This window comes from Anopheles cruzii, chromosome 2 (assembly GCF_943734635.1).
Source record: "Anopheles cruzii chromosome 2, idAnoCruzAS_RS32_06, whole genome shotgun sequence".
NCBI lineage: Eukaryota > Metazoa > Arthropoda > Insecta > Diptera > Culicidae > Anopheles > Anopheles cruzii.
The window spans coordinates 8,700,865-8,767,777 of record NC_069144.1 but is presented as its reverse complement, the minus strand read 5'-3'; the positions used below and the strand labels follow the sequence as shown (position 1 = coordinate 8,767,777).

The 66,913-nt window shown below is 49.9% G+C and overlaps 9 protein-coding genes across 13 annotated transcripts in view; 3 read left to right on the top strand and 6 right to left on the bottom strand.

The window, feature by feature from the left end:
* The window catches only part of LOC128277408 (uncharacterized), a 1,029-nt gene extending 115 nt beyond the window's left edge, over nucleotides 1–914 (bottom strand). The window contains exon 1 of the mRNA XM_053015862.1: nucleotides 1–914. This exon is cut by the window's left edge and continues 115 nt beyond it. Within this exon, the coding sequence (XP_052871822.1) occupies nucleotides 1–914 (914 nt within the window).
* Nucleotides 915–1,156: 242 nt separating this feature from the next.
* LOC128268706 (dynein regulatory complex subunit 2) lies at nucleotides 1,157–4,243 on the top strand. Its single transcript, XM_053005899.1, has 4 exons — nucleotides 1,157–1,297; nucleotides 1,368–1,620; nucleotides 1,675–1,898; nucleotides 3,245–4,243. Exons 1-4 carry the CDS (start codon nucleotides 1,157–1,159, stop codon nucleotides 4,241–4,243), a joined length of 1,617 nt encoding a protein of 538 aa, XP_052861859.1.
* A 101-nt stretch (nucleotides 4,244–4,344) lies between these two features.
* On the bottom strand, nucleotides 4,345–15,411 carry LOC128278378 (switch-associated protein 70-like). Its single transcript, XM_053017103.1, has 5 exons — nucleotides 15,278–15,411; nucleotides 6,807–7,225; nucleotides 5,883–6,074; nucleotides 4,552–5,811; nucleotides 4,345–4,482 (listed from the first exon to the last, which is right to left on the bottom strand). The coding sequence occupies exons 2-5, from the start codon at nucleotides 6,903–6,905 to the stop codon at nucleotides 4,357–4,359; spliced, it is 1,677 nt and encodes a 558-aa protein (XP_052873063.1). The 5' UTR covers nucleotides 6,906–7,225; nucleotides 15,278–15,411; the 3' UTR covers nucleotides 4,345–4,356.
* A 758-nt stretch (nucleotides 15,412–16,169) lies between these two features.
* Nucleotides 16,170–19,786, bottom strand: LOC128277889 (E3 ubiquitin-protein ligase RNF25). Its single transcript, XM_053016492.1, has 4 exons — nucleotides 19,779–19,786; nucleotides 19,534–19,602; nucleotides 18,699–19,398; nucleotides 16,170–18,617 (listed from the first exon to the last, which is right to left on the bottom strand). The coding sequence occupies exons 1-4, from the start codon at nucleotides 19,784–19,786 to the stop codon at nucleotides 18,108–18,110; spliced, it is 1,287 nt and encodes a 428-aa protein (XP_052872452.1). The 3' UTR covers nucleotides 16,170–18,107.
* Nucleotides 19,787–21,528: 1,742 nt separating this feature from the next.
* On the bottom strand, nucleotides 21,529–30,028 carry LOC128268677 (mobility group protein 1A-like). Of its 5 annotated transcripts, none has more exons than XM_053005853.1 (4): nucleotides 29,917–30,028; nucleotides 25,153–25,356; nucleotides 24,881–24,986; nucleotides 21,529–22,833 (listed from the first exon to the last, which is right to left on the bottom strand). In XM_053005853.1, exons 2-4 carry the CDS (start codon nucleotides 25,312–25,314, stop codon nucleotides 22,823–22,825), a joined length of 279 nt encoding a protein of 92 aa, XP_052861813.1. In that variant the 5' UTR covers nucleotides 25,315–25,356; nucleotides 29,917–30,028; the 3' UTR covers nucleotides 21,529–22,822. The 5 variants fall into 5 exon arrangements, with proteins under 5 accessions (XP_052861813.1, XP_052861812.1, XP_052861809.1 ...); XM_053005852.1 differs by having other exon boundaries at nucleotides 21,529–22,829; XM_053005849.1 differs by lacking the exon at nucleotides 21,529–22,833 and having other exon boundaries at nucleotides 22,854–24,986.
* A 1,935-nt stretch (nucleotides 30,029–31,963) lies between these two features.
* On the bottom strand, nucleotides 31,964–34,513 carry LOC128268665 (FACT complex subunit Ssrp1). Its single transcript, XM_053005832.1, has 3 exons — nucleotides 34,372–34,513; nucleotides 32,252–34,288; nucleotides 31,964–32,127 (listed from the first exon to the last, which is right to left on the bottom strand). Exons 1-3 carry the CDS (start codon nucleotides 34,423–34,425, stop codon nucleotides 32,056–32,058), a joined length of 2,163 nt encoding a protein of 720 aa, XP_052861792.1. The 5' UTR covers nucleotides 34,426–34,513; the 3' UTR covers nucleotides 31,964–32,055.
* Nucleotides 34,514–37,474: 2,961 nt separating this feature from the next.
* On the bottom strand, nucleotides 37,475–41,170 carry LOC128268666 (facilitated trehalose transporter Tret1-2 homolog). The gene is made up of 5 exons (XM_053005833.1): nucleotides 40,873–41,170; nucleotides 40,094–40,346; nucleotides 39,223–39,358; nucleotides 38,938–39,146; nucleotides 37,475–38,881 (listed from the first exon to the last, which is right to left on the bottom strand). The coding sequence occupies exons 1-5, from the start codon at nucleotides 40,887–40,889 to the stop codon at nucleotides 37,796–37,798; spliced, it is 1,701 nt and encodes a 566-aa protein (XP_052861793.1). The 5' UTR covers nucleotides 40,890–41,170; the 3' UTR covers nucleotides 37,475–37,795.
* Nucleotides 41,171–42,331: 1,161 nt separating this feature from the next.
* LOC128277877 (sterol O-acyltransferase 1) lies at nucleotides 42,332–44,772 on the top strand. The gene is made up of 5 exons (XM_053016473.1): nucleotides 42,332–42,514; nucleotides 42,807–42,874; nucleotides 42,936–43,273; nucleotides 43,344–43,489; nucleotides 43,565–44,772. The coding sequence occupies exons 1-5, from the start codon at nucleotides 42,418–42,420 to the stop codon at nucleotides 44,650–44,652; spliced, it is 1,737 nt and encodes a 578-aa protein (XP_052872433.1). The 5' UTR covers nucleotides 42,332–42,417; the 3' UTR covers nucleotides 44,653–44,772.
* A 2,458-nt stretch (nucleotides 44,773–47,230) lies between these two features.
* LOC128277405 (mucin-5AC-like) lies at nucleotides 47,231–51,959 on the top strand. The gene is made up of 4 exons (XM_053015859.1): nucleotides 47,231–47,253; nucleotides 47,333–47,529; nucleotides 47,594–48,043; nucleotides 48,106–51,959. The coding sequence occupies exons 1-4, from the start codon at nucleotides 47,231–47,233 to the stop codon at nucleotides 51,957–51,959; spliced, it is 4,524 nt and encodes a 1,507-aa protein (XP_052871819.1).
* Nucleotides 51,960–66,913: the final 14,954 nt, after the last annotated feature.

Here is a 66,913-nt window from a genome sequence, read left to right as displayed (position 1 = left end):
ATCTGCTCAATCTTCTCCTCCAAAGCGATCGCTTCAAGGTTCTCGATTTGATGCTGCAATTCCCGCAACTGGTCCGTCCGGGGCTCTAGGACCGTCGCTTTCCAGCCCTCCAGACCAGCCACGCGATCTTCCAACTCTTCCAACGACTTCATCGGTTCGCCGATGAACTTGTCGTACTTTTTGATCCACAGCTGCAGCTGCACCATGAGCTTCGCGATCCGTTTCCGCTTCTGGTCCGCCTGCTCCAAGCTGGCCAGATATTCGGGCATGGTGCTGTAGTCCGGTTCAGCGCCCAGTTGCCGCTCCAACGCTTGTATCTGGCCATCACCGGCCACACGTAACTCCACCAGGTCCGCTTGTGAGGCGTTCAACTGATCGTCCATCTCACGATCGCTTCGCACCCTAAGCTCACGCCGTTGCTGGCGCCGTTCGGCAAACTTTTGCTCGCCTTCGGCAATCTTTCGCACCAGTGAATCTATTTCCGCTTCCTGGCGCGCTATTAGCCGCACCCAGTGCAGGGATTCTTGCTCGGAGCGGTGCTTTATCCGTACCGGTGGGCTCTCGGGGCGTAGCAGTGACTTCTCGCCGATGGCCCGTACCTTGCCAATAATACAGTGCAGCAAGCTCGACGGCCCTACCGGAAGCTGCTGGGAAACCGATTTGGCCAGCTTCCACAAGGTCTGCTGAAAACTCTCATAATTTTGACGACTTGTTATGGGTTCGAGTAACAGATTCCACAGTTCTGGCTGCTTCTGTTCCTGTAGGTGCGCCTCAAGTCTTTCGAATGTTTCCAAATCGCCCAAAAGTTCTTCGAACGCCTCGTCAACACGACGTTTCTGAAGAACGAAGTCTACTTCACCGATTTCGCCATCTTTCGACTCCAGCAACGCATCGAGGGTCGATTTCGAGCACATTCTGTGAACAATTTCGGCTTGAAGCAGCAAGTGAAGCCTATGACTGCGCTGCGTGAATGGTTACCAGGCAACAACCGGACCGGCGACGACTTTGTTTATCGCAGTAAAACACCACGCCCGCTTTGCGTTAGTCCAACAGGAACACCTCGTGCTGAAGGATCCAGAATCGAAACGCTATCGTTTAAGTCGGATTGTTAATATTGATCAGTGGCAAGAGTGGCTAGTGGCCAACCGAATTCAAGATGGGCAAGAAAAAAGGAGGAAACAAGAACAAGTTGGCGAAAATGTCTGAGGAGGAGCGGGCACGCTACTTACAGCATCGGGCAGACATGGAGGAAGAGGCACGCCGCCGCAAGCAGCAGCTCATTGCCACCTTTATGAAGGTAGTTCGGATTTGGGCCACGTTACTGCTACTTTATTACTTACCGCTGATTGCTTCACACTTCCGGAAAGAACAAACTGAAAAAGGAGGATGCCTTCGCGCGGCTCAATCTGGCGAAAATCAACCAAGAGTGGCGCACGATACTGCGCAACATCAAGTGCAAGGAGCTGAAGGATGAGGTGGAGGCGGTCGAGAAGATGTGTACCGAGTGCATCGAGAACAAGAACGCGGTCATCAAGCGGTTACTGTGCGATCTGGACGAATCGGAGGACCTCTACTCGACGATGCTGCACGCGCACATGGAGCGCGTAGAGAAAATCATAAGTAAGCGCGACCGGCTCGGTTCTCAAGGCCCTACTAATGATCCTCCGGATTTAGGGATCCACAACGATCGGGTCAACTTTCTGGCGCAGCTGTACGAGCTCGACAAGCGAGAGATTATCGAAAACTATGAGCGTGAGATGGATTTGTACAAGGGCAAGAAATTTGGCCTCCAGAAGGACCTGGAGTGTGTTTTCTACGGACTGGCCGAGAAGGCGCGCACCGATCGGCTGCGCAACGACGAGGAGCATATGCTGAAGAAGGACGAGTTGAAGAACTCGGTGAGTATCGGCGCATTTGACATTTGGCCGCATTGAGGCGGAATGCATTTTATTAGATTGCCGTTCGGGTCCCCTTGAGATGGATAGCAGCGCCCAAACCGTGCTGAAGTCTATACGCTAACCCTGACCAAAAAAAACGCACATACCTAAAATATGGCCGACGCTTCCATGTCCCAGTCGCTACAGTTCGACTGGAACCGATCGGTCAAGCACGTCACGAGGCGCATCGAGTAGTCGCACTTATCCCGCAGCTGGCTATCCAGACCGAGCATGTGGAAGCACTCCTGTATCGAGTCGACGTAGAACTCACGCAACTCCCGCTCACGGATGTCCTTCGTGATGACGTGCAGCACCTTGTGCTTCTCGGGCAGCCCGTTGGCGCCCGTAGCCCGCAGCTGCTCGAAGAAACACTGCATCAAACAGGCGCGGTCCCGCTCGAGAGACCCCGACCCGTTACGTGACCCATTCCCTCCACCGTCGGCCCTCGGCATCGGCCCCGTGACCCTTTCACGGTACGGCCACTCGCTGCCACCCATCGCTGGGTACTGACGCCTTCTTCGGCTGTGCGTTCGTCCTGCGTAGTCGCGCCACATCTGTTGCTCTTCCTGCCCATACCGATCACGTCCATTGCGACGATCCTGCCTCATCCGATCGCCATCACCGCGGCCACGGTTATCCCGGCTGTCCGCCGATTGTTGCCGGTTGTACTGGTCCGGCGATCCCCCGGTCCGTCTTCCATTACTTCCGCCACGATCGCTCTCGTAGTGCCTTCTCCCATCATGTTTGGAGTAAGACATCTCTTCCTGTCGGTCGCGCCGTTCCTCGCTCGAGTCCGCGTACGAGGAGTCATAGTCCGGGTACTCGTCGCTACTACGGTTGGTCTCCGACTGTGGATTCGTTATCTTGTTCAGACACATCCGGATGATCTTTTTCACCTCTTCACTACTGGGGCCGTCATTCGTACGGCACCGTAGCGCCTCTGCGCCATTCTGGATGATCACCAGGAGCAGCGCCAGTAGCAGTACTCCCCGACACCGCTTCATCGCTCTCGACTCGACTAGAATGACGCCGTGTACATTGTTGGAACTTGGAATCGAACTCACTGCCCCACTCGCTGGTTCGGTTGGTCTTTTTATACCGTTCAAATGCTGGTGCTGTGGCCACAGGTGGTACAGTCGCCCCGCACAGCTGTCAAAACGGTTGACAACAATGGAGCGCCCACTGGGGGACATGATGGGGACAAGTAAATTGGACCCACCGGTTAACGGGCCTGACTTGTCCCTCAAACACCGCTTGCCCTCGACTCACGTTGACCTTCATTCTTTCTCTCTGGTCGCGGCCGGCAGATGATACTGAAGCTGGAAATGATCACCAAAGAGCGCGAGCGCGAAATGGAGCGCCTGTGGAAGGAGTTTCAGCGCGTGCTGAACCTGTACCTCCGGAACACGGAGGAGTACCGGAACGAGTACAACACGCTGCGCGATCAGGACTCGACCGATACGAAAAACATTCAGGACCACTACGCCGAGGTGGCCCGGCTAAGCGATCAGATCGCCGACCTGCGCGTCAAGCTGGCCACCCTCAAGGAGGAGCACGAGTTCAACATGAAGCAGATGGCGCGCAGCAAGGCCGAGCTTCAGCTGCGGGTGCAGAACCTCAAGCAGGAGATGGAACTGGGCTGCCGGCTCGATCAGGAGCAGCTAAAGACGCTGGCCGTGGCGAGCAATGCGGCCATCAAACACCTACAGGCGATGCTGAAGAAGGTAAAGTCCATCCTGCAGATCGCGACGTTCTGCAAGAAGTACGAAACCGAATCGGAAGACCTACTACCGTTTGTCGGTGACTCGTCGCACCGGTCAGCAATAGAGCCTGTAGACCCGGGGGACGGAGCGCTCGGTACGATGGAAGTGTTCAAGCAGGAAGTGTTCGGTACGGCCGAACTGTTCGAAAACTTCTGGATGCGCTTCAACAAGGCCCGCATCGATGTGGCGTGTCTGCGGGAGGAGAAGCAGCAGCTGGCCGAGCGCAACGAGCAGCTAAAGGCGCACCTCAAGGACTACCTGATCGCGGTGAACGTGAACAGCGGTGGGCCGGTCGAGTCGTACGAGGGTGATCTGCTAACGCGCCGTCCGGCTTCGATGACGATCGAGAAGATGATGCAGGGCGACACCGAGGCCGGTGGCCACCAGAAAGCCGTGCGCTTCCGGCCGAACGGCCAACGCCGGCGGCCGGTTACCTGCGTCGAGGCCAACCTGAGCAATGCGATCCGCAACGATCGTCTGCTCAGGGTGCGGGCCAAGTCTTCCGACATCTACTCATTGGCGGTCCAGAACCCGATGGCCTAACGCACATTTTAGTTGGTACGGAGTTTAATTTATTCATCTCATCGTGTTACTCTAGTCGGAATGGTTAGTCCTTAGGCGTAATGTACAAAAAACACGGCGACACGGCCCGGGGGCTAGCTGAACCTGCTGGATGCCCTGGTGCCCGCCACGAGCACTGGCCGATCGGCTGCCACGAAGGATTGCGTCCGGCGGATGATGAACTCGCCCGCGCTGCCACCGCGATAGCTTGGGGACATGGCCTGAAACGAGGCCAAGGAGAGGTTTAGTGGCGGATCTCCCGGACTCGGTGACGACGCCTGCGGACGGACCTGCAGTTTCGCCTCCACGATGCCCTTGTTGTCCTCGGACAGCTGAATCTTCTGACGCGCCAGCTTCAGCTCCCGATCGAGCCGCTTCCGTTCCTCCTCGAGCTGGCGCAGCATCGCCTGCGCCTCGTGCAGCTTCGCCTCGTTCTGCTGCTGGCGGCCCTCGAACTCCATCCGCTTCTGGCGCTCCTGCTCCAGCAGACTCTTCTGTTCCGCCTGCAGCTGCTCCAGCTCCTCGCGCTTCTCCCACTCCTCCGCCAGCACGCGGGCCTGCAGCGCGCGGACAATCTCCTCGTCCCGCTTCGCCTGCGTCTCGTCCTCCAGCATCTTCTCCAGGCACAGCTTCACGTCCTCCAGCTCGGCGACGCGGCGCGAATCCTCCCGCGCGACCGCCTCGTACTGACGGGCCTGCGATTCCGCCGCCAGCCGCGCCTGCTTCTCGCGCTCCAGCTGCACGTGCGTTTCCTCGAGCCGACGCAGGTGCTGACTGCGCACCAGTTCTTCCTCCAGCCGGCGCCGTTGCTCCAGTTCACGTGCCTGCCGGCGTCGATTGACCGTGTCCCGTTGGAACCCGTCCCGCCCGGTCGAGTATGTGATCGCCAGCTGCAGGGCGGCAATCCACTGGAGGCGCGTCTTGTGATCGAGCGTGCCCAACTCGTACGTCCGGTCGCCGGACACCAGCGTAAAGCGCTGGACTCGCTCGTGCCGGCCCGAGCTGCTCGGCTGACTCGGTTTCACCATGAAGCGCGAATCGAGCACGATCGTCCCGCAGACATCCCGGTCCGCCGGATGCTTATAGTACGACAGTTCGCACGGACGCAGCACGAAGAAGTACTCCCGGAACGTGGGCAACACGTAGCCACGCCGGTACAGGCAACCCTTCTTGATGACGTCCTCGATCAGCGTCTGGTACATGTCGCCGATCGCCTCGCAGATCGACTCGCGGTAATCGTTCACCTTGTCGTGCTGCTTGAATCGCAGCAACTCGAGCAGCTCCCCGAACTCGAACGCCTCACAGGTCGATCGGCGCAGATGGTCATACCGCCCGTCGCCCTCGTAGTTGAACCCGAGTGCGTTCAGCAAATGCTTCACGATGATCAGCGCTTCGAGCGGGTGGATCTTCACCGTGTAGTTGTCCGGATCGGCCGAGTCTACCGACAGGTCGGCGACAAGGCAAAAGATACGGAACAGCCGGTAGATCGCTTCCTCCGTGTAGCACTCGTCGTTGGTCACATAATTCCGGCGGCAGACCAGCCAGCATACCTAGGGGCGAGGAATGGGAAACATTAGTTCGAAAATAAGGTGCCCGTGCCTCCGGGCCTCTAGGTGGTTACCTCATCGATTTTCGTTTCATAATTTCGCAACGCCGCCAGCGGCAGGTCGTTCGATAGGCCGCCGGCGAACACTTCCTGCGCCAGGTAGTACCGGTAGTGCTCGAAGTTGAGCGTCGCCGTCGACCGGAAGTGGTCCAACCCACGCTCGACACCGTACAGGTCCAGCAGCGTGGCCACGTTGGCCGTCAAGACCTGTCAAGAAGCGAGGCGGGGTGCAGAAGGGTTAGGGTAGGTTTTTTTCTTGTAAATTTACAGCCGATCGTCGTCGGCCCACGATCCGTTTCCGTCGCGTACTCGTTTATTAACCCAAACCGCGGAAGGCGGTAACAGGGACACGAATTTATGGGTTTCAAAACTTAATAGAGTGTAAACGTTAAGCTCAAGAAGCTAATCCAAATGCCCACGGGAGACTCAACCGCTCGGAACGGTGAGCTAAAATCGGTGGTTCTAGATGCTAGAGCTAAGCACCGTACGCAATAAGGAAGTGCTTAGCACCTAATGGGCGGCTCCTCGGTGGCTCGGGTCAACTTTTATGAGCCACCGATGAGCGGAGTGACCATATATTATGTTTAGGTGCAAATGGGACCATTAAATTTGGTAAAACAAACTCTTAAGAAGGTGTGTTACTTTTGAAATTGATAGAAAATGTGAATATTCCAACCAGGGTTACCAGTAAATACGTAGGCAAATGCCCAGAAAAAATTAGAAAAAATGGTTCTAAATGAACCTGATAAGAGTTAATCAATTTCTATAGCTTTACAACATTAAATGCATAGCGTGAAAACTAAAACGAACAAGTTTCTACTTAAGTTCTTGCAACATTCAAACTTTCAACAACCTTCTAAATTAAATGTAAAATAAGTGAACTGTAATTAGCAAACATTGAACTAGCAACGTTTAATAAAGACGCTCAACACTTCTTACCTTCAGCTTCGATTTGCTGACGAACCCATCGCGATCCTGCTGCAGCGCGTTGAACGCATGCCAAATGCTGTTGGTAACGTTCTTCAACAAGGTGGCCATTTTCAGTTCGGCCACGGTAGTTCGTTCGTTCACTGTGCTTCACGGTTCGAGTTCTTTTAGTTCACTCTGCACTAAACACACTCTTCTTGTTCAACAACCCCGAGCTCCTGCCACTCTGTGCAGCCCAGCAGCCCACGTAAGGATCAACGGGACCCGGGGAGCGAGCTCATTTTCCGGCGAGCTCAGCGCCAACACTAACCCCGAACTGTGAGGGCAATAGCTAGCCGCAGTCACCGATTCCGCAGTTTCTTACACGCGCGATTAGAATTTCACAGCCCGCGACGAATTACGCGACTTACTCCCAAGCACCTGCCGATGGGCTGCAGAAGATAGATACGCAACGGAAAAATGGCATCGCATAAGTGAGGGGTTCGAGAACAACGATTTATTATGTAACGAGCTGTTCGATGATCGTTGGCGATGAAATTAGGGGCGGCCGTCGACGGTGTGAGTTATGAGCAACTGCATTAATCGGATTGCGCATCCCCCCAGCATGCGAAGAGCTGCAAAGCCTATGATTTTCCCACGACGACGGTGGCGCTGATGTGAATGATGTCACAACCGCCACTGATGAGCGATCTGCGAACAATTCAAACCCCTGGCACGCACGCCGTACTCGGCGATTGTGGCAATATCTGGCTGGTCTGGCAGTAGGCGTTGATTGTTAGTCTCTATTGCAGGGCAGAGTATGACAGCGACTGGTGGGCCCTTCGCTATCAAACGTCTTATCTTAACTTGAATCGAAAGCAATGTGTTCGAAGTGATGGCAGTAATGGACCATGTGAATTTGTTAGTTTTACATTACGGCGTGGTGTTGGAGGCGTAGGCACGCACATTGCGTTTTATTAAGCCATTGGACAAATCGTACGCCATTGCGAAGATCTAATCGGGACGGGACATGAAACGTTCCAGTAGGCCACGAAGCTGTTCTGACAGCTTCGAACGCGCCTGAAATGGCATCTTAAGATTCTAAATTTGTTTCATAATTCTATAAACTCTAAGACAGTCCGAAAAGCTTTCGATGAATCACCGGCCAACGCAGCGCTTAATTAGCATAAGGCACGTAACGTGTGTTCCTGTTTGTCCACTTCTTCCATATATTGAGCTGTCTAAGCTAACCTGGAGCAGATCGTTACGGGAACATTACCACGCGCACTGACTTTATGCTTGACTCGTTACACCTAACCCCCGGCCCGGGCCGGGAGTTTCACAAACCACCGGTCGCAACCATATTAGGGGATGGCGGTGGTCCCGGTCCGATCGCGCCAAAGTGTCCCCGGCTTGGCCCGGGTGAGCGTCACTTTTAATTGCTAAACACCACACGCACCACACAAATTCGCACCAACCCCCGGGGACTATGCTCGACCGCTGTCCGCCCACCGCGACCCCCCAAAAAGGTGCTGACCACAATCTCTGCTAAACCGGCGCGACGCAATCACAGCCGCCGTGCGCGATCGTGTACGCAACGCGAGATTATGAGAAGATTTTGGTCAAGACGACTTTCGTTGAGACCGGGCCGCCCAACGGGCCCCCCCCCCCCCCCCCTGGACTGGCGACATGGCACAGCAAGTTATCGCCGGTGTTGTGCGTGAACATGGACCACCGCGGACTCCGTTCGACAGAATGTGTTTATTGGCCAAAACACTATATTTTTATATTTTTGGGGCTCGTTTACGTGATTGGCCGGCCATTAAGATGTGACAAAAATGTTGGTTAGTGGCTCGATAATTTACCGTTTTCTCATCATCGCCCCATAACTTTGGCTTAATCGGCCACAATAAAAGAAAGCAGCGTGGGATTAGCCCGGGACGCTCTTGAAGTGGTGTCGATCGATCGATCCATTTCGATGGTCAATTTCACCAACCCCACCCCATCGTTGGAACCGGCACGACTACCACAGGTGACCAAACACGGCTTCTGCGGGAGGTCGGTTCTACCGAAAAGGAGTCCGTTGGTTACGAAACACGTTTCGGGCCACCACCTCCAGGACCTCTTCGAACCGGGGCACACCATTTACGGGGCGCTCCGATTTTTCGGCCATCAACCGATCCCGGCGCGGATGAGCCTTTTTGTAACGGCAGATAATTCGATTCGATCCGTGGCGTCGATTCTAAATCTGTCGATCGGAACGGTATTTCCTGGAAGCTGATAGCTTGTTTACACGCGCAGAAATACACCGTTTCAGGTCAGTTTCAAGGACTGCTCTGGCTGGCTCCTTTTTGGGGTATTTTGTATAATGAGCTGGATTTTATTTTTGCACCACAAACTACATCGCCACTGGCGCCATCCGATCGGGTGATGATGTTAAATGGGAAGACTCAATATTCTGTTCTTTGCCGATCACCGAAATTTAATACTTTCGAGATCGCAGACATTTCTGACGAAAACGACGGCGGTGGACATAAAGATCGTCTCGATGATACTAAGCACCCTGAAACAAGCGGGAAAATAAAGACATTCGTATCCGAGCAGCGTCCCGTACCAGGGGTTTACATTTCATTCCGACGCCAAAACACTTTGCCGACGTCGATATCTTCATAAGTTGACGAGCTGGCCATTCCAACAGGCAGTAAAATCGTTGGATTTTAAAAGGATCCCATCTCAAAGCCGATTAACATGCCGTAGCCGTTAGAGGTTCTTGGGGCCGCACTTGGTGGCCTTCAAAAGCCCAATCTCGTGGCATCATCTCGTGGGGGGTTCTAAATACCGAGCCACCGATCTTGGACTGTACTTGACTCGGGAGGCACTCGTGACTAATAAAATATCTGCACACCGAGCCGAGGCGACCGGACTCGCCAAATATGGACATTTCTTTATCATCCTGGCTCCACTCGGTCGCTGGCGCCGGAGCGAAATATTGTAAACAACGGAAAACCCGGCCCGGTCCAATGGACGATAAATCGCCCGAGCACTTCAGATCCGGCCGGTGGACAACCATAAACCAAATGCCGTGCCCGGCCCAGGCGGCTCGATGCCGTTTGAAGATCTGGAAGTTACGCCCGGTGGGGGCCAAAGGGTTCCACCGACTGCGACGAGTATTCAAATCGGTCTCTCGTGGCGCGTGGCGACTTCCTTGTCGTCGTCGATTAGTCGTCGCGCGGCCCATAAACGAGTCGTTATTATAAAACGATCCCGATTCCCGAGATAGGGCACCACCTGGGGCCCTCGGGGGCCCCTGCGAACCGAAGGGAGCTCACTCGCCGATTGACGCTCCACGCGAGTGGGCGTTCGGATCATTTGCGTGCTTTGCGGGGCCGGACTGAGTCGATGCTGCCAACGGCCGCGTATCGGCCGAGAACCCCCGGAAACGGAGAGCACGAGCGGAGGCACCGCGTTGCCCAAAAATGGACACCCTGTGCTAGGGCATCCCTCGTCGAGCTGTAGGGTTGTCCTCGGCCACGACTTTGGCCGGCCGGTAGGTCCAAGGTTGGCCTCCGTTTTTGCGGTGATCGACGTGCGCGCGTGGTCCGTCGTGATTGCCCGCCAGCTCGCAAATGTAAACAAACCGATCTTCCGTCTTCCTAGCCTTGACCGTCGTCGTCGTCGCCATCGTCGTCGTGGAGCCGGTCTCGTCATCGGTCGGTGGGGTGAAACGGGTTTTATGCCCAAATATGCCCAAACACCCGCACTTAACTGAGCCGCGGGCGGCAGCAGCGGCGTCGGTCCCGAGTACTGGCGCTGGCGATCATTATGAATTCCAACCTGCGTCCCGCGTCCATTAAGCAAGTGACAGCGAAAAATTGCTCGATCACGAACTGATCGTGCTCTCAGCATAAGCCACGCTCTGGCGCCGTTCGCGCGACGCCACGAGACACGGGGACCCCCGCGGGACACCTTGATCTTAGCATTCGTAAGCGATCCGACAAGCTGACGGTCGGCCGGCCGCCGCCGGAGCAGTACAGGCCAGGTGACAGCTGCGACTCGATTCCGCCACAAAAAAGGAACCGCTCGGCTGCATCTGCATAGCTCTTGGTGCGCGGGAGTGCCCTCAAGTGCAATGGACGTGCACCGGCCATCGGGGGGGAGGGGTAATGTTTTGTTTTATGGCATCCCAATTTTGTACAGCCATCTTATGACAGCAATAAGTTTCCGCACCGCTGGAGTTCCAGACGCCAGGCGTCAGATGATACCTTGAACCTTCGCACCAATTGGCCGTCACCGTTTGGCGGCTACAGGACTACACGGCAAAACGCGATCAAGATGAAGTGCGTTGTGTCGAGATGTTGATTACAAAACTTAAAAGGGCACGATCAACACTGCGCCACGCACATACGAGGGCTGCTCAATAAGTTTTGAGCTTCAATAACAAAGTTCGCTGCTGCTAACCTAATTGTTTTTTTTTTTTTGTTATGTTGGTACACTCTTCATATGAACGTAAGTGAAGTTTATTTCAATATGTCACTTTATTCTTTGTTTACAAGCCATTTAATATGGACGTGTCGCAGTATTGACGTGAAGGACGTCCAAAAACGGTAGCAACATCTGAAATCGTCCATCGTACAGGATATTCCATCGTCCATCGTACAGGATATTGTATTGGGAAAGTGACTGAAAGAGATTTAGTAGAAGCCTTAGGCATTCATTTTGACTCAAGTATTGGGTTTTTTAGAAAGCAGTGGAGCCAAAACGCAACTTTCTCGGCAACATTTAGAGCTTTTTCAAATCGATAAAGTGGATTTTGTGCGTCGATTCATCACTATGAGCTTGGGTCTATCACCATGATCCTGAATCAAAGAATGCTGTGAACCGGGTTTCTTCGGCTCCGAAACAAGTCCAGAAATCGGTCAAAACGGTGTCAGTTTTTTGCGACTTCCATCTGTTTCCACACCTAAGAAAATTAATGCTTGGAAAGCATTTTTCATCAAATAATAAAGTCAAAACAGCTGTGGAAACGTACTTTGTAGCCCTTCCATTTTTATTAGGGCCCTTCTAACTTCGGGGAGGGAATTCAGGGAGACTCAGGGAGTGGTTTTCTTATCGAACCGCAAAACTTACTAACCAACCCACTGCCAGGCTGTTATCGACCATCAACATCGATTACGCGCCGTTCCGAAGTGGCGGCCAGAAATTAGGCACGACAATTATCACCCGGACGCAGCAGCAGCATTAGCGGTGTCAATCAGCCAGTGCCGAGCCTGGTACCCGGGCACCAGTCAAACACCTGATAATTGAATAATTATTTGACGCGCGGCGATCATCAACTCCGGAGTCGGAGTCGGTGAATTACGCGCCATAACGGACGGCTGGCTGACGTTTCTTGTTCCGCAAATCATAAACCCATGTTCCAAATTAGGCCTGACCGACCTGTCCGACCCGGCCGCTAATGGCGCGCTCCGCGCTGGGCGTTTGATCGCAACAACGCGCGATCACCAGTTGACCTCTAGGAGCGAGTTTTGTTTAATGGCTGCCTAGCACTCTGACACGTTGAATGATGTGTTTGATTACTGGTGGCCACTATGATCCTTGCCAAAGCGTACTGGCTGAGGCGAGGCGAATTTGAAGTCAACCAGGGTGATCACACGGTGACCTTCGGCGCGAAACGGAAAGCAGAGCGTGACCAATAGGAACCCAAAAAACTCGCCAAACATACCGTTCTCCGTCGCTCTCTCTTTCCAGCGCATGACTCACGTGCGCGCGAGGATCAAAAAGGGGGGGGATCATCCACTGCGAGTGCGTGTGTTGTGACACGCTGTTGTGACAGCGCACGATCGGATCGAACACGGCCACGATCGATCGAGCTTTTGGAGGTGAAACATTCCATCCGCCTAGGGGGAAAGATAGCGCCGCCGACGACGTCGTTCACCTTCCGGCGAGTGGCTTGTCTCCGTCGCTCGGTTCGTTTCGGCCGGTCACGGACGGTCACGATTCTCCCGCGCGGCTGGATGAATGAACTCATTGAGCTGCGCTGCGCTTCCTACACGGTTAGTGTCTATATTTCTGTTTCAAGTTCCACCCAGTTCCCCCTCGGTGGACCATTCACAGTTCAGACTAACTTTCCCTTCAACCTAACCTCCTGAACCGCGGGGGGGGGAGTCTTTATCGGCTTGCAGAAACACGGCGATCCATTTCCAGAACTAATGAGACCGAGAGAGGAAGCTTAATGAGTGGCGCTGGAATGCACGCATGGTCACTGTTGGTCAGATTTCGCGGTTTAATTGACCGGGCGGGCAGCGTGTTTGAATCCGTGTTTAATCGCTGCCGGCAAGGACGAAGCGAATACTCCAATCTAATTACGGCGCATTCTCGAGCCCGCTCAAGCCTGGGGCTCCTGGGTTGGCCATTTAACGCAAAGGAAGGGCGCATTTAATCATATTTTAATGGCATTTACTTTGTTTCGCTACGAACAATGCAATCCGCCATTGTGACATCTTACGGGCGACCTTCGAAGGAACGCCAACGGACTGGCCGACAGATTTCTTGGAGCGGAGAACTCGATTACCGCGGGCCTGGGTCATAACCGCAATCGTGCCGCTCGCCACTCGATGATTAATTAATTAAACGATCTGTGGATCGGACGAGCGCTTCCCGAAGACGCTATGGCTATTGGGCCATAAAAAGTGGTGGTTGGCGGTTTGGATCTATTGCTTGCCACACAACACCGTTAGCTGGGGATTTTCTTGTAGGGGATTGTTGTGATCGTTCACGATCACCGTCGCGTGTTCCTGTTTGCCTTGTCACGTCGGTCGCGTCGGGCGACACTTTGTTTATGTGCCGTCGGCAGCATAAGCGACGCGGCGACGTTTATTTCGACCTGAGACCTTAGAATAGCTGGACACGCGCACGATCGGTCAAGGAAGCCACGGTCCACGCCGTGCGCGCGCTGCGGTACCTGTGCCTTAACTTTTTGTTAACCCTTTTTTCTTGTCCACCCAGTTTACATACGTACATTGTAGAGTTTCGAGCGATCGCGAGACACGACTCGCGGCCCGTCGCCTTCAGGAAGACTATCGACGTCGTCGATCGTCGGCGACCTCCACGGCCACGGAATGACATGCACGCAACGCTGCAACGCAGCGCTGCAGCTGTCGTCGGTGCAGCTCAGTTCAGTTCCTTTTCGTTTTGGTTCGATTTTGCCGAGAGGTGCGAAATGCGAAAATTCATCCTTGAGGGCCCCCGACCCGCGACAGCGTCCACGGCGTCGTTCCGGTGCCCTTTTATCCAACAACACACGTGGTCAGCCATGAACCGTCGGGACCATAGTTCCATCATCCACTGGGCGACGGCCGCAGTAGACTCATCCAGCTAGAATGTGACGAGCTCGGCACTCGGGGTCTCTTATCGTTCGACCAACAAATGCTTTCGCCTTAAGCCCCAGCCCCGGCGGCGGCGGCTGTTTATTGTTTATCCATGATGCGGTCCTCTCTTAGACACCAACAACAGCAAGTGACTCATTCAGTGTCCAGTCCAGGACCGGGAGCCAGACTGAGAATTCTGGGCCCCAATCAATTCAATCAATATGCTAAGAAAATGGTTTCAAATGATCTGTTTACTTCCGATCGTTCGATCCATTTGATAGAGGGTTTTCGTTTAGAAAATCACGTCGAAGCGTGGGGAGTCGGCGTTGGTGGCGCCGGTGTCCGGTGCATGTGCATTTGCGTCACTCGATAAGCAGCGGGCCTTTTTGGCATTCCGGCGACCGCCATGCCAACGACAAGTCCCACACGACCGTGTGCAATTTCGGTCTTATCTTAATTTCATTCAAATTCGCCAGAAAACGGCGCAATTTATGTACGCACGTCGCCGTCTGGCCGGCCGGCGTGGGCGAAGAACATCGAGCTTTGGGATTTGCTTTGTACGCCGCGGCGCCGTGGGTTTGGAACTTGGAAGAAAGGTTCTCACCGAGCGCCGGCGCCATTCGGGTGGGCAAAACAATCCAGCAGCGGAGTGAAAAACTACACAAAGTTACACGGTGTGTTACGCCGTCAACTGATGAACCGCAGCCGTAACCATCAACCATCCGGCACCCCTTCCGTTGTGGTCCGCAGCGATAGTTTCCCCACGAAAGACGCAATTGTCTATGTCCCGCCTGGCTGTGAAGAGTGTAATGATTAAATTGAAATTTATCTTACATCCGGCACACACACACACAGGGCGGCGCGTGTGAATGTAGGGCCACGCACACACACAGGCACCTTACAAAACGATTGATAAGATAAACATCACTACTTGTCGGTGGTTGGCGGGTTCGCGTTCGAAAGAGTTCCACATTGACAACAAATCATGCACCGTTTTTAGAAATCATAAACCAAAACGTCCGCCAAAAAGGCCCGAAACCCGGAACAGAGCGCCGATTACGGTTCATCGCGATCACGAACCTTGAAACGCCATGATATCCATGATCGCACACTTGACACAAACTTAAAAAAAATCACCTTCTGTGCATCTTACGATGCGATCGCGTAACCCCCCACAAAGAACACGATAAAAAACAATTACTCAGCACGTAAAATGACCCAGAATAAACGGTGCAAGCAAAACAATCTCCTCAACACAGACACTGCGCGATCCACACAACCGTCGGCGATCGTGTACGGCGAAAGACTGTGCGGCCGCTTCGGGCCGAAAGCTCGGCTCGGCTCTGCCACCACTCTGCCACTCTGTCGTTACGAAAGAGGCGAACCCGCGAACCTGAACCCGTTCTATGAATCATCCGATCGGACGCACGCACGCACTCGGCACGGGAAGGATCGTCCCGTGTGCCGATGCGTCATGCGCCAACATTCTTGAAAACCGGTGCACGCGGCGGGTGCACCACTGCACTTTGGGTCTGGCTTTCCGGTGGAAATCGGTCGGTTCGATGGCCGAAACCCGAGACCAAAGATAAGGGGTGCGGATGGTTGGGGTTAGGACAGGGTTCACGAACAGGCGCCTAAGACACGCAGTCCTTATGGTGGGTCGCAGAAGGGAAAGCAACTGTTTGAGGTAAGTGGTTCTAAGAGGCGGTGAAAAACTGGTCCGACCGCTCGCACGTGCTGCGAAGGGGCGTGGAATTCCAAATATTCGGCACGGTACCTCATCGTCGTTTTAGAATGGAGTTGATATCTCGTTCCAAAAACGATAGTGACACGAAGTAATAAAATAACGATCATTAAAAGGTGATAATATCGTTCGTTTGAGCGATTCGGAAAAGGAGTTCCGTCTGGCAGTCTTCTTTCTTTCTTTCGAGCAGCACACGGGATGAACGGGTTGGCCTGTTTTGGACAGAGATTGATAGGACAGGACAGTGAATTGATGTAACATACATACCCAAATGTATTATCGTTTTCTATGTATTTACTGTACGGAACAATTAGAGTAACTTTGCATTGCAGCTCCAATGTTTGGCTCTTTTGTTTCGGTATTACACTGAGTTATGAAAATGTCTGTGTTTGCTACCGAGTTTTGCTAGGTGAGTTCCCCGCTAGTGAAATGTTAAAGTGTGTGTAGGTTTTTATTATTTTTGTAGTTCTATTTCAGTTGCTGATACTGATATACATTCACGTCCAATCCGATCCGTTTTGCGGCTATTAATTATGACAACTTTTGTTTTGTGTAACTCTATCTTGGCTATTACGACAACTCGTTTTCGGGTCAATAGACGGTCCATAGGGAAAGTAGGAATGGGCGTACTCGTAGTGGAGAAGGTTTAATATTTTCCTTTGCGGTAGATCTGATCTTCGTTTGTCGCCACTCAAAATGACCTACGATTAGCTACATTCTGGTCTGCGCTCGAACTGTACTGAAATCCACAAGCGAACGATGGGATCCACACGCACCGAGGACACACCGCACTCTGAGCTTCCGAGCAGCTTTCCAGCATGGCAACATTCAGGGAGTCAGGGAGGATGGATAGGTTGGCCCACGTTCTGTGACCCAACGAGTGGAGACGAGTTTGCTATACAACTAGAAACGTTTTCTGAATGTTTGTTTCGGGTCTTTCTGTTTGGCACCCACGATACGCGTTCATTGATGTGTTATGGACAACATACATCGACTGTTTGGTAAAAATGTACAGAGATTCGATAGGTGAATGTAGAAAAATAAGAAAACTACTGCAAAACACCTCTATTGCACGGGGCAGTGGCGCATCTGCGGACCATTTCTGGCTCCTTTGCGCCCAATATTATTCCCTTCAATACTCTTCGCAGCGCAAGTAAAGCCAACTGAACGCAGCGGTTGGTGTCTGGCAGACATTAATGGAGTGTTTTATGCCAGCTTTTAAATTAAAAAAACAATCTACTCACAAACCACGCAACCACGCAGACGCAATACATCCAATCATCGTGCACACCCTTACGACTTTGTACGTCTCGTTCGAACTTAAGATAACTTAATCTACCACTAGAGTAATAACCGAGAAAACCTTCCACTAGGCGACGTTTTTCGCACAGCGCAAAATATACCCTCTTCATAAGCTCTACCTATCGCTCATACTAAATCTAACGATCATTGGGATAAACCCCCGAGCAGGGAGGAGCAACCGGTAAATAAATTAAAATCTCTCACTCACAGCATTGTTATCCTTGCTTAATCGAAGCCCGGGCCAGACTACCGGGACGACTAACTACAGCCTGAAGCCAACGCAACGGTGCCAAGTGGAACTGAAGCGATAAACCGATCGTACCCTCGAATACCACTGGGGAAGATCAGCCAGTGCAAGAACGAAAGTATGCAAACTAAAGAAGCGACCTCCTTTTTTCGCGCTGCTACCGATGAAGCAGTTTGTGGTTCCTTCTGCACCTGACCGTAGCATTGATACGTATCCTCACTCGGTATCGCTGTTCTTTGAACCACACCGTTTTCCTCTTGCCCGATGGAAGTTAATCGAAATTCGAATGGTTCCGCACCATCCTTGGCATTGAAGTCATTCGGCTGCCTTCGAATGACCGCCGACGACTGATCGTCCAGAGAGCTTAGCGTGATCCTCGATCGGTTGGGAAAACTAACCCAACCAGCGTCTGTTTTGCTAATAATGGTGGGCATCATCTTAGCGGTATGGGTAACGATTATTGTAGCATTATTCGTAGCATCTACATCACGGACACCGAGGACGAGAAGAAGCGGCTTACGTTTGCAGTGGATTAAATGTTATATCAACAGCAGCGGTCTCAGGGATCCATCATCCGGATGCGGTTGGGGCTGCGCTTGCTGCGATCGCAGATGGTTTGCGGCGAAACAGTGGCGATGCAGTTGCAGCTCATGCCGTTGAAGCAACTCGATTTGTCACCTGGCATCGGAGGTACAGGGAGTGGTTAAGTTCTTCGCTGCCGAGCCACCAGTGGCCCCCGATGACGTGGATGCTCCGCCACCGGTCGACCCACCACCAGCGACGGCACCACCGTTCGCTCCTCGTCCACCGTGATGGTGATGGTGGTGGTGATGGTAGTGATTGCCGTGTCGAGCGTGCCTGTGGTTGTGATGGTGGTTGTTATGGCGGCGATTGCGATGCCCACCGCGATGATGCTCAACCGGTGAGCCCGTACAGGCCGGATCGCTGCAACCGGAACCGGATTCTTCTTCGGTCCCATTCGCCAGCGCCGGGTTGGTGCTCAGAGCGACAGCGACCGAAGAATGGCGATTGCCACCACCTTTGGCACCTTTTGAGCCAGATCCCTTGGAAGCGGGCGGCTGCTTTCCTTTTCCCTGTGCTTGCTGCGATGAAGCGCTGCTGTTGCGAAGCGTTTCCACCGAAACAGCGGCCACAGAGGACAATTCGTTTGTATTCTTCGACACCTGGCGAAGTGGAAGACATCACATAACGAATCAGAAGATCGTCCAAAATACCATGACTTCAAATCGGCCACCGTAACTCACCTCCCCGTTTGGTGGTTCCGTTTCGATTGCGATCACGTTGCCCTCTTCCGCGTCCAGATCGATGATACCTCCGCGATTTTTTTGGTGCATAAACAGTCGGGTCATTTGTGCCTGCAGCGACTTTAACTCATCCGTCAGCCGGAACTTGGGTGCATTTTCACGCTCGACCGGCGGCCGACAACCGGCTAGCGGTTCCACCTCCACGTCTATCGGTTCCCGACAGACCGGACACTGCGCCTGGAACGGTTTCGCTTCCTTGCGCTTCCAGATCGGCAGTTTTTCGCGCTCCTCCTCGTAGTTGCGCCGTGACGCGTTGATGTGGCAGGCCAAACAGTGACTATGCAGATAGTGGTAACATACCGTCTTCGTGAACTGGTCTCCCTCGAGAAACCCGTACAAACAGATCACGCACTGGCCGCTGGGTAAGTTGCTCTCGGTCAGCTGCTCGCGGATGATATCGATCAAATCGAACACCACCGGTTGGCCGAGCGATTCGCTCAGCTTGTCCTTCACTGCCGCATCGATCAGACCGAAGATCCCATCATCCAGCCCACGCGGGTTCTTTAGCTTAATGTTCGGGGGCCGCACCTCCGGATAGCCCGGTACCGGCATCACCTGCAGTGTGATGCACACGTATTGGGAGTTCAGTTCTTCGCCGACCGTCGGGAAGACGGTCGTTTCTATCAACTCCGGAAATCCGCTGTGGGAAAATGCAAGCGAAAAAGACATTGATTCACTGTTGTGCAACAACGACCTCCGATTCCAAGGGCTCGGGGAGCGTCACGACACGAATCGATATAAATTCCATTGGGATCCGCACTCCCCCGGTCCTTACCTAGAGTTTCTCGTAATCTGAACGTCATCCATCAGAATCGCCTCCAGTGACTCAACTTCATCCAGTAGTCTGCGAAAAGCAAAACTTTGCGTAAGGAAAAAAATCTGGACTCGCCACCTATGATGGTGCCGCTTTGTGTCGTTGTTGCGGCCCTTGGCTTTGGAAAACGATCCATACAGCAACCCGCATGGCAAACCAGGGTTAGGGTGGCCCGACACGACACACGCAAAATGACCCGTACTTACGCATCCATGGTTCCTACTCGATTTCTTTCCGTGTCCGACTTTGTTGCGTTTTATTATCGGTGCCGAAAAACGGGGACACTTTACGGGGCTCGTTTCGCGACCGTCGTTTGCACAACAGGCGGAAAATGTCCTCGGAAACTGCACTCCGTATACACACACGAACAGACACACACTTGCGCGAACTAAAAGTGCAAGGATCGCAGAGCGAACCGATGTCGCCGAACAACAGCACCAAAACGAGCCCCCGCCGCCGGGAGAGCAAAACCCTGAGAGCAGAAAAATCAATTTTTCACTCTTCCGTCGCTCGCCGCACGACTCCACGTTCCCACGCGCGGTTCGTCCTGCCTGGTGGGTATCCTTGCTTGGGAGCGACGAAGTTTTGGCGTGATGACGAAGAAGTGTGTGCGTGGGGCAGGACCTCGGCTCGGCCTTAAACCGCGGCCAAAACGAGGGAGAGAATCGGCTGAGAAGCAGCGAACGAAAACACAACGAGATTTGACGGCCGAACTGCAACGCGTCAAAATTTGAGCAACCACGCGGGCAGGGCTGACCAAAACGTAGCTGGACTACAGTATCGTTCGTCTTGAAATATTTCACTATTGAAAGATATCCTTTTTAAAAAAAGAAATAAAATTCTACACAAAAATCGATGATGCAGCCCGCGGAAATTGAAAAGTCGCGATACTTTTTGAGCAAACCTCGTATGTTTTTTAAACATATGGGTCACATGTAATCGGAAGATAAGTTGTTGCTATTTTATTCCTGTTGGTTTTCCTGAGCTTCCTCGATTTCTAGGCCAATTATTGCCTGCTGTATTGCGAACGTAATTTTTCGTTGGTTCGCTGGCTTAAGCTTTTTGGTGGACTCAGCAAAACTGGAAAACATCAAATCCACAGCATCCTGCTGTTTACATTGTTGAAGATATTCCATAAGCTGGTCTACGGGATGGGTCGGCGCTTCAGAACGTCTTGATGAATCGGTGTTGGCGGGTTCAAATGATTCGATGGCATTCGAGGATGTTGCTGATGATGGCGTTGTAGAGGTAGCGAGTTCGATGATCGCTGATGATGACGCTGTGAAAAATTTAAAAAGTATTAATGTACCTGTTCCTCTGGTTTTTATTGTAGATACTTGGCGATATTCTTTTCAAACGATTGCTTTTTTGTTTCGGATGGGGGTATCTACAGTAACTGGTATAGTGCGCCAAGTTCGTGAACAGATATGGAACGTTCTGCAACCTGTTGCTACGCCGACACACATGAGAAACTACAGCAGCGGACTTCTACAACCTATGGGGAGCATTGGCAGTATTGACGGGAAGCATGTTAAAGTAATATGCCCCAGCAATAGCGGACCGGCTTACCACTGCTACAAGGGGAATCCCTTGTATTTTCCGTTGTATTGTTCGCTATAGTAGACGCAAAATATAAATTTCTCTTCGTCGACATTGGAGTGATAGCTCAATATTGCGAGACTGCATTCCACGAGCTATACACATCACAAAACAAGCCTTACCACCACCCAAAGCGACTACCAGTAAGAATTGCTACAACCCCACACGTACTCGTTGGAGATGAAGGATTTGCACTGGCACCTTATCTGATGCGACCGTAAAGGACACTTTCCCGACGAGAGAACTGCGACATACAACCCAATTATTGCTTCATCAGTGGATCCTCGGCAGGCGTGTAAGAAAACTCACAACTAACTAATAAATTCACAACATAATAGTCCCAGTTGTTTTGTATTCCTTACTTTGTCACAAATTTTATTGTTTATTTACTCTCTCGGGTTTATTTGCTTCTTTTGCTCCACTGAAGTTGTTGTCCAAATTGATCCGAAAAATGGAGGAAAAGAAAGGATCATCGATCTCGTAACTGGTACACGGAGGATGCACACGCGCGCACGAATGTACGAGGATCGTACGCGCGCACGTAAAGCACACACACTACTAAATGGCATTTGGGTGTGATTGGGAGGTGTGTGTGTTTGTGTGTGGGTGTGTTTGGATGTGTGTCTCGTTGCTGGCAATTCACAATCTCAGATGGCGGTGGCGACGCGCACTTTGGAGCCTCGGCATCCTTCGTTTACTTAAACCACATTAAACTGGTTACATCTCGTTTCTGTTTTTGTTATTTTGCTCTCTGGCTGCTCTGTGGCGCTAAATAATATGCTCGGGGAACGATTTCCTATGCGTTGTAAAGAGAAAAAAAACAAACACACACGCTGGTGGTGTTGTGCACTTTTGTTTTCCCTTTGTCCTGGCGCCCTGCTGAATGATGTTCTCTTCTTCTCTGATCCTGTGCTCTGCTATTTTTGTGTGTACTAACCCATTTTTCCTCGCTACTCTAGCAACAAATGTCAGCTTCTCTAACCCTTTTCTTTTTTGTTTGTTGTAACCCTAACACTAGGTGATAGTGAGAAACAGGGTGTGGATGAAAGTAGTAGATGTGTCCATCATGTCATCCTGGGAAAAGTGAGGATACTGTTTGTCCTGAGTGTAGACATGACCGTGTGTGTGTGTGTGTATGTGTGAATAGTGTGTGTGTGGCACTGGTGATTAGTGTTTCTGTCGTGTATGTATGTGTGTGTGTTTGGGAACATATTTTGTATGTACGGAAAGGTGTTGTTTACTCAATCGTTTCACTCGCCTAGTTACACCCCACTATCCTCCCACCCCACCCCTTTGTATCTTATCCTGAACTAACTTCTAAGAATAATTGTATTTTTGTGTTTTTTGTAGATTTCCATTTTCAGTAGATTAGTCACTCTTACACAACTGTCCTTTTAAAATAGAAAGTTTGCAGTACATGTTACAGTCAGTAAAAAAAAAGAAAGAATTTACTTCTTTCGATTCAACTCCCCCCGGATACCCCCTCCCTCTCTTCCCCTTCGTCTTCGGCTCCTCCTCCTCCTGCTCTCACAACACACCACAACCGGCGCCTCCTTTCCCGTTCTCCTCCTTCTCGTTTGTCATTCTCTCTTCTCGTGTGTGTGCTCTCTCTCGCTCTCTCTCTCTACTTTACTCAAACGCTATTATTTAATCACGACCTGCCTTGAAAAAGAAACGAAAAAACACGAAAATAAGCGAGAACATTTGGCAAAAGTTTAGTATTTGAGAAAAAGTGGCGAAAAGGGATTATTAATATTGATCGAAAATAGAAAAAAACGGGAAAAATAAAAAGTAAAAGGTCAAAATCAAAACAAAAGGAGGAAAACGTCGGGAGAGAGATGCCTGTACTGGTAGGTGGAGAGCGTTCTATTGTTTTTGTTCGTTCTTTTTTAGAAAAAAAAATGCTTGCAAATAGTTCTAGAGGCTCGTACATTTTTTGTTGTTTTTTTACTGTCGGTTTGTTAGTTTTGCTTGGTTTTATTGCTACTTTGGAGGAATAGAGGGTTGGCGTTATTTTTTCGTATTGTGGTCTTCAGGTGGTGGTCTGATTTTGTTGTTGACCCTTCCCGAGGGTGGTTGGTTGTTGGTTTGCTTCACTCATTCTCACTTCACACGTGTGTGAAGGAATGAGTCGCTTCTTTGGGATTGTACGTGTAAGTGTATGTGTGTGAGGTGTCGCGTTTACTGTCAAAGCCATAGATAACCAAAGCAATAACATGCACAACATTCAGTCATCCTTTCCCGGTTTACGGAGAATGAAGAAGTGAAGTTCACCTTCACCAGTGAAAAAGTCCAGAGACAAACAAAACAACAAAGTCCTCGCCAACTTATCATACGGATCACCACAACAAAGGTGTAGAGCAAATTGTTCGCTCGATCCTTTTTCGATGGACAATCCTTCATAGATTGTCTCCGTAAGAGTTGTTGTTGCTTTGTCTGCTTCTTTCGAAACACAATGGTTGAACGGCTTTCGCATGGTTCTGCTCTGTTTGGACAGTTGAAAAATAACACCGACCACGCACACACGCAATACACAAACATACACACGCACACACCTCGTTTAGGAATGGGACTCGTTCCTTCTGTCAGCAGATCGACACACAAAGCCATTGGAGTAAAAGTTCGTGATTAAATAGCTAAGGCTACTAAGATCAAATGCGCATTGTGCTGGCGTTTACTCTTACGAAAAGTTGCGCGTTGCACTCGATGTGCATTCTCGCGTCACGACTTCCGGAGCGATGGGTCACGATATCTTTCTACTACTGTTGAGAACACAGCAGAGAAGAAAGAACATCGTCGCCGTAGTGTTTCGCAGTAGCAATGGTCCAACGGAGCAGACGTTTAAGGAGAAGAGATTGGAGTGGTTAGAAGACTGGACAATTATATATGCTCGGAGATTTTTAGTAGCGTGATATTAATTGCAGGAGAGTCACCCTAACCATCTTCTTGTCCCGGACCACCCGGAACAGCCCGAGAGGCGTGTAACGGGAGGAAGTGTGCGTCAAATTTCGCTTACCGATCCTCGCAAAACAAACACAACAAAGTTTCCATATACCATGTACCGGATGGTTAAAACTAACCATCTTCGCGTCTGACTGTCCCCCAAACCTCCCATATCCCTGGAGAAAATCTGAATCTGCCCCGCGTGTGTCTTGGTCTGACCGCTGAAAAATTATAAACTTTGTAGAAAGGTTTTCTTCCAAAAGGCTGTCGCTCACTTCCCATAAAACATGCTTCTGGCCTGGTTTTTTGTTGGTTTTTTCAATTGGTAAAATTCTATTTTCGTCATTTTTTTTCATTTCAATTTGTGTAAAGTGGCGTGGTGGCGATGGTGGTGGTATTTGGTTAGTTGATGTTGGTAAAAGCCGTTGTTTTGGTTGTTAGATGGTTTCTAGAAAGGACGGCGCGCGGGTGGAATGAAGGGGGCTAATGGTTCAGAAAACGTGGCACTAAGTTGTCGAAAGTACATCAAAGTAGTGTTGTGGGTGGTGGTGGTGGTGTTGGTTGTAGTTGTAGTGGTTGGGTGTACTATTTGTGTGTGAGAGAGATGCTGTGATTTGTTGCTGAAGTAAGGCCCCGAACATTTACACAATAAATTAAAAGTAATTATTTTAAGGTTAGTGATTAGTTCAGTCGCTCTCATCTCCAGACTCGTCATCCTCATCCTCCGAATCCTTCTTTTTGCTCTTTTTCGTCACTTTCTTCGCACCTTTCTTTTTCTTCGTGACGACGTCCTTGCTGCCACCGTTTCGCTCAAAGTCCTGCATCTGTTTGTTGTACTCATCCTTCATTTTGGCGGCTTTGTACTCCCATTCCTGCAATAGACAAAAGCGCAGCGCCAAACAAACAAGACAGAAGTTAGCCGATGATCATCCAAAGGATCAAAAGCGCAGGTGTGTGGATAGGAAGAGAAGGAAGCACCAACATATCTCGCGTGACAAATTTAAATAAAAAATAAAAAAACATTGGTACATCACTTACGGCAATACTTACGCTCTTGTCCTTCATTCCACGCCACAGCTCACCGCCCTTCTTGGCGATCTCTGTCACTTTAATTCCGGGGTTTTCCTTCTTGATCTGTTCGCGGGCAGAATTCAGCCACAGCATGTACGCGGACAGAGGACGCTTCGGTTTCTCCGCCATTGCTGGTTGTTGGTTTGTTATTCTTGATTTGACACACAAATTCTACAATCAATAAACATTTAAAAAAATTAGTTTTCCAATCACAATATACTAACTCTATTTAAAATTGAATAACAGCAAAACAGTAATGATTTATTAGTGAGAAATAGCTTTCAAAATATCAAATCACACAAGAGTTTAGTCCGTTTCGCATAAGTTTTCTTAATGACTATTATTCACCATAAACGGTTAGTTAGATCAATCCCCGGACTATAGCAAGTTCATATGAATTATTCCTTGATATAAAGGCTTGTTTTAGATTTAGTCTGAGCAAAAGGGGAATTTAAAAACCCGACACTCGCGTCCGTAAGCGTATTATCTCCCGGTACAGTATTGGCACTGTCCCCTGGACACTGGGAGAGAAAAATGCTACTTGAAACGACCAATGAGGAGAAAATATCATGAGTCGACGACGTCGATGGTATCTCATATTGCTGATGTGTCGTTCGGATTGGAGCGCGTCCATCGGCTTGTCGCCTGGTCTTGTCTTCCCTCCCCCCAACGGAGACCAGAAGCAACAGAAGCCGGAGACGACGCGCGAAAGGAGCAAAACACGCATGAACACAACCAAGAGCCGAAGAACACACTTAACCTCGCCGTCGTCATCGAGTGAGACACAAGCAAGGCAGCACGGGCCAAGGCAAAGCAAATAAGAAAGCCAGCAAAAGACGGCATGGCATAACTAAGGCTGGCGGCGGCTCTCTCTTCGAATATATGCTGATGCCCATTAAACCGTGCTGCTCTGCCTGCCTGCTGCCTACTGTTACTTGGCCGCCTGATGCTGTGTTTTCTTCCTCACTCAACTCCTCATCGAGACGCGTTAAAAAGATGATGCGACGCGCACACGCAGCTGCCGACATTCACCTCCATAAACGGTTGGCCTTTTTTTCTTATTTGCCTCTCTCGAAAGCACGCCATTATCTCACAAAGCAAAAGCAAATCCGTTCTTGGGCCAGGGCCCGGACTCGTAAGCTGAGACGGTGAGCTACACTGATGAACGCTGAAGAGACGCGCGTTCAGCGACAAACGAAAATGGCTGAGAAGAGTTCTTTTGCTCTTTTCCATAATTTACAATGCGATTCGATTCGAAAATTACCTACTAAAATATGTCTCATTTGCCCTTGAGACAAAGGTTCCTTTTTAGTTGTAGTATCAAAATTTGACATACATTTTTCTAAAAGCTGTATTTACATTGGAAGGAAGGTTGAATTTATCAGCTCACCTCCATTGGCAAATTCATTACCTATCTTCTGTAGAAATTAGTATTTAAAAGTACAGAGTAGTCGGGACATTCTTCATATCGAAGGAACCTGGCTCGCGCGGTACGAAGTGAGTGTTACAACCGCAGACCCAAAGCGAAAAATGCGCGCGCTTTTTCCCTAACCGCGAGGAGGCCCCACAACTATAGAGCGTAACACAAATGATGGCATATAAGTTTACGCGTTTAGCTACGTTTGGCTAAAATTGTTTAACGAAAAGCAGCGAAAAATGAAAGAATTTTCTGCAATAATTGCATTTGTAAATCAACATTGACCGATAAACGTAAAGTTGAATAATACAACCTTCTTTCCGTATCGACGCCTTTCGTAGCGACACTCACACGGCGTACGACAAAATGGACGACGCGGCAGTTTGAACGCGCGCCTCAAACAGACGCCCTTGTACCGCCACACTACGGGTACAACATGCTGTTTAAACATAGATCGTCACTAGCTGTACGCGATTCGAAAAAATTAATTGCAGTAAATGGACGATCAAGAATCTAGTTTACTTTGACCTCTTTCGAAAACTAAATTGCTTTAACATCCGGTATATTTCAAGCGAGGCGTTACGACGGCGCAGGTTTCGAAGCGTTACTTCCCTCGGTTTCGGAAGGCATCCACAGCGAGCATTATTATCACTGCGCGTGTTTCCCAGCCGCTGATGGTACGTGGCAGTGTGTTAGTGAGACTCCGTAGAATGGGCACTCTTGTACGCGTGCTTTGCAGATGGCAGACGGCAGCAAAGGAGACCGCCTCACGCACATTCTACGCCTCTTGGATTGGCCGTTACAGAATTGACTCGCGCTCTTTTACCGAAGCATTTGTCGCACAAGGGAAAGTATAATCGAAAATCGATTAAATGTGCACCTAAAAGGCACCAAATTCAGCATGGAAAAATAGCTGACAATGAGAGCTGCAAAAATAGCGCTTCTTGTTCCCAGCTACGAGACCATTTTTTCAAACCGCTACATCATTTTTGATGACGCGCGTGGACGAAGCAAGCAATGTTGGCTTGGCCGCTATTTTCAGCGTTACTAACGCCGACCAAGGCAGGGATGATGATGAGTGCACGGACAAAACACGCTTCAGGGTTTTCGATTAGTTTTAAAAATTATTTTTTCGTTCGCTCTAAAAGTGTAGAGTAGAATTGGTAAATAAAAATCCACTTCCGTGCTCTGTGCGCTTCAAATATTTCACTAGAGACCCGTGTGGTTCGTTTAGCAGCCAGAGAGAAATCACACACACACACTTGTACATTTTTCAAATCCAAAAACCCAACAACGCATACCACTATCGCACCGTTTCGTCACCGGTCGAGAGTTTACCGCACTTTTTCAAATTTTAGTTCGATTTTATGAAAAATGTACGCTTCGATGCGTTCCGATGTCGATGAGAATTTCATCACCAGAAATCAAAGATGGAAGACACTTACTTTTTTCTAGCAAACAGCCACGGATTACTCTTGACGAAACACAACCAGCCCGAACAACGCTCCTCACAGTAACTGAATACTTCCAACGTAGCAAAACGTTCTTAGCCCGTCCACGGGCCAACGGTTGCTTCGCTCAGCCAGCTTCATACACCCGTGCAGGGGCAAAGCGCGCGCGATGAGTTCCCCTAGCCACAACGTTTCTTGCACGCACACCATTGCACGTACGTCCTGTGTGCCATAAGTTGCGCGAAAGAACAGTACGAGCCGTACATTTCAACACAAACGCACAAGGGGTTTCAAGGGTTGAAAGCGAAGGAAAAAAAAAGTTCAATCAGGAGTGCTCTTGGCCGATGTATATGCCGCCGCCTGCTGCCGTGCGGTTTTGTATGCTGGGCTGGTTAAGCATCGGTTTTGTGCTGTGTCCCGTTCGTCGAATGGCGTTGTTCTCGCTCGGTAAACGGCGCCTCTTCCATCGAGTGGTACAGCCTCGCACCAGCCAATGTTGTTGGGAAGCATTTGAACAGACCGGGGAAACAACATTTAAGCAAATGTTGTAAGCAAAATTAACTCGCACGAATATTGTAGGGTACAGGAAGAATTGGGGGGATATGGTTAAGGTTAAATAAAATCAATCGTACTTAGTAAAAACCATTTATTATAAAAACGATACGGGCCTAAAAAATGTTAATGATTTTATGAATATAATACAATCAACTCGAAACAAATACAAAATGTTTACGGTTCAGTTATTTATTTACTACAATTAAGATGTATTTGCTTGGACTTCATTTAATGTATTAAAAATTATTTTTCAGTAAAATTCGCGGCCCTCGTCGTGCGCCGCCATGATAACCGATTTCCGACGCCAAATTCAAAATCATAGCGACTCTTTGGTGCGGCCCAGACACAGCCGACTCGCTTCTCGGTAACGCTGGTCCGTACCACAGCCCCTCGTTACATACATGATGTTGTATGCGAAGCATCGATGCTATGGGTTTCGCACGCACCCATCAAGCTGTTGGCCGGTGGTGTTTGAATCAACCCGGACGCACACAAAGAAGACGCGGCCCGTGGTACCGCAAAGCGATAAAAGCCAGACCCGTCCGGACCAGGACACTCACCTATACACGGCCCTGCGTGACTCGACTCGACTCGAAGCAACTAGCGCCCTCCCTTATCGTATCGGTGGTGAGTGGCCTACTTCAATGAAAAATTCAACTCATAGCGCTGAATGTCGCCTCGGCCCATAGAAAGATGGACGAACGGTGTTCTCATGTAGGCGACCGTACCGAAGCCAATATATGGGAAAAATATTTTGGCGCGAAACGGGTCAATTTCGTTAATTTTCCACCGCACCCCACGGGGTATCGATGCCATTCGATGCGCGGTGCAAAAATAGGACGATTGTGGAAGACACTTCGCCCCTCCGACGCCATTGGTAGTGGAAAATTATTTTTCAAAGTTCCGCCCATATTTAATGCGAGCGCCCCAGTGTTGGAAGCCATACTGCGCTTCAACGTCTCTCAGCCATTTTGGCTTTCGGTGATTTTTTCTGTACGACCGAAAATAGCGTACCGACGCAATATGCATCGTGGTGGGTGCAAAAATCATTCAACCAGCCGACTTCATCCACTGTCGCCCGATCGGCGGGCGTCCGACGCGAAAAAGCGACGATTTCGGCGGCCACCGCGGCGGCCATACATTTCCAATATGTCGCCATAGAAGATTTTCTAAGCGAACCCACGCCAGCGAAGCGTTCGGAAATCGGGCATTTTTCCCCAGTAAACCACCACAGATTTTAGCGGTCAGCGCGAAAAATACTCTTTGAATAGTGTCACCATAAGTCATAGAACTGGATTTTGGACTCACCCGAGCAAGTTCCTGGAGAAATCGGCTGCACAAAATGCACTAATTTATGACCACTTTTTTCCTATGGACAGGAGAACACTTACTTCGAACCGAACTGAACTGCTCGAGCACTTCGAATATACGGAGCCAAAGGGAAAGCTTTGTCTCCTATGCCCGAGCACCGTGCCGGCCGCAGTGTGCGTGATGCTCGTTCGTTCGACGCGCACCGCACTCACACACCGAGACCCGCTACACACGGAGCTTTCGTGGCCGTGTTGTCAAACACGGGACTGACGGTTACAGAGCCGGCTTAATTTAATACAATGTAAATGCCTATTCAATAGGAAATTTCGAGCAATATTTATTATTTTGGCGCACTAGTTGCTGATGTTCGATACAATGTTACGCAAATGCAACAAATAACAGGCTCATTAATTTATGTATTGGCGAGTATGCTTAGTTCGACATTTAACGGCGTTGCCTACATAGCTTAATTTGTACCACCGTACCACCTTACCTTGTTGTTGTTGTTATTGTGTTATTAAACAGACTTTGAGCACACGGCTTCATTCTTCTCTAACCTCACCTATTATCGAAGGACTGAGGATCGAAGGATCGTAATTGAATTAATTTTAAAATTCTAAAATTCAATTCTGTTCAACGTATACGGCGACATGAGAGCATATGTTGGCGCCAAAATGATACAACTTCATTTCATCCATTGATATACAAATAAAAGTATCGTAGATTTTATGCGTATACATAAGTTTGGTATTGTTTTGCTAAAAGAAAATTCTAATGCTTTGCAGAGCTGCGATTGCAGAACTGTTTTAAGTTGCTTTTCTCCATACAATTGTTTCTTTTTTGCTTGATTTACATGTGAATATTACATTCGTTTTTGAACCATTTCACAAAGGCTTTATCCTAATGTTGGATTAACCTAACTTAAGCTGCCTAAGTTTAGAAGCGTTGGCCATCAGCAACAGTGAATCGTTGCTAACAGGAGGGTAACCCAACGACGCGGCTGCTTCAAGTGTAACGTTCCTGAAAAAGGGACCCGCAAACATGCTGCGAGTGGAATTTCTTCCTGAAGCGGCTATTTTTTTCTATCGACCGTAATGGGAAATCTAGAACCCGGTCCGCATGCAATCTCCGATCCCTCGGTACCCGGTTTCGTGTTGCTTTGCCGTTTACCCTGCACACACCAAAGCCCGAACCAAGCTGCAGCAGCAAGGGTAGCAGAGAACCCACTTCCATGTCCTCGGCGTGGCCTATGCTGGGAAACAGGGGTCTGTTCGCTTTATGCTGCACAGTACGGTTTGTGCCTGGTCGTTGGTTTGCCTGTACATATTGCTCTCTGGCAGGGTGCATTATGTGTGACGCATGGCGGGAAACATCAGAGCATTACATCGTCGTCCTTCGGGCGTCCTTTTCGTCCATACGCAGGAGAAAGTAACCGTTACACACGAGGGCACGATGCGTCGCTACATTTCACTTGGCTAGCGCTTGAATTGATTCTCATTTTTATAATAATTATTATTATTTTTACAAGCCATCAGGCTTGTAAAAATAAATTGACTATTTGTTCAATCAATGTTTTTTTTTCTCTTTCAACAGATTAAACTGTATTTAAAATTGATGTTTCATTTTGGCATTTTTCTTCTTAGCATCTGTATTCAATTGAGTCAAATTAAAAAATTATTTCCCTATAATTAAACTTTAGCCAAACGCATTGAGCATGACAAGTTCTGAGCAATTTTCCCCTCGGCTAGTTGTAGATTTTCTAACCCACTTCAATGCACTAGAACAGTATATGAAAATGGGATATGCTATGGTGTCATGAAGTAGATTACCCACTGGAACTACACCAGGATCCTAGAAACATTGAAAAAAATGCTAGTTTAAACGGTAGACACATAGACCAATAGTTAAGGAAACGTCTTTCGCCATGCTGAAGATAGTCAGTGTACGTTTAATGTTTACATTTAGCTTAGCATTGTACATTGTGTTTTATTGATGCAAATTAACATAAAATGAAGAGTTGTGCACTCTAATCGCCTGTGTGGTACCGAATTGATGTGCTTCTAAAAGAGGACGCTTCACGATCTGGAATCTGGCAACATTTAACCGCGCCTGGCGAATAGAGCAGCTACAGCAGCTTTAATCACTGTCTTCACTTCCGTCGTCATCTTCCTCCTCTTCCGACGTCTCAGATTCCGACTTTTTAGATTTCTGTATCAAAGAATATTGCAAAAAAAAAACCGAATCAATGTAAGGATTTTGCCTCTTAACGACAAATTATGTCATCCAGAGTGTAATTCGCGTACCGCAAGACCGTAATAGATCAAAGACTTACCCCCGTGCTCTTCTTATCATTTGCTGGTTTCTTCGCCTTTTTTGCATCCTTCTTCGCATCCTCATCTGTACTGCTTGACGACGTATCGTCGATGTACTCCTTACTTTTGAAGCCACTACCCGTCATTTGGGAGCTCGTATCGACCTTGCGCGGAGTTCCACTCTTCTTGCGCTTTTCAGCCTTCCCATTATCCGTACCGCCACCGGAAGCCTTGTAGGCGGCCATCGCCTCCGTGTAATTTTGCTTCGCCTTGGCCGCCTTCGCTTCCCACTCCTTCTTGTCCTTCAGGTCTTTCCACAGCTCGCCGCCCTTCTTGGCGATCTCGGTGATCGATAGGCCAGGATTGTCTTTCCGGATCTGGTCACGGGTTGCATTCATCCACAGCATGAACGCCGAAACCGGACGCTTCGGTGCGTCCGAGTCTTTCGATTTAGATTTCGGTTTTTTCCTCTCTTTCGTTTCCCGCTTCTCCTTGCTCTTCTTGGCCGGTGGCTTGTTTTTCGTCTTCTCCTTCTCCTTCTTATCCTTGCGCTTCTTCTCGCCCCCACTGTCATCGCTGCCTCCTCCATCGCTGCCATCCTCGTCCGACGATGACGAGGACTCCACGTTGCTGTCGAACTCTTCCGCCACATCCGATTCCTGCTGGTTCGGGTTGAAGTCTTCGTCGGTCGACTCTTCCGAGTCGCTACCATCATCGTCATCATCTTCGTCCCGCTCCTTTGCTTCCGCCTTCACACGCGCCAGATACGCATCCGGCTCACCGTCGTTGTCCGAGTCGGCAAAGTCGTCCTTATAGCTTGCCTTTCCGCCCGTATGCTTCACGTGCAGCTTTTTGGACGAGATAAAATCGAAGAGCTTCGAATATTCTTCCTTCTCAATACTGTTGAACGTGTGAACGGTTCCGGTTTTAAGTTCGATCTCGAAATCGAAGCTTCGCGTAGAGCCACCACTGCGAGCAAAGTTGACCGAAGCGATCTCCTCGAACCGGATGTGTATCGGCGGTTTGTGAACATAGATAAAGCCGCGCTCGAGCGGGTAGAGATAGCCGGCGGCCGCCTTGAACGAACAGCCGATCGCCGGCGTGCCGGCATGGCCGACGAACGATCCCGGTCCGGTTAATTTGCGGTTGATGATCACCTTCATGATCTTTCCCAGTATCTCGTACACCGGGCCCGATAGTTCCTTCGTCAGCTTGTCCTCGTACTTCTCCTTAAGCTCCTCCTCGCTAAACGGTAGCTCGATGTTGGTTTCCTCATCCATCTGGAACAGCGTCACCAGGAAGTGGTATCGCGTCTGGCCCTGCTTGATCGGCGGATCAAGCGAGATGACGAAAAACATCTGCCTATTATCCTTGTGCGGTAGCAGAAACAGCCGCAGCACGGACGAGGTCGGTATCTTGAAGTCGTACGTTTTGCCGTGCAGCTGAAAGAACGTCTGGAACACCTTAATATCGTAGCGGCCGCGGGGCGTGAGGCAGTGAATCTCGCGGAATATCGCAATCGCATCGCCCGACACTGAGATCACCGACGCCTGCTTCATAACGTTCTCCTGGAACGCTTCGACCGGATCGATGTCCGCCGACTCGGTCGTGGGAATGTGAAAACGCATCTCCATCAGGCTGACCGGTGCATCATCGTTTCGGTGGAACTCGACCGTCACCTCATTCTTTCCCACGTTGCACTGCGATACGTTATTCAGTGGGATCTCGAAACTGGTCTTGTTTTCCACATCGAAACTCAGCACCGCCCCCTTGAACTGGACCGTGCCCCAGTTCCAACCGCGCATCGACAGCTCCTTCTCGAGCATATCGAGTTTGTAGTTTTTCTTCACAAAGTCCGCAATCTTTGCCTCGTCCCCGGTGAAGCCGACAAATCGGTGTAGCGAACCATTCTTCAGGAACACTCGCAAACCGTAGCTACCAACGAAGCGCTGATAGTTGAGTAGCTCGATATCGCCCGCGCTAATCTGTTCCACCTTGCCAGTTTTGTCGCTTTTAAACACTATGGCCGTGTCGGTCATTTTCAGCTTTCCGGAGCACTGGAGATGGGGATGAAAAAAAACAAACGATGAGTAACTTCCCCATGGTGGAAAAACTGAGGTAGGCCCCCTACGAAACTTACCATAGCGCCACGGATTTCCGAGCTGATTGAAGAATACTCGAGAAAGTCAGCCATTGTTTCCCGCCGCTCTCGAGCAAAGTGCTCGCTGTTCCCGAGAAGTTACCGCAAACGGCGCGTGGCCACACTTTGCACAATAATTTCACAACACAGGCGTGAGACAACCACTAGAAAATGCGTTGCAAGTGCGGCAGGTAGGTTATGTTGTGTATGTTATGTACAGAGGGTAGGTTATGTTTGGCGCGGATGTTGGTGCCGCAAGTTTGACGTTTCATTGTTTGGACAGTTCGTGGGACAGTTGGTGGGACAGTTGGTGGGCTTGCTTCACGCACATCGTTTGTGGGGGAGAAATAAATTTGAGCACTTTAAACTTATTCGATTGTTAACTAATGCAAATCAATTTTCTTAGCTTTCGTTTCTACATAAACGGCTGTCAATTGAGGATTTGCTTAAACTCGAGTAAGATGGTTTGTGAAACGTTCTGATTCATAGCAGGCCTTGCTGGCTTTGTTAAAATTACATTTTAAATTGGTTTACAATACGATAGAATGGCTCAAAATCAAGCTCACCGAAATCACAAGAAATCGGTCCATGTTCATGTGAGTTGACGATGCAGACGTCTTCAAGGGCTTTCTAAGCTTAATTATAAATACTTTTGCTACAGAAATTACAACGAAAACCTTCTGAAATGTCTGAAAATGAGTTCGATCGGAAGTACAAGGCCGCTGTCCGGGCTTACTACAACTATATGGAAGGTCTACACTTGGTACTGAACGATAAAGGTAAAATGTAAACTGCTAAACATAGGTTTTCTAATGCTGTACCGAGAATGTGTGCTTCTAGAGGAAAGTATTTTGAAAATTCTTCGTAAACGAAGCTGTCCACTGTGGTTCCAGGAGCTCACCGATGAGCAGTGTGAGACGTGCGATCTGCTTTTAGATGCCATTGCCGACGATACCGACGAACGGACGATCCACCGTACCAGGGCAAAGTTGCGGGCGCTGGGTGTATATCCAATTGGACCGAACAACGTGCTTCGAACTGCGCTGATATTGTGCAATCGAAATGATATCTCGTTCCTGTGGGCACTGCTCGAACTACACTACATGCGACAACCCACCAGTCCAGGCGCAGCTCTACCGAAGGATTATTCCATCAACGAAAGGTTGCTGCTCTCAGCCATAGCCCATCTGGACATGATGACTACACTGAGAGGGTTGGATAAAATTTTACCCCACAGGCCGCCAGTTGGTGGCCTGGTCAAGCAAATGTCCAAGAAAGGGTTGCGAAAGTCCGAGTGTGGTGGCCAACCAAATGCGCCATCGCTCATCGAACGTCATGCGGTGAAGAAAACGGGACACACCTTTCCGGCGCAAGTGCAACCTCACCGGGACGAGTTTTTGGGGCGCTATTCACGCTACCAGGATCCGAAGTACATAATTCGCAACGAAGCCTCTCGTTGGTTTCCACAATATAGAGGCTCAAAACGGAACCTCTTCAAGGGCGAAGGCTACATAAGTTCCGCTAAACTGTGTACGGGAACCGAATCCGACTCGCAGTCGACCAGTAGCGCAGGTAGTGCGAAGGAAATCGTGCAAAATCTTATGGACGCACAGATTCAGGGCATGATCAATCGCGTAGATTGTTGCCAGCTGTTGTGTCCAAAGCATCACGATCTGACGGACGACGGAGATGCTGGCCAGAAGACGATCTTGCTGAGGGAATCCCCTGCCCGTATCGCTCTTATGGAAGCCGTTGAAGCCGTACGTGCCCAGTGGACCCAAGAACAGCAGCGAGCAATTGGTCCGCAGGAAGTGGATGGTTTGTTGAAGCGCATCATCGACGAAGCAGTAACGTTGGCCATCCTGGAACCAGCGACCAAGTGCCCTGAATGTCGACAAAGATTCGAGATGCAGCAAAAACTGTTGAACGGACACCAGTGCGTGTGCACGCCGGAAGCCGATGCTCGACCGCTACCGTTGCCAATGGACATTAAGCAACGGTACTTTCGGTTCACAGACAAGCCGATCCCATACGAATTTGACTATCGCAAAATCATGGGCGAAACAGTTGGGTTATGCCTAATTAAAAGGGCCATAAAACATGCATTTAGAGGACAGTATTCCGACGACAGCAGTTCTATTAACACTAGGGAGATGATCGAAAAGTTTATGGAGCGATCGTGGGACGAGGAAAAGGAGCTTTGGAATCGAAAAATGGCAGAAAACAAGAAACCTACCATGGATTCCGATACAGAAACAAAGGATTCCCTAGATATATCAACCGTTGACATCAAAGATCGTAAGTCTTTGAAAGAACTCCTGAAGGTGATTTGTCTCTTCCGAACCACCGAGAGTTTCACCAATATTAAAGCTTCTTCTCTATCCTTTAAATGTGTAGCGCGCTTTACATGAGCTTGCCGAAAGCCCGAAATATATTCTGGCCACGTTTCCGGATGCTCACAAACTCCCTATTCTGGTGGCCTGGATACGAGACCGCTACGGCCTCCGGATTACTCCGGAAGAACGCGAGACCGCTCGACTAGAGAGTCAGTACTTTTGGAACTATCTCATACCACGTGCGACTGCTGTTCGGTGGCCAACGCGAATGGATACCGATCTGACGGCAAAGGTCAATTGGGACTACAAGGAGAAACTGGAAACGATGGTATGTTCAGCTCAATCATGATGTTTCTTTCGATTGCTTTGAATTTGCTTTCTGCTGTAGACTAAAACCATGAGACACCGATTTTATCGAAGATTCAAAAAGGTGGACATAGAAGAGGGTCGCCTTTGGTGGGCTAGTATGGCCGCTTATCACTCTGCCCCCGACCGGTTCCGGCAAACTTTTAGTGCATATTTCCCAAACTGTGAGCCGATGATGGTGCCAATAGTGCGACCCTGGCAAACGCATCAGCATCGTACCGACGTGTGGCCAGCCAGCGGTGGGAACTGATTTCTGCTTCGGTTTTGGTGATTTTCTCTATTGATGCAACAGAAATGCAAATTGTTGACGGCATCTTTAGCGCACCTTTTCTCATAGTGTTAAAAAGCCTTTCTAAACTTTTCTATTAGATACTGTATACGAAATACTTTAAAATGGTAGGAATGTACAATATATTTTTGGAGAAAATTAGTACGTACTTTGGTATGAAACCGGTTTAAAACTCGTTTCATATATTTATCATCGGCGTGCGTACAACGTACCACGAGACGTTGACCACAGAACGGTGCAATGTGCTACGCCTATACTTCCGTTCAACAGCAAGAGAGGTTAGCGTTTATGTAGGAATATTTACACACCAACTTATGACCTAAACCTTTAAGATACACTTACAAGCAGAGTAAAATATCACAAATATTTTGTCTGTTTCCTTCACTTCGTCCTGAAAAGTGGACTTTCTTAAGTGCTTTGTGTGCGTTGGGAGTTATACCGGAACTAGCGTGTTTAGTGGTTGGCCCTCCTCGCGAGGATCTGCCTTTTCCGTACGTTTGCGGTTCATCCACAACCAGTTCCGCTGGCCAAAGTAGTCCTCGATGTCGTGTAGTGTACGACCCTTCGTTTCTGGCAGTAGCAAGTACGTCAACATCGTGGCACCGAATGACGCCACGCCAAACATCACAAACAGCCCTTGCGTCCCGAGTTCTGCCTTAGCATGCGGGAAACCTTTCGCGACACCGAATAGTACCAGATTGAACACCGTGAACAGGTAGCCCGCGATTTGACCGCGGATCTTCGCCGGCAACAGTTCACCGATCATAATGCCCGGCATGGTAAGAAAGCCCGTGTTGGAGCCGATGTACAGCAGGATCAGGGCTGCGGCTATGTACGTCTCATACGGAGGGCCGGAGTTATTACCACTTCGGGTATACATAAAGATCGCAATCGCAATGCAACTAAGGCCCGATCCGAGTCCACTCAGGAGCACCATCGTGCGGCGCGGCATCAGAAGCAGAAGGAAGCAGTAGAGGACGGTGAAGGCAAGTCGTACGATCGCCGTAAGAACGGCGGCCTGTATGGTGTTGATGTCACTACCGCCCAGATCGGAAATGATGTCGACGGCATAGAACACCACGAGGTACGTGCCGGACAGGATTTGCAGCACGTGGAACCCGTTTATAATGACGAGCGGTTTGATCATCGATATCTCCGCCAGCGAACGCCAGAACCGTTGCCTTCCGCCACCATGCTCTTGTTGTTGTTCCTGTTCGAATCGATCCGTTAGCTTCTGTAGTTCCGTTTTCGCCACCACCGGAGATCCGCGCAGCCAGGTAAGTGCTTTCGCCGCACGCTCCGGTTGGTTGTTGCGTGCCAGCCACGTTGGAGACTCTGGTGCGAAGTATAGTGCGAAAAACGACAGCAGGGGCAGCACGGTGGCACCCCAAGCCACTGCTCGCCAGTGTAGCTGACTTCCCAGCGCGTATACGAGCAAAATTCCCAACGAATACGAAACAAATGGAGCGCCTATGAGGAGTCCCCGTAGCCGCGGTTCAGCTATTTCCGCCAACAGTACCTAAAGCGGAAAGTGTTAAACGAATCAAGACGGTAGAACGTTCTGCTTTTGCTTACCTGTACCGGTGCGGCGATCAATCCGACCGAGACTCCGGCCACTACTCGGCCAAGTAGCAGCAGAAAGTGGGAGGAAGCTGTAGCCAACAGAACCCATCCAGCGAAAAGCGGCACGATGGCCAATAGGATTGCTGGACGACGACCCCACTGATCCATGATGGGACCGGAAGCGAACGATCCAATAGGAGTTGCCAAGCTGTGGACGCTAGCTAAAAGCATAGAAAAAGGAGGCTATTAATTGGCATATTCCTTCTTGCTCCTCATTTAGATTGTCAGCAAACCTACCGATCCACGAGCCCATCTCAATGTCGATGGCCAGAGATTCGTTCGCATCGTACAGTTGAGGTAGTAAGATGGCCGAGTACCCTATCGGCATACCGCACGCTGTTACCAGCAGCAGCACTGCGGATGTAAGTAGTATCTGTTGTGATGGAAAGTGAGCAAAATTTCAGTTAGTTGAAATCAGGCATTAAACCAAAAGCGGCGTACACGAGTCACAAGGTCATTTATTACAGGCCAAATCCCGTTTTCGGGTGTCAATTCTAGAACCCAGTCTGCGCCATGTGATCGGCAATCAGCGACAATCAAGACGCGCGCGTCGCCCATCGATTGCCACAATCAAGCCAAGATCGTTTCATAAATGGCCCTGATGATCAGTCTTCGGTGTAGTTAATTGGCGTCATCGTGAAGCACGTTGCAAACGAGCGATTCAGTGCACAGACCGCTGCGCGTTTGTGGTGTTCGTCATTCACGTGCGCTTGATGGTGATGAGGATGATAAGTAATATGTAACGAGCTCCCGATGGGACTAATGGCCAACATACGATGATGCAGTAGAGGTCATTGGAAAAAGTGGCCTTTTCCCACAAACCCATTGCCGTTCCCATCACGGAATGATATCACAGACTAACTGTTAATGTGTGTTTACCAGACAAATAAGCTGTATCTAGCACCGTTTGCATCATTCTTGTTTAAATTTGCATAGGCAGGTTGTTGTAAAGATGAGCAACTGTGTTATCACACCGCTTAAGGGGCAAGCAACTTTGAGTTACCGCGCTAAATGGCCTCTAAAACCTATTTAAGCCCTATTTTTACAGCTCGCATATTGTGCAGTACAAACAGGCGTGATAATAATGGCGTGTAGCTGCATCACAGACCTGGTGGAATACACCCCTCGTAGTTGACGCGGACACAACTTCCGTGAGCAGACCGCCAGCAGCAGCTTCATTAGAAAGAAGTTTTTCGTTGAACTTTTTTTCGTCTTGCTCGTTGGTGCATTTGTCATCTAACAATTCGCATGGCTTCGGTGGACTCGTAACCGGCGTATCGTCGTTTGATAGACGGTCCGCAAACGGTGTTGTGGCCGTGTCGGGTGGTAACCATCGATCGTCATCGGGGGGTGTACAGTTGCTGAAAAGAAAATAATAGAGAATTAGAGCCACTTGTTAGCTGGCACACACTTGTTGCACACTTTTGGCCCCAATTTTGTATTGCCTAGCATTCGAGTGCACCGATAAGATATACTGACGAGGCCTTGACCAGATCCCCTGCGTCATCGTGTAGTCGACAGTTTTAAGCGAGTGTCAGTTTCGCGATGGTGCGAGAGGGACAAACTAAACATACTAATTCTGGTTATCAAATCCCATTTAGCTCGAATTAATTGGAATGCACCGTCTGGAACAAATTAAATTCTGTTTTCCTGTTGGTGTTTGATCCTCTCATCGCAATCACGCAACTCAACCGGAAAATTATCCTCCCTCCAGCGTGCATTTTTTTTATTAATTATCGTGCCAGCTTTTTGGGCTCGAGCAGATGTCTCGGATCTATCACACACACCTATCTAGTATTGACGTCATCGAAACGCTATTTACACGTTATTATCGTAAACTCTATTTCCACGTCGGTAAGCCCGTCACACGCAGCGTCCTTTTATTACCTTTCGGGTAGCTTCATTTTTTCACTATCCTCTTTCTAGCACACTTCAAACACTTCAAACGAGCCCCGGCGTGCCGTGCATCAAAGTTCACTGTTTGGTTGTTATTCGGTCTACCGCAGGTGGCTTGGTTGCTAAGCGACCAGCAGCTACATCCGGCATGGTCCGGCGTGCTACGCACTGATACCACCAAATAATCTGCACGATCCGCTTTCGCACACGACGAGATCCGGTTTTACAGGGCGTGACACGGACTAGCAACTATGGAAAGTTGGCGAATGACTGACACTTTCATGATGCGATTCACGCACAGTTATAAGACTTTTCGACGCGTTCCGCGAGCGTTCGGAACGATGGAGAGAAGACTGACTGACTGACGACTGACCAACTGCCGCAAAAGCTACTTCAGCTGCTCGGAACTGCGAGTGAGCATGGTTTGCGTCCCCTCTCGCAATCCGATTTTTGCCAGAGAGTCGACGAGAAATACGCTCCGTAGGATCTGTTCCAGGTTCCGTCTCACCTGCGCTCTCTGGTTCTCTGGCCGCAACTCGTGAACAGCTGATTTTCGTGTCGGAAACTTCGCAATCTACCGGTCGCGTTAATTTGTTAGACAAACCCAGCGATCGATACGCGATAAGATAGACACAAACAGCGGCAACGTTGCGATTGTTATATTCTTTTTACAAAAGTGACTCAGGCCCCTCACTTGAAGTACAATTGACATCTCAAAATGTATATAATAACTAGCGTAAAGTAATTCAAATGATCTATTAAGTACTAAGTTTTCAAAACATACTAATAAGTGTGAATTATTTATACTTGGAAATCCTTTAATAACAGCGAAATTTGCATGCCGTTCAGCATCCTTAATTGCTCCGTACGTAAACAAGGAATCAGGGGGCCTGTGGAGCACACAACCAGCCTCAAGGTAACACGTGGTTAATAATCGCCGTTATGTGCTAAGCTTGCAAGTCAAAGTCCAGCTCGTCACCGGTGATCGGTGTGTCACTGCTGAACAGATTGCGGCAAGTAGCGGAGGTGCTTCCGTGTGGACTCTTAGGATGATGGATCGGCATCCTTTTGGGTGCATTCCATTTCGGGGGCATTCCCCAAGTGCTCCGTGCACTGATACTCGCCCCTCTACTTTTAATGACCGCACATTCGTAGGCGAATGCGCGGACGAAGTCGAGTACACACGTTCCTCGTGGTCGTTGATGGCATCAACCGTGGCTCTGGGTACGGCTGCACTCGGCTCGTTGTTCTAATCTCTTGACCGGCCCTTCTCCCTTCGTTCCCCATCCGCCGATCGACCATGTAATCAGTCCTGATTTGTGTCGCTCGGTAAAAAAGAACAGTGAAGCGATATATAATAAGACGATTACGGCCCGCAGCCGACAGACCGGCATATATAGTTTGGCGACCAGCATATAGTCTGCCACCGTTTAGTCGTCGATTGGTCGTCATCGGGTCGAGAAGGGTTGTTTGGTGTTATCTGTAGTATTTTGTCGTCCCTGTACTCTGGACCTGTTGTGACTTTTCTCGTGCACAATGAGCAGCGATACGGGAAGTGGAAGTGAAAGTTCTGGATCGAGCACCAGCGATGGAGCCACGAAGCCGATCGTGCAAAACGCTATCGGTGATCGCGGTGAGCTTCTTAGATATATTTGTTTGATGCGTAACAGTGTGGACTTGTAAGCCTGTCATAGAATAGGGAGGAATAGAATGTTGAACTTTGTTGGCTTCACGGAACCACCTTCGGTAACACACACACATTATATAACAACGGTGGCTTTTAACCCGAAGAACCGTTCCTGATAGAGCACGCAGGCTTATGTGTAAAGTTAGCTAAATTGACACCGAATGTTTTAGCAAAATGTTAACTAAGTACGATAAGTTTCAACAACGAAACGCCAGTTAAAACAACTTACATCTTTCAGCCCAACGAGAGTATCGCGAAGAAATAGTCAAAGATATGGCCATCGAGAAAATGAAGGAGAAAATGGATGTAAGCAAGGACGATCAGCGAAATAGCAACCGAACAACGACACGTTTCGTTTGTCTTCCAGAAAATTGTCACGAAGCTAGGCAAGGACATCGAGCAGAAGATGGACATTGCGGTGGATGACCTGTTTGCGGAGGTGAAGCAGTTCAATCTGAAAAATTACGAACTCAAGCAACTGTTCAACGAAAAGTCCGCCGAAGGAGTGAAGCGTGGCCATCACGGGGGACGGAAAGGTGCGCGATCGGATGGCAAGCTGCCGGAGAAGGAGTTCATTGCCCGGAACTCTCTGCTGACGGACCTGTTCGAAGTGAAGCACATTAAAACGATTTATCACATTTTCGTCGTCATCCTGATCATCCTGTTCCTCAATACGGTCGTGCACGATTTCGTTGACACGGGAAGGTAGGTGGGCTACGGAGGGTGGACACACGGCACGGATGTACCTCTATCGGTCCTCTCTTACCGATTGCAGCATCAATCTTGGATTCCGACCGATTGTTGCTGGGTTTGGAAAGTTTCACATCGCCCTCATGCTGTGGTCCTGTATGCAAGTGTCCACCTTTCTCCTGTATCCCTGCTTCCGGTTGTGGGCGGCCGGCCGTGAAAAGGTCGCGCAAGGTAAGACCCACCCAGCCCCCTCATTCGCAGTGGCAGCGTCAATAGTGAAACCTAATCTAAGCCCTCCTATTGTAGCTTCCAGTGTTCGAAAGCTGTGGGACATCGTCGCCCTCGGTATGTTCGTTTCGTACCAGTGTGCGTTTGTTGTGCTCTCCATCAAGGGTCTGCTGTGGCATGATCTGCCGCCTGCGTCTTCCACTGCCTACCTCATGGAAATGACACGCTTCCTGATGAAGGCGCACGCCTTCATACGCAGCAATGCACCGCGTGCTCTAGCCGCGGGGGCAGCGAAAAAACACTCAGAGTCGAAACCTACCAATCCCGACACGTTTCGTACCGGGCTACCGTCCTTTGGGAAGTACACTTACTTCCTGTTTGCACCGACACTCGTCTACCGGGACGAGTATCCGCGTACGAAACAAATCCGTTGGCGGATCGTCGCCCGCCATGCGCTAGAGGTGGTCGGCGTCATCTTCTACATCAGCTTCATACTGGAGCGCTTCCTTGCGCCACTGTTTGAAAAGTTTGGCCACGCCAAGATCAGTTCCGGGAGTTTTGTTTTGTCTCTGTTCGGTAGCATCATGCCCGGGTCGCTGTCGTTCCTGTGCGCCTTCTACTGCTTGTTGCACGCGTGGATGAACGGAAGTGCCGAGTTGCTGCGCTTCGCGGACCGGATGTTCTACCGTGACTGGTGGAATGAGTCCACGTTCGCCGGCTACATTCGATCGTGGAATGTGGTGGTTCACGACTGGCTCTACACGTACGTGTACAAGGATTGTGTGGAAAATGTGTTCCGCATCTGCCGACCGTTGGCGACCGTGGCCGTGTTCACCCTGTCCGCGGTGTTTCATGAAGTGATCCTGGCGTTCAGCTTCCGGTTCTTCTACCCGGTCATGTTTGTGCAGTTCGAGTTTATGGGTTTGCTGTTGATGTTTGTGACGCGCGGGTTGGGCAAGGATGTCGGTAACGTTCTGCTGTGGCTCATGTTGTCCATCGGGAATGGACTGCATCTGAGCTTGTACAACATGGAGTACTACGCCCGCCGTAACTGCCCGGATATTGGCAATTCGGTAGTTGCCTACCTTGTGCCCGTATCGTGGAGTTGTAATGGTATTTCGCATAACCCCAACTGGACCATAACAGCACCGTGGAGCATGGCTTAAGGATGATAGACGACGAACCGGAAGACTGATTAGTGTAGGGTAATTTAGACGCGTTCCAAGCGGCGATAGCAATACGTTTACGGTGACCCCAAATAGACAATATCGTAAAAAAAATAATGAAAAATAAAACAAAATAAATGAAAACAAACCCTTAAACAGGTTTGATGTTGAGTTTTAGTTATTAAATTATTACTATATTTATACTTAATTATTTGTGTTTGTTTAATTACTAAGATGATTTTCATGTCTAAGAGTACAACCCTGGAATATGGTCGGGTAATCCTGTCTTTTTGACAATCATTCTGACAGCGCGGGTTTTAACACAGTTTGGATTTAGCTGGTATCGCTTCAACAACAACGCAAATCTTTTTTGCACAGTGAATATTTGTGAAAAAATGGACCTAAACGAGTTGCCTGATGAAGTAAGCCAATAATAAAATAAAATGTGAATGTAGCTAACTAACCACTGTTTGTTTTCGGCAGATGTTGTGCACGATTTTTGATCATCTAGACGTGTACGAATTGAAGCTAACGTCCCTCGTGTGTCGGCGGTGGTCGTACCTTACATTTTCGGGCCGAAGGATGGACCGTGTGTGGTTGATGAACCGTAATTCCAATTGTGAATTTTTGTTCAACACAAAAAGAAAGTATCGCAACGTTCATCAACCAGAAAAAGATGGGTGGGTGAAAGATGACCAGATTGACAGCTTAGTACGGTTACTGCAGACGATAAAGCCTCACGTCCGAATGTTGGTTATTGAACCTCTTATATCTTCTCAGCAAGTAAGACAAATTCTGCTGGAAGTTCCTGAACTACTACATTTGTCGTTTGGTTTCGCTGAGGACAACTGCAACACGTATGGAACGTTCCCGGGTTTATCGAAGCTAAAATCGCTGGTGCTCAACGCATCAACAGACGATTCTTATTTTTTGTCCTTCACGCGTATCGCAAATTTGCAGTGTCTTGAAATGGACTGCTGGACCGATCTTGAACTGGAAGCATGGACATACTTGAGTGGAGAGTTGAAGCTCGTTCATGTGAGGGATTGTCATCCAAGACATTTGCACCCCTTTCTTGAGCTAACGTTTCCACGTCTAGAGGATTTGTACATTTATATGTTAGAATTTGACACGAATGAATTGATGGGTTTAGAGGGAAGTAGTGGGTTTTTTCGAAGGCACCCCTTCCTTCGAAGACTCTCTTTGTGCCTCATTTTTCCGGTAAAATTGATTCAAATCATCAGTCATCACTGTCCTGAGCTAACACATCTATTCCTTCTTCTGGAAGTTACGAAAGATGGACTTTTGGAGTCGCTGGTGCGACTAACTAAGCTCAAAGTAAGCAAATAACACGCAAAAAAAAATTTTTTTAATCAATATGTTATTGTTACAGCATCTTGCATTAGATGGAGTAGTGGATAGTAAAATTCTTCGTGGACCTATGAAGTCGCTCGAATCGGTTGCATTGTCTGTGCCTTATCCTCAAGTTCTGCTCGAGAACCTTTTCGAAGTTGTGCCTCGATTGAGCTGTCTGCGAATCACGGATGACATATCTTGCGATGAGTTACAGTTCATCTGCGAGAAATTTTCTTATCTGCGACGATTAGAACTAATCATCAGTTCTAATGAGGTAATTTGAAACGTGGATTCTAGACCCTCGTTGCTGCAAATGCGCTGATTCGCTCTTTTTAATTTCCTTTCCCACTGGACACTGGTAAAGGAAACACCAGTGTCAGTAGCAGACGACTCTGTACGAATCGATGAATTAATGCACCTGCAGGAACTTGAATTATCGGGCTACATTAAAATTCGTTCAATTCATCGCAACAACGTTCGGCGTTTGACAATGTACGAAGCTGAGGTAAGTATCAGAGTGAACAACCAATGATTATTATTGTGATGTTCAATCGAATAAATTCTTCCCTTTTTTTTATCGTCACACGCTACTGCTTCAACGCTTGAAGGAAACGGACGACGACTATTATCAGATACCGGAAAAGTTCCCTTTTCTGAAGACATTAATCCTCAGGAGATGCCCGGTGTCGGTGGCTGCTGTGGAACGGCTACACAAATTGATGCCTTCGTGTAGAATCGACTATGACGACAAACGCTTCGATCCCAACGAAGATGTGACTGCGAATTAAAAGACGGTCGTAAAGGAAAGAAGTAGCAGCTTCGGAAGGAGATAAAATTTGGTGTTTCGATTCAAGAAAAACGCCACTCACGTATTTTCTCACGTAAATACCACAATTGTTGATGTTGTTGCACGAACACACATTCATACCAATTTTCAAAACGTCGTTGTGCTATGCGGCCGCCCGTTGAATTGCCCTATTCACGAGGGTGATGCACAACCCTGCCGTAGAAGCCGCTGGCGTTAGGCGGCTGTTAAAGAATGTAAACAAACGAGCTGTCACAACAAGACTTTAAAACCCACAAAATCGCAACAAAATAAACAGTGCCCAGAATCAATTTGAGGCAAATGATTGTGATTGTCGATTGAAATATGCGAAGCAGGGTCAGTTGATATGTGCGACGAAACGTGTTGCATTGTTCTGTCCGCTAGCCAAGGAAAAGGATGACTAAAAAGAAACCGTCACCGTAAGTACCGCGAACCGTAACTGCTGATGCAGAACCGCTAAAATTTGTGTCCTTTCGTTGGCGCTCGATGCGCTATCAGACAAAATCGAATTTGGGAAAAGGAGCGTCGTGAACGATTGAACAAAACATTCGAGGACTTACAGCAGCTACTGCCCGACAATGAACCGGCGTCAACGCTTAGCAAAATCGAAATCCTCCAGCGGGCGATCGAGCTCATTGGTAAACTTCAAAAAAAGATTAAGGACCTCACCGAGGAGTGTAATGATCCACTGAAGGGTAAGTTAGGTTTCCGGCAGTTAGCATAGCGATAACGGTTTAAAAACGTGGTTTTTCTCTTCAGAGCACGTGCGCGAACAGGAAGATCGTTTGAAAAAGCTGCTGACAAGAAACGTGGAACTAATAGGGTTGCTAAAGAAGGCAAAGGTAACCATTCCGCCTTGCAAGTATACGGTAGAGCACCACACGGCGGAACACATAGAGGAGAAAGAAAATGGAACGCCAGAGAAGAAACGAGCTGCATCGAAGCCACAGCAACGTCGCAGCGGAAGTGGTAGTCCTAGGAAACAGTCTGTGATAAAAAAACCGGTGGCAGTTGTTCCGCCAACCAGTGGTGTCGTTTCGCCGAGTTTAGCTTTAAGCAACATTCAAAGTGCCACGGTTCCTTCCAGTGGCGGTACTAGTGTGACAAGCACTTCCTCTTCGATGCAGAGCACCAGCCCTACAGGGATGAATTCTTCTGCGCTCCGCCACCTAAATGGGGTGGCTCTAAGCACTGGAAATAGAGGTAATAGCGAGACTAGTTTAGTTATTTCTTTCCCATCGCCAGGCGGTCTAATTTTGCATTCCTTCCAGTATCGGTACCGCCAGCGCTTCTGCCCACACCGATAATGACGACCAGTGTGCTGATATCGAACAACGGCAACCTGGTGCAGATGCCGATCGTTGCGCCTCCCTCTTCGCTGCTCATCGTCGGTAATGAGGATGTGCGGGCGAAGCTTAACTTAAAGAAACGTTGCCACGGGGGAGGTGGTGGCAAGGGAAGGGCAAAGATCGGCAAGTTCACCATCAAATCGATCGACCTGATCCCGGGGCGGATTGTGAATGGGAAGGTTCCGATTCCACCACTCAGAAGAGCACCCCACGAGACGATGCGCACTGCTTGCAAGGTTCTCAAAAGAAAGCGCAAAAAGTCCACGGAAAAGTGCAAAAAACTGAGAAAAACGGTAACCGAGGAACCGGTTTCGAAGGGCAATATGCCCGACCAATCATTCGAAGAAGCGGAGAAAAGTTACTCCAATAGTGGTTCGGCGGATGTGCAACCGTGTAGCAACCCTGTCGTGGCAGAGCAATCTCAAGCATCGAGCGCTCCGGAACAGCCTGCATTATCGGTGGCCAAAGCTGCCACGGAAGAAGCATCGGGAGTTCCGGCGAAAGATTCGAACCATTCGAATGTGAATCCACAAGAAGCTGAGCTGGATCTCACTACCCTTAACCATGCGGATCTGTCGGAAGATATTTTCGCAACTCTACAAGTGCCGAGTAATCCGGACGCTCATGGTTCGCATGATGCTGGGTCTCTGTCTCCGACGGCTGCCTATCTGATGAACTTCCCGCTCGTAGCCGGTGGAGGCAAAGCGGCCGGGAATCACACGGAACAAACCGACGAAGTGGACGAAGCATGCAACGAAAGCTTGACCAAGGAGCATGCACCAACACATAAGGACACTGCAAGCGGGATACCAGACACTGGTACCGGAACCTTGATGTTGGACAATTTTTCCTCCTTGTTCAACTATACCCAAGTCGATGCCGCTGCCACTGGAACAGTCGAACCGTTGCCTAGCACGACGGCTGCCATGACAACGACCAGCATTTCGCAAACGACTAAAGATCAGAGCAGTTTCACGACGAACTACGCGAACATGTATCAATCCATCGACACCATGCTGGAGCACCGAACGGTGGACCCAAACCGGACTGTGGGTCTGAAAATGGGACAAAATGACGTGGAACAGGACAGTAACCTTACTGGGGCGTTCACTTTTACCCTTACCTCGAGCACTACAACAGCACCACTAACGACGCACCAACGTTGCTCGACCTCAAACCAGCACCATTTCTACACACCATCCGTTGGGACAACATCCAGCACCTTGCCGGCCGACAAAAAGGGCGCCGTAAGCGGAGACACCGCTCGAAAATCACCTTCTCCGCTGGCCATCGAATTTACCTTCTCGCTAACCACCACCACAGCCACCCAACCTCGCACGGTCCAATCGCAGTACACGAACAGTGCCATGCTGTCGTCGACAATGACCACCCCGTCGTACGATACGTACGGTTACTACCACACAACGGTGAACAACAAATCGGGCAGTTACGGCGGTAACGGAAGCTTTAAAGTTCCGCTTGACCCACTGCCGGGCACCATCTGCACCACGACCGAAAAACCGGCTACCAGTTTCACCTTCTGCTTAACGTCATCGACCAAAACGCAACCTTCGTACGCGCAATCGTTTACGGCTTCGGTGGCCAGTACGACATCAATGTTTGAATCACCACCGAAGCTCTCCACGAAACAGCAGGCGGCTCAGGGCAAAGATTGCGCCTCGGTGGGGCTCACAAAACATCAGCCATTTTCAGTCCCCAGCAGGCCTGGAAAAGATGCCAGTGGCCAGTCAACAGAAGCGATGGCAACGCACCAGCAGCATGCCATGCAATCGCAGCAACAACAACCAACGCAATCGAAGTACGACGTCTCCTGGATGGCCGCTGGGGCGCATGATTGCAAAACCGGCGACCAACCGGTGGTCACTCAAAGCTTTCACCATCAGCAGCAAACGGGGCTGCCGTATCAGCAGCAGCAGCATCATCAACAGCATCAGCAGCCAGAGCAGCAACAGCATCACCAGCAACTTTCGTACGACTTTACGCCTCAGATCTTCTCTTCGGCGATGGATTTCCCTACGGCAGCAGGAGGCTACACGGCAAACTTTGAGCCCCACCATCAGCGCAAGTCGGACATTTTCTTTGCCCATCCACCGGGCGAAGAGAACGGTCTCGGTGTGACCGGTTCTTGGTCGTCAGCCAACAAGTTGACCGACAGCGTTTTAAACGATTCTTCCACCCCTTACTTCCCGTCCGTTACGGTTCCCCCTTTGAGCGGAGAATCGGAACCGAACGCTTCCGCTAGCGCCTCTTCAAGGGCGGTTCAAGGTGGTGGCAAAGCGACTTCCGGGAAGAAAAGACACACCACAACGCACCAGGAAACGACGGCCACCAGTGTCAGTGTCACCGGCAGTAGCTTCCTGTCGGTGAGTCAGCTTGTCGATCAGCCGACCAAAACAACGTACCACCACCACCACCACACCCCGAGCAGCAGCGGTGGTGGCGTGCCGGCCGGGATCCCATCTTCATCAGCCCCTTGCCAACAGAAGCCCAACAGCTACTCCGCCGAGGCTTTGATTGGCAACACGACGTGTACCGTTCCCAGCACATCGGGTCCGGCAGAATCTAACGGACGCAAAGAGAAGCTGTTCGACTACGGTGCCGGTGGGGAAATGGCCACCGGCGCGAACTCAAGTCTGACGTTCAATTTCGACACGTACGGAGCTACGGGTCCTGACTATGGTAAAAGTTATAACTTTTCCAATCAATTTGTGGAAAGTAGCACCAACTATGGTGGTTTACCGAGCACCGCCAGAAGGAGCGGTGGAACGTCCACTGGGTCCGGGTTGTACTACGGAAAGGCAGCTACTGGAACCACGCAAAGCTACTACCATCACACGGGCCACAGTGACGGATCCGGAGGGACGAGTACTTATCATCACCTGCCACCCAGCTCTACCGGAGCTGAATTTACACCTTACTATCTGCCAGCTTTTGCGGAAAAAACGAACCCCGCGAATGGAGCCACGGCCGAGAAGCAGTACCCAGGGGCACATGGTGAGCAGGCCAATTGTCGAAATTCGACGAAAAAAAGCCAGAAAACTGTCGGCATTCTGCCGGTGGCTGACTACGCATTCAGCACGGCCCCAAGCGACGCTGCATCCAACGTGCATCCCGGTGGTCCGCTGGTAAATGGATCACAAGGACAATCGCTGCCTTACGCAAACTACCATTACCATCAGCAACAGCAGCCAGAACTGCAGCAGCAGCAACACCATCACCACGACCCCCACCAGCAGCATCAACGATTGCAACATCAGCACTACGGTACGATCGAGGGCAGCAATGTGCCTCACAAATCGTCTCTTCAGAGTGGTACCTCGTACAACTATGGCCAGTACCCGTCAACGCCAGCACCGATCGGGTTCGACACTCCGAAACCTGCCAAACTGCCAATGCAACTCTCGAGCAGCGCACTGCTTCTACCGGGTGACGACGGCACTGGCCTACACCCGCCGACATCCTCTTATGCCACGGTCAGCCACGCGCCCCATTTAGAGATCGCGCCGCCATGCTTTAATGCTCCACCGCCGCCAACCGTCGGGTACGGCGTTAATCCTTCCTCGTCCCAGGTGTCACTGTACGGTGGCCATGGGCAGCTTCAGGCCAGCGGAACGCATTCGTCGGCGACGGGAGGAACGATTACGGACTTTAATCTGAGCACGATCTGTCCGGAGATTGACGAGAAAACGGGACGCACGGCGACCGTTGCTGGTCGCAATGGGGCGCAAGTTGCCTCCATCATGAGCCTTTGGTGAACGCGCAAATTTCGACTGTTTCTCCATTGGATGTAAATTATTACGTGCAATCTGGCACCGTCGTTGAGGTTGCCGAAACGACCTCAGTATTGTATTTAGTGAATGTACATGTTATAATAATATACTGTGTAAATATGGTTCAATAAAACGGTTCAGGAATTGGTGCAATGTGTGTATACATTATTTAAGAACTTTTTCTCGCTCTATCTCTCTCTCTCTCTTAACCCGTCTCAATACCAGGAGCACTGGTAATACAAGGTGTCCGCCACTCGCAACTCGCCATGTACAGAACGACAAAAAAGGCACTGCAACTGACAACGGCAAACATCTGTTCCCGCACGTACCGCTGGTCACAAAAAAGGCAGCAAAGCAATTGTCTACCGAAAAAGCTGGCCATTGTTGAACGGCACAGACACTCGGCGCAACTCGCCATTTTTCGCAAGGACATCAGCGAGCCGGGGGACACTCGCTCTCCGGTCGATTGGTCACCGGGTTCGGTTCCGCTCGATCAGTTCCATCCCCGCTCCAGACAAGCTCGTGGCCCGTTTCCGGCCCAAAAACAACCCGCCGTTTGTGTCGCGTCGACAGCGGATGAAGTTTGATAAACGTCCAACTGCATTGCCGCGGCGGGCGTTCGCGGACCACTGCGAGATGCGGCAAGAAGGTTGAAATATCACGTCGTCTAGCGAACCGTGCGCCATCCCGGTGGTCGCCACTGCGGTCAGTGCCTGGCTGCGAGTTGGGGCTTCGGCTCCGATATTGTCCAACGATTCAATTAGTTATCGTCAACCGCATATGCATAAATCCGGCCGGGTCGGCTCGTAAAGTGAGCCTTAAGCAGGGGAGCCACCTCTAGGCTAGGGACTACGCGCGCCGGGTTGCCGCCGTGTGGCGCTCCGTATCGCCGCTAGACACGCGACGCGGAACCACACGCGTGCTTTGGTCCGCTAGCTGGGTGCTGCGCTAGAACACACACACACACACACACACTAGTGGGGTCGCTGGGTGTCCGAGGCTGACCGAGGTGGGTAGTTTATAATTTCGAGAGCGTCAATTAATGTAATTAACTTTCGGGACGAATTAGCATACGTTCGTGGGCACCATACGTGGAGCTCGTCCTGCAGTCGGCAGCGTCCTCTGTGCGTCCTGGCTCGCTTTTGGCGGCGTTGCACGGCTGTGTGTGCGCGCCCATGTCCCGGGGGAGGGGGACCAGCAAGCTCACACACCGTTCACGAATAATTGATTCCTGTCCGTGCCCGTCGGGACCTGTAAATCATTCCGCCGGTTTGCGAGCCGCTGCACGCGGGCGCTGAAAACTGGTGGCCACGCATGATGGTGGACAGTTTGAGTGTGTGGCAGTTACTTCACGTAATTAGTTTTGGAGTGCCACTTCGGCCAGGGCCACCGATGACACTGTCACTTAGAGAGGCAGTTTTCGGTGACTTCTTCTAAGGTCCTAAACTTCTTTCCAGTCGACAGTCGATGATTGAGTCATCATGCTGAACTCAGTGGACCAATATTTGGAAATCGTCACCAGGACCATGTCTGCAGCGTTCCGGAAGGGGAAGCAGAATCGCGTAGGTAGGTGTGAAAATTCAACATTTTCCGGTACTTGCTTCTCCTTTGTCCGGGTGCGGGTAAATTAGGCCCTTTCGGCTCCTTGTTTTGTGAGTTAGGCCAACAAATATCAATATGGCGCACTGTTTATATCCTTCCGGAATTACTTCTCGTTTTCGACCGGGGGGACCCTATTCTTCGTGGCTCCCGAGGTCCAAAACAGTGGAACCTAAGACCACCCTAAAATCCGTCTATTTTTTCATTGACTTTTGTCATTCTTCACTCTATTTCACACTAAAAAGTAAAAAAAACTGGAAAGCTTTCTAAAAATGTTTTAATAGTAACAGTACAAACATTCAAACAAAGAACGTCGTCCAAGAAATCGGAATAAAAAGTAGCAGAGACCGCGGTGCCTTCTGCTGACCGCAACGAAGCGACGACGACGCAATTTGCATCCCGAACGCAAACGGAACCTTCATTAGCCTTCACCGCTCACACGGCCACGGCCTGCTTTCCGTTTGACCGTTGACCATCGTCGGGTGCCGCATTGCCTAAGACTGCCTGCCCCTGCCGGCGGGGTCTTGCCTGCCGTACGGTTCCGTGTCGCACGGAACTGCTTTATGCAGTTTTCTGCAATCGCGACAGTGCGACGCACGAGGCCCGCCCGAGCTGGGTTGGACGAGGTTGACCCAGTCACAAAGTCGCCAGCCAGGCCCGGAAGCGACTGACCGGGCGCCGAACCAACCCAACAGAGGCAAAGTAATGCGATAAGCGGTTGGCGGTTGTACGAAAAACTTCCAAAAATGCCGACAGCAGAAAGGCGGAAAAGTAAATCCTTTGCCCGGTGCCCGCAGCCCACCCTAGGGGCGGGGAGTCTCGAGGTCCACGATTCTGCCGAAAATATTCCCGTCCGGGAGACGGGACCCCAGGGCGAAGATTTATGGAAGTCGCAGGACACGGGCGCTTTCTTTCACGGGCTTAGGTTTGCGAAATCGCCAGAACTTCTAGCCCGCGGGACTGGTGCGCCAGGACCCCAGGAGCGGCGGCGGAGGAGTCGCAGTTGGAAGGTGTATTTATTGTAACGGAAATGGAATAACTTTCGTCACCAACCAACGAGCCAGCCCGCCAGCCAGCCAGTCAGGGATCTGCGTCCGCGAAGCGTCGCGGTGCATTCCACGACTTTCCGCTGACATTGTTTGACACAGCGCCGAGAGCCGAGAGGGAGTTTAACTGCCATTTCCTTCCACTTCCTTCCGAGTTCCTGCACCCAATGCACCCGGCCGTCTGACTCTAGGCACGGTCACATTCGCGGAGAGGGTAAGAAAAATGTTTTCCATTTTGGCAAACGAAACGAAACGTTCGCTTAGTCTCAAGAAGTCCGCCCTTCCACGGTTCCTCAGTTCGGGACCACCCGCGACAAGGTGCTAAAGGATGGATGCAACCGATTTTTTTCCTATTTCACACCCGATCGTGTATGCAGTTGGAGTTGCATTAGCACGGGAACGTGAGTTATTGGCCATATCCCATCCCAAGTGTCGGGACGAATCGGGTGAATTATGGTAAACCCAATGCGATTGGAAAGCTCACGCCTCTGTGTTATTTATTCGCTTCTATCATGCTCCAGAACAGTACGTAATAAGGCAAAACAAATCGTTTTTTGTACATTTATTTGCAGACGTCTGTTTGAAAAGGATTCATCGTTCGACGGTCGACGACGGTTTGTCTTGCCGGAAACGGATCGAAGTCAAAGAGCTGTCCTTTGCGTTAGGTGAACAAGACGATGCCACTCGTTTTTGGTGTTCCCAATGCTAAACATTTCTCGATTGGAATTTCTTTCTTCCATTCCTAAACGTAACCCTATTCCGTCACATCCGGTCCGGACACAAGTCTCTCGGTGGGGTCACCAGTTGTTGTTCTGTTTGCCGCGAAGTCGCGAATCGAAAGACCTGTCGCTAGCTGGATCCGCTTTCGGTTCCCTCCACGGTGACAGCTCCAGCAGCTCTCTCTGCGGCCCCACAGAGGCCCAGCAGAAGCAGACACCTGGTTAAGCGCAAAACGGTTAACGGTTAAGAAGTGGAAGAAATGGGCCCAAGGAACCGGAAGTGACAGCCGTCTATCGCGAATATTTCGCAATCGGTACCAGCCATCGAATTGATTGCGTTGGTTCTGTTTGGGATTTTTATTTCTTTCGTGTTTTTTCAACACCTTGTCATCATCGTGTTATCTGTCCGGCATATCGATATCCGAAGACAGAGCGAGAGAGCGAGAGAGAGAGAGCCAACGAAAGCCAACGGGGTCAATGGGGACGACGACAAGTCGACAAAACGGTAGACAAGATGACGTTTAATTACTCGCAAAATCGTAGCAGGCGGCGGGCAAACAATTGGCAATGGAGTCGAAGCCGCCGTTCGAAGGCTGCACCAACGGAAGGCCTATCATTTTGTGTGTCGTGTATTTTTGTGTGTTTTATTCGTCATCCCTCCGGACCTTTAAGGGACTGTATGGAATTAAGCTGCTCGAAACGGTTCCCAATTATACTTATTTTGAAAAAAACCAACCATTCCAAGAAAATGTGTTTCACGAGCTCTTGCATGATGGACCAGAATTCGAAGGCACCTCTCAGTGATAAGGAGCAGCACTTGCTCGCCACACGACGATAACCTCGATCGGAGTAGTGAAAGGTTATCGGCGATGCCAACGCGCAGCTGGAGTTTTGTTTTAAAATCTTTCCCATCATCAACAGCAAGCGCTATCGAGGCCCCATTAGATGAAGTCACCGAGAGCAACCTCGCGCGGTATCAGTTCAGAAATGGGGGTTCCACAAAACAAAAAACAGAAATCCTCTGAGGGCTGCACTCAAAGCGGTGCAGCGCTGCGATTCGTTCGATGGCGCTGGCCACAATCAGGATGTTTAGGAAAAATAATGGAACCAAAACACCGACATCTCGGGGCGGGGAAGAGATTAGAGTGCGCATGGCAACGGCGACTCTGGGCGCAGAGACAAGGAGAACACCAAAACCTGTGGGGTGACCCACAGGATCGGCGGTCGGGATGCTGCGGTGGCTGAAGCAGTACAACCACACAGAGCTGGGGAACTGCGCAGCATCCAAAATGGCTGCCACGTGTGCTCTAAGAGTCCTTCCCCGCACGACTATTCACTTTCCTTCAGACGCTGGTACCTTTACTTGCAGCTCAACGGACCAATAAGGTAACCCGTCAATAACCCACAGCTAACCATTGTGTCCACCCGGGGCAGGGGCTGACTCAGCTGGGGGTTGTGCCAGAGGTTAGGTGTTGGAAATTGACAATTCTAATCGATATGATTCGACCCTAACCTCTTCGCTTCCGGTTTCATGATGCCAGTGGTCTCTTGGACTCTTGGAATGATCTTTCTCTGGTTTCCAATTCCCGAAGTCCCGAGTAAAGTCAGGACATTACGTCGTGCGCACAGTGGGATTTGGGGAAATTCGCAAAACGCAATGGACACAATTTAGCTACCTTTAAACTTTCAGACACCAGAGACCCTGACTCTGTCCGGTGGTAATGCATGCAAATCTCGGTCGATTTACACAAAACCTTGTCAAATGTCAAAAAAGGCTTGCGTCTTCCGCTTCCGGACCCCGATTCAATGCCTCGGCCACGGCCGGAGCATTGGATCGGAGCGATTTGAATCGATTTTAAAATGTATGAAGCAGAAGCATTCTAGACCCGGCCGCCCGGCACTGGGGCGGGGTGACTGGCGACCCCTTTCCGCCCGGATGACTCCACACACGATGACAAATGTAAAGTTATGCATCTTCCAAACGGTTCCGTGACGGGGTCGACTCGCGGGGTCATCCCGACCCCGGGGCCGTTCCTCAATCGGTGTGGATCGGGTTCCCTCCGAACCGAAGGCAAATGGCGCTGGCGCTCGCTGATGATGGTGTGCGTGCTGCAGCGTTTGCGTGTGTCCCTACGATTCGATGCCACCCCAGACGCGGGGTCCGTTTGGGAGAGGCACCAGGAACGATACGTGTTATAAATAAAATCCCTACTCCCATCATGCCGAGGTTCGTGGTCCGTTCCGCTGTCCGTCTGAGCGGCAGCGTGCAATCGGACGACTTCAATAGTTGCGCCATCAGCGCGGAATGCGAATGCGGTGCGGGATTTGATCCTTTTTTCGGGTCCGGGGAGTCCCGGGCTCCGTCTCGCTCCGTCTAGCGGTCTAGTCATACTTCGACACATTCCTGATGGCCAGCCGGGGATCCCATTCCGATAGTTATGCAACGTTTCTAGCTACGTGTGAAGGGCATCTTCAGGTTCGGGCCATATTTTTCTCAAATCAGCTTAAGCTGGGAGCGGTCACCGACTTTGAACGACAGTTTCGCCTCCTGGACGCCTCCTTCTTGAAGCCGTACAGGGCCCGGAATCCTTACGCAGGCCTCGCTGCGGACCCGGACAAAATCCCTGGACGCCTTTCCCGAGCGGACCAGAAAGTGGGTGTAAAATTAAATCTTGTCTGTCGTCTGTCGGCCAGCACCACACACAGTGGGAATTGTAACAACCACGGCAACCGGCAACCAACTAACGAGAACCCGGAGCCCAAAAATCAATATTCATACGGGACGGGCACGGCACAGATTAGAAGTGAACGTGGTGGTTGGGGAAGGAGCCACGGAACTTTCAATAAATCCGAAGCACCAGATGTCCCCACACGTGCTCCTTTTGGAGAAAATACATAACGATTCTTCACCATTCCGTGATGTCCGCTAGTGCCGCCAGTGTGGTCGTGGTTTAAAAAGGAGGCCCATAACGCCATGCGCTTATGCTGACGCCGAAGGTTTATTGCTAGCTCGAGCAATGGCGAGTGAAATGTGATATGTAAAAATATTTTGTGCTCAAAGTCGGGCGTGGGGACTTCGCCTTCTGTAGGGGAGTGCGCCCCAGTGCGTGTGAAGTTTATCATTCACTGTGGCGCCCAAGGAAGGGCTTCGCAAGTGTTCGGTTTGTCTTTAGGACTTTACTACGTACACGAGCCAATCCTTCATTTAACAATTTCTTCATAAATGTCGATAACTTGTCCTTTCTTTAATCAATAAAATCCCCGATATCAATCGGCTGTGGCAGTCCGGAAAGGGAGTGTGTGTCGGTGGATCGCTTTCGACAAACTTAGGCGCCCTCCCCGTCGCATGGCGTGCAGGACCAATTCCGAGTCAGCGGTGGATGCGTTAAGGGAGTGACATGATGCGATGACATGCGATTGGTAATTTTGCCTTCCTTCCAACCCTCCGAGAAGCCTCCGAGAATCGGCGGCTCCAGCGGAGTAGGGAAAACATTCCGACGGAAGCTCCGACGGTCACATCGGGGTGACAATGTGTTCACACCGTGTCGAAACCATTGCAGTGCGAACGACTAACTAAGTTTGTAGCGAAAATTGGTCACTGGACGGCTCCTATATTAGATTTATGTGGCAATGTGCCGGGCACGTCCATCTTCTACATTTCCAAGACATCTGATTCTTGGCATAACCGATTTGTGTTAGAACGGGTGTCGTTTTCCATCCGACCGATTGTCTTATCCGCCGTCGAACAGCAGATAATCGAACCTTCCCACATGCTGGTACCGACGCGCCTTATCTGCACAGGCCTAGCAAAGAGACAGCCAGAGCGAGAGAGAGAGCTAAACACCTCAAGATAAGCTTCGGCCAATCCGTCTAACCGTAGGAATAGATCTACCATCGTTTTTGTCGACCGCCCGATAAGAAAAGCTAGGCAATTCCCGGGCCGTTCCCAGGCAACGATTGGACTAGATTGGACCGGGCCCAGTCTGGAGAACTCTAACCTGTTTCCGGCCCGGACTACAGGATAGACTAGCTTCCATCCTTCGTTCCCGTTTTCCACCAGATAATCGACAGTGGAGTGGTCGCAAGCCCAAGATAAGGGATAATCGCCAGGCTACCGATTGGGTTCGGTTACATTTGGTTAATTAGTCACCGGCGTCCCGTTCCGATAACCGCGGACACTTGTGACTAACACTGAAAACTATCTCTTGCTTTATCATGTTCACTTGTTCAGTTTCACTTCACTCCAAGGGTTTTATCATTTGAATCGTTTTAGTTTCGCTCAAATTGCTCTGTTTTTGAAATTCCCAACAGATACCCTCTCTGATTTGCAGTTTTTCCCATTATCTAATCTTCGTTTCCCCTTTTTATCATTACAAAACGTGCCTTCTTATATCTTAAAGTAGGGCACGATCGAATGTTCAGTACTTCTGCGCTCGAAGTCAGTATCAACTTCTGGGTCCGGGTCGGGTGAAAACCCAAAAACAATAAAAGATAAACTCAGCCATGAATCAGCTGTGAATCGGTGTTCTGTGTGCCGGTTCTGTGTGGCGGCTGCAGAGCGGATGACAATGTTAATTTTAGCCTCCATTTGCCGGCCTCAAGACGAGAACGGCACAGCACTTCCGCCCGGGCCGGGCCGGACCGGGGCGCTACTGGGGCCTACTACTATCTCCCCATTTCTCGCTTCGTGACACACACGATTCACTCGACGCGTCTGTCGCTGGCAGCTTGAGCTACGCCGCCGCCGCCGCCGCCGTTGCTGCTGCTGCTGCTTGGGTCCTAAAATTTATGATCACAAACTCAACGTCGTCTTCGAGATGCGGCCGCTGCCGGTTTGTGAGCCGATTTTTATGAGTATCGCCCTCGTTCTTGCTCTAAAGGGTGCTGTGGCTGGCCCATGTTGACATGTACAATGTCTGTCCGAGTTTAATTGAAAGGAAGAGCTCCCGCGACAGCCATTCGGAAATGGTAATAAAATCGGCCTGAAACATCACAACGAAATCGCACAAATTGATTCTATTTTCTACGAAACAACGACTCTAGTTTTGGGGCATTTGGTTTGGAAGTGCTGCTTTGGAACCTCGAAGTGTCACGTGACTCAACGGACGGACGAAGTTAGAACCATTGTTGAATGTAAAACTAAACTAAACGCTTATAACCTTTACAACAGGTTTTAAAATAGATTTAAATTACAGTGCCGTGCAAAAAGTAGTTCAGCAGTTTATTTATAGAGACCCCTGTTTCACCTCTGTCTTTGCAGCAGAACCAAATCCAGCCGACACGTGATTGGAGCCGCCGTCGGCACCATCGGTCGTCTAGAACAGGTGCAGTTCTGCATGTGCAATTGAGTGCATTTCAGTGCAGTCCGATATCGATAGGCGAGGAATTTGCATCGAGGAATGGTAAGTAATGTTCTGTCGCATCGAATAGACATTCTGCTCCCGAATGAGTAATCGTGGCCCTGGGATTCCCTCGAGGCATCTCGAGAAGAAAAGTAAAACCTTTTGGATCGCGCGGAACGATACGGATCGCGTTTCCGTCAGAGCGATAAACTTGTACACCTCGTCTCGCCTCGCCTTCGTTATCAGCACGGCACTAAATAAATTATCACGATAAATGAAATATGACGACGAAAATGGAAAGTTAACCGCCGGTCCACCGGTTCTGGGCCATCTCCGCCATGTGCGCCACGCGGAGTACCCTAGCGATGATCTCATTACTTCTTCAAGCTGCCGTTTCGAGCACCTGCCCGTGCGATCCAGTTCGATGATGATGATGATGATGATGGTGATGCTCTGGCTTCATTGGTTCGATACGATAAAGGATAGATAAGGGCGCCGCTCAGCGAGGTGTGACACACACGACACGCGGCAGCCTTTCCCTTCTGGGACACGACGAGACGAGAACACGCAACATATCCCACTTTTTTATGTTCGTATTTTTACAACGAAAAGCTGCAACATGTTTTTAACCGATGGCCCAACAAGCCCAACTGTGGAGTATGGCCTTGACCGTATTAATGCCGCCGGCGATCGCCGTTGATCGTCGAAAATTGAACACCCATTTTGTGTTTCATTAAAATACTCCAGGCACGTCAGCGCTGATGAAGCAATCAAACAGTGGCAGCATGAAAGAGCGATAAATTAGAGAAAGATACATATTTCGGGTCGCCGAATGCCTCCGGCAAATGAATTGGAATCCATGGACCATTGCAATCCGCAACGGAAAATAGAACATCCCGTGGCAGCGCGGCGGAATGCTGCTCCTTTAATTTCGATTGTGTTTTGTGCGCTCAGGGTGCGCGCCCTGATCAGGAATAGAACATTCCGTGGTACGGGTTTCCACTTTCCGGTGTCGACAACGCGCCGATAGACATCCGCTGGAATGAATAGATCATCTGTCTGTGGTAGCGCACCGAAAGAAGGCAAGAAATTTGTCGCTTTCTTGTGTTTTTTATTGCCGGCACTCTGGGTGCACAAGCGACAGACAAATGGGGAGCTACGAGAGAACTGCGTTTAACGTGATACCTCAAAACTTAATTCATTTGCACTATAAATAGTTATGCTGCTGCTGCTGCTGCTACCGTGGCATTGGCGCAGTTTGCGCGATTCGCGTCCCTTAGTCTTGTGTTGGAGACAGGATTTGCATGATTTAAGCATTCCAAACAGGCGCGAGCGCGCGCGCATAGCCGTTGAAAATAGTAACTGCAAGAGCGGGCCGTGATGCCTGGCTTCGTTCGGATTGTGAAGAAGGAGTTGCAAAGGTAGCGGACGGCGGCACCATTAACGACGCTAATGTGCCAGGGAAATTAAATAAATAAATTGGTAGTGCAGCGAGCAGCCATTCTTTTATGGAATTAAAACAAATAATTCCTGAACCATCTGTACTGAAGATCGTTTGGCAACTACTCCGATCCTTGGGATGATCTGCACGTTCTCGGTCGGTTGGTGTCATAAATTAAGGTAAAGAAAATTGAAAACGCATATGCTCTGGACGTCGCTCAATCCGCGAGGATCGATCGCAAAAACGTACAATTACGCTCACCGTACGATGCTCGGTAGCAAAAAAAAGGAACGGCACACGCAAGTGCATATAGTGCACGCATCATCATCATCACCATCAACAACTGGCCACAGTAAAAACAGGTGCTTCGACGACGACGACGAGGCAGCAACGCAATGCACACCTCACAGAGAGCGAAGCGAAACGACGGCAATTACAGTTCGCGCTGGGCGCTGCGCGATGCAACGCAAAGCGCGATGCAACGCAAAGCGCGAACGAAATGCAAAACCCATAAGCGCCCACCACGTCGCCGCCGCGCTCCGGGGCACCGGTTCCGTCGTGGCCGCGCGCGGGTTGGGGGTTATAAATTACGGGCACCTTGTATAAAAGTGAAGTTTGTAATGCATCGAGCCCGGCGGGGGGGCAGCACAAGACGGCACGACGCAGCAGAACCCGTGCCAGGCTTGGGCCGTGTTTGGGTGACTGCAGAAAACTGCAGAAACTATTCCTGCAATGGCCGGGAATTTCAATTCGCACCCAGTTTAATAAATTGAATGGTACGCTGCCGCGACGCACCATAAATCACAAACCAACCCATCAGTCGCACGTTCAGATTCTGTTCTGATTGCCGCACTTAATCGTAAATGTGACGAAAAATGCGCTTGAGTGTGAAAATTGAAGTGCCCTGCGATGGGACATTCCTTCCTTCTTCCTTCTTCGATTAGCGATCTTCGATCACTAGCTCCAGTAGCATCTCACTAATGGTAGGATCAGACCCAAAATGGGTGCTTACGTGAATCTCCTACAAACCGTGAACATCCGAAAAAAAACCCTAGACATCCCCGATATCGCTTACCGACCGATTATTTCGATACATTCGAGGACATGACATATTTTTCAGTTTCAAAAAAAAGGTCCTAATGTTTGTACACTGTTTTATTCACATTCAACCTAGCCAACCGGAGAACGGAGTGCAATCTGTTTAAACATGTGAAACCGGGGAAAAAACGAAGAGGGAACCGAACCGAAAACCGTCCCGGTCCGTCCAAAAAGTGGATAAAAACATATGTTCACCACGAGGCCTGCGCCCCGCCGGGCAGACGGAAAACCGTTTCCCCTCTTTCTAACCCAGTGCACCGCCGCGCCTGCTGCGAGATCAAATGCTCTCGGTGTTCCGGAGGCGGCGATGGCGGCTCGGACCGCCTCGGAGAGATGGTAATAAAAGTGTCAAAGAACTAGGGTGGTGGATTAGGTCCTAGTGGTTTTTGGACCTACAAGTACCATAAATGTACCATCACCCGCTCAAACACAATAGCATCCCCGGGCCCGGGGTGACGTCCAGAACTTCTCAATCACACGATGCGGTAATCCAACGATAAAGATTAAACAGCGATAAATGGCGACTGTAACACTGACGTCCGTGGGGTTTAATCACCGGGCTCGTTGACAGGGTAAAACAAGGGTCCACATCTTGTGAACGCGAAGTTTTGGGAATCCCGACGACCAGTTAGTAATAAGCCGGGGAGGGGTCTGGTTTTTTCGGAGGTTAATGTACCCAAACTCAAAGCCTAATTGTATTGGTAGTCGTAGAAACGATATATTTGATCGTAACAATTAATTTTTAATGGGTCCAGCTAAGCTTCCGGCTCGGCTGAGTGCAATACTCAACATTATTTTTTACATTAAACGCGGCTTTACACCTATGTTTACTTATTGTAAAGTGTTAACAACCTCCCAAAGTCTTATTTCATGGACTTCTACTGGTTTTCGTGCCAGCGCAACACACTTAAGCGAGTTCTTTCTGATGAATATAGCCCTACCTGCTGGCTGGTAAAAGAGTGATGGGTTCTTCCGTACCAATTTCTATTTTCTATTTATCAAGGAGTATAATAGTGTCCTAGAGAAGCACGGTTACAATTATTTCTCCCTCGATTTAAGCCTTTCAGACCACGTGGTGAAGATCACATTCGAGCACATTCGATCACATTCGATCACTTTTTCTTTCCGACCACACAACAACGATGCAACATGTGTCTGTGAAGCTCGTTGAGACGAACATCAGAGTAAACCATGATTGGTTGCTAGCGGAACCACGCGGTTTTGCTGCCTCTTTGAGGTTAGGTTACTATCTGAAGGAAACTCCTTCTTCCGCGCCTCGACACGTGCCGCTCGCTGTTTGCACGGATCTTCCCGAACCAACCTTTACGCACTCGTTGGTTTTCGGTGTTGATTCGGTTTCCTTCGGCCACTACATGAATGTAATTCCAAGCCCGGAGCCCCACTCATTATTCCGATGCTTGTTTCGCGTCGTTTGTCGCTGATTAGTTTCATCATATTTTAGAACGACCATACATCATCACCGGTCCATCATCTGCCCCCGGGTTCCATGGCTTCCATAAGCTGGGAGGAACTTCAGGCAGAAACAACAACAAACGCGAACTCCATAAATTACATCGTCTAACTAATTCAAACACGAAATATTATCGCTGCCCAGGCCTGCGCCACCGCCGCCTGCTGTCGTCGTTTCGTCATTCGGCTTCGGTCAATAAAATGGAACCTAATAAACCGTGAACAACGCCACGCAACGCACACAGCCGGGCCGGGCCGGGCCCCGCCACTGGAATGGTGTTAATGATGCGTTTCTTATGGCCAGACGGTCCGGCACTTTGACCAGGGTCCAGGGGGCGGCGCTCGCGCGCGGAAAACGAAATGTTTTGAGTTTGTGTTTCATAAACTTTCTCCATATGTGATGTTGCTGTGGGTGCGTCGTGCCCCTCTCTGGGCTGCGGAGCCTTGCGGATGTCCGGCGCGTCGAATTTTCCCCTTCTGGGCACGCTAGGCCGTTGCTTGCTGTGTGTTTTCCTCGCGCCCCATTGCGGAGGACCCTGCGGAGAGGTTGTGGTGGACAAAATAGAACATGAATGAATGCATAAATATTGGAACACATAAAACAAGTTGGAAAACTGAAAAGAAAGTGAAATAATTCACTCGGTTAACCGTTTTTTTCTCCCGCGGTTCCGTGGGGAACAATCGATTGGTTTTCCGGGCTCCGGGCTCCATAGGGCGGAGAAGGTCTGAGGGCACATCTGAACGGGAACCAGAAGACGACCGGAAGAGGTTCAAACGGTCGCGCCAGCGGGTCGATGGCGGGAAGACATGTGCTTTTCGCGAACCGAGTCCACAAACCGTCGTCACACGTAGTCGTCGCGTGGCCACCAGTCGTGCGGCGCTAAAACGAAACGTCGACCCACGCGACGGCGGCGGCGGAGAGAAGAAGGTGAATTATGTGATAAGGCGCGCCGCGCCGTTTGTTTCTTATTTGTTTCCCTCGTGGCGCGCGCACTCTGTTGCCAATAGACCAACGGTCAGTTTAAAGTCAACTTCTCAATTACGATAGGTTCGCCTTTTTCCCTTGGCGTTTTCCCTCTTTTTCTTCTGCTGCGCGCTAGAGACGGGGGTCCGTTCCGCGCTCTTATCGTCATGCTTTGGTGCCTTAAATATGAGGAGGCCGCCTCTCACCGCCATGCCGCCTCCCGCCGGTGCAAGGAAAGGTTGCGTTTCGGGTCCGCTTCTGCCGAAGACTTCCGAGGCCCCGAAACCGCAACCGCGGGTATCAGAGTCACACACACACAGACATGGGCGGCCACTGTCCACAGCTGACACATCACATTAGGGAGAGGGAGAGCTGCTGCTCTGTGCTGCGCGCGCGGCATCGTCTTGTGTTCTATAAAAACCTTTTTTCCTAACATTTACGACACCCATAAAACCATAAATCCCCGACACACACATACACACACACGTGGTGCTGGGCGCTACCGGCCAGCAGGTCGGCCCCCCCAGTGGTCATTCCCCACCCAGGCAGACTCATCGTCCACCTCGCCCAAAAAAATAGGCGAGGTCCAGAGGTCGGAAAGTCGGAAAATATTCGCACAGAGCACAGACCCCCCACAGACGATCGCCGGGGGGGCACTTTTCTCCGGTTTGCCGTGATCTCCCAGCCCGAGCTATGATCGGATGGCGGTTGTGTGGCGTTTCTAGTTATAATAATAAAGAGGGTCCGAACGATTTATGGAGATGTAATCTGTGGGTCCTTAAAATTCATTATTATGTAATCATTTCCGTTGAAAATCGTTATCTCAGACTCGATTGCGATTCCTTGAATGATTATTCAACACAACACAACACCGATTCTGATTGAATGGTTTGGGGCCTGCACATCCGTGAGCCCGAAGTCCGACCCCCCGATTGGAGGTGCAGAAAAAAATGCATGCCAATCTTATCTTGGTAATACATAAACCTGCCATCTGTGGCTAGCTAGCGACCACGACTCCAATCCGTGCTCCTTTTGTTTGTTTGAATCCAGGTTTGAACTTTCTTCGATCCGATGTGTGATTAAAAATGTTATAAAGGTATCGAGAAATGCCTCTCAATTTTTCTTCTGATTTGTCTCTGCCAGAAAAAAAAATTCGTGGGTTAAGATGCGTGGGACACACTTGGAAATAACATCAACCTCTAATTAGAAAAATGTCGTCCACGCGTTCTTTCTCCTTCCTTTGGCTCATCATTTCACGAA

Excerpts from the sequence above, each read along its gene's own strand:
- LOC128268706 (XM_053005899.1), top strand. The coding sequence starts at position 1,157 with ATGGGCAAGAAAAAAGGAGGAAACAAGAACAAGTTGGCGAAAATGTCT. Across the intron at positions 1,298-1,367 it reads TCATTGCCACCTTTATGAAG|AACAAACTGAAAAAGGAGGA; the intron begins GTAGTTCGGATT and ends ACTTCCGGAAAG. Across the intron at positions 1,621-1,674 it reads GCGCGTAGAGAAAATCATAA|GGATCCACAACGATCGGGTC; the intron begins GTAAGCGCGACC and ends CTCCGGATTTAG.
- LOC128278378 (XM_053017103.1), bottom strand. The coding sequence starts at position 6,905 with ATGGCCACCTTGTTGAAGAACGTTACCAACAGCATTTGGCATGCGTTC. Across the intron at positions 6,075-6,806 it reads TCAGCAAATCGAAGCTGAAG|GTCTTGACGGCCAACGTGGC; the intron begins GTAAGAAGTGTT and ends GCTTCTTGACAG. Across the intron at positions 4,483-4,551 it reads TCGTGGAGGCGAAACTGCAG|GCCATGTCCCCAAGCTATCG; the intron begins GTCCGTCCGCAG and ends GCCTCGTTTCAG.
- LOC128277889 (XM_053016492.1), bottom strand. Across the intron at positions 19,399-19,533 it reads CAGATTACGAGAAACTCTAG|CGGATTTCCGGAGTTGATAG; the intron begins GTAAGGACCGGG and ends ATTTTCCCACAG. Across the intron at positions 18,618-18,698 it reads CGGAACCACCAAACGGGGAG|GTGTCGAAGAATACAAACGA; the intron begins GTGAGTTACGGT and ends CCACTTCGCCAG.
- LOC128268677 (XM_053005849.1), bottom strand. The coding sequence starts at position 25,314 with ATGGCGGAGAAACCGAAGCGTCCTCTGTCCGCGTACATGCTGTGGCTG. Across the intron at positions 24,987-25,152 it reads ACAAGAGCGTAAGTATTGCC|GAATGGGAGTACAAAGCCGC; the intron begins GTAAGTGATGTA and ends TGTCTATTGCAG.
- LOC128268665 (XM_053005832.1), bottom strand. The coding sequence starts at position 34,425 with ATGGCTGACTTTCTCGAGTATTCTTCAATCAGCTCGGAAATCCGTGGC. Across the intron at positions 34,289-34,371 it reads CGGAAATCCGTGGCGCTATG|TGCTCCGGAAAGCTGAAAAT; the intron begins GTAAGTTTCGTA and ends CCCCATCTCCAG. Across the intron at positions 32,128-32,251 it reads ATGATAAGAAGAGCACGGGG|AAATCTAAAAAGTCGGAATC; the intron begins GTAAGTCTTTGA and ends TCTTTGATACAG.
- LOC128268666 (XM_053005833.1), bottom strand. Across the intron at positions 39,147-39,222 it reads TGAGATGGGCTCGTGGATCG|CTAGCGTCCACAGCTTGGCA; the intron begins GTAGGTTTGCTG and ends CTATGCTTTTAG. Across the intron at positions 38,882-38,937 it reads TGATCGCCGCACCGGTACAG|GTACTGTTGGCGGAAATAGC; the intron begins GTAAGCAAAAGC and ends TTTCCGCTTTAG.
- LOC128277877 (XM_053016473.1), top strand. The coding sequence starts at position 42,418 with ATGAGCAGCGATACGGGAAGTGGAAGTGAAAGTTCTGGATCGAGCACC. Across the intron at positions 42,515-42,806 it reads AAACGCTATCGGTGATCGCG|CCCAACGAGAGTATCGCGAA; the intron begins GTGAGCTTCTTA and ends TACATCTTTCAG. Across the intron at positions 43,490-43,564 it reads CCGTGAAAAGGTCGCGCAAG|CTTCCAGTGTTCGAAAGCTG; the intron begins GTAAGACCCACC and ends CTCCTATTGTAG.
- LOC128277405 (XM_053015859.1), top strand. The coding sequence starts at position 47,231 with ATGACTAAAAAGAAACCGTCACC. Across the intron at positions 47,254-47,332 it reads ACTAAAAAGAAACCGTCACC|ACAAAATCGAATTTGGGAAA; the intron begins GTAAGTACCGCG and ends ATGCGCTATCAG. Across the intron at positions 48,044-48,105 it reads CACTGGAAATAGAGGTAATA|TATCGGTACCGCCAGCGCTT; the intron begins GCGAGACTAGTT and ends CATTCCTTCCAG.